Here is a 71883-nt window from a genome sequence, read left to right as displayed (position 1 = left end):
TTACGGACAATATATAAAATAAAATTCTTTAAAATAAGATCAGTACTAGACTACAGCTTTAAGATCAGTACTAGACTACAACTTAAATAACATGATCAAAATAAAATTTTGATTAACACAAGAGCTTTTAAGTAGTTTAAAAAACAAATAAGGAGATCCTAGTGGTAGGAAGAGCGTCATAGCTCACAAAAATTCTAAAGAATTTTTCTTACTGGAGTTAATAATATGTAAAGAGATTTGCGGAATATTATGAAAAACCATTCAAGACAGGTAAACAATTTGTTAAAAACAAAAATATTATATAGAGCATTGTAGAGTATAATGTAGATTTTCTTGTAAGAATCACCTAGTGGATATTCTAAAACTCTGCTTTGTTAAATAGCTAACATTGAATATAATTTCAATCTTTCACACTATATTGAGGTCTTAATATAAATGGTTAAGAAGACACATTCTCGAGTATGTCAATGTCTAAATCAGTTAGTCTTAAAGCTAACTCAATATCTTTTAACCGATTCATAATCAAAACTTTAATGGAGTAAATTTGATTTTCATAAAAATATCTCCCTTCATTGCTTTCAATTCAATATAATATCATTCAATTATATATAGACAATAATAATCTCATAATCACAATTAATATTCTCAAATATTTAAAATATATCACTCTTAAACTGAATATATAGAAAGCATGTTCACAACTCCAACTTTCAATTATACATAGGCAATTAGTATTATCTCACAAGAATATGTTGCGAATAAACTTTAGCAATATTCTCAGATGTGCCAGAATGTATCACTATATAAACACCTTTGGGTTGAATATATAGAATACAATCAACATCTTTAAACTTTAATATAATCTTAATTAATTATACATGGGTAATAATTATAATCTCACAACAATGGGCTGCAAATAAACTTTAGCAATCTTGTTAGATGTTTCAGAATGTATCATCATATAAATACCTTTGAGCTAAATATATAAGACACATTCTAACACCTATAAACAAGTCAACTAGTAAGAATGATTTATCAAGAAATTATCTCCTTTGGGTAGATAAATTCTTTCAAAATCAATAAAATTTCCCTTACTAGCAGCTCCCACTACCTCTAAAATTAATACACTCAATTAACCCCCTTTGGGTAGGTAATTGAGTGATATATTATTAGAAGAGCTTCCCAGAATCCTTATTGGTAAATCACTTTAAATCTCAATAAGTTAACCACTTTGGCAGTATCACCCATATTGATTCAAAAATCTTCCAACTGAGACTACAAAATAAATATTTGTCCACCTTTAAAACTTTATTTATTTATTAACAATAATGCAATCTGTAACCCATCAAAGCATATATAATATCATATTACGAATCACTACTAAACAGTTACTCAAAAAATAATATCTCTCGGCGAACCAAAATTCGCATATGAATGTACAAAAAATACACCAAAGTGATATACATGATATAGAACTCTTAAACAATCTTAATATTTACGTAAAAGTCATAAAAACAAATATGTTTCATATCTTTTGCAAATATTTGATTAGGTGAGATTTGAAATATATATATATATATATATCAATATAGATTCAATATACACACATCCATATTTTACAATTGTCACAAGACTACCAGATCCAAATTACTATTTTTTATTTTATAAAACATAATTGGAACCAAACTATCAATACTCAAACAGTATGTATTTATTACATTGAAAAAGTGTTCTTGAAATTACTAAAGCACGATTTTGAGATGCAAAAGCATCATTCAGTAAAAAGAAATATTAATTTATTCCTTATTATTATATAAAATAATTTTACTGAAATAATCTGCCATAATTTTGATTCTAGTATAAACTTGCTTTGATACCACATGTAAGAATATAGAATCTATATGCTAGAAATCAAAACACTATGAATATAATTAACTACTAAAATATAAACTTGGATACATACCGTTTGATTATATTATTGTCTTGAGTTTTGCTTCTTTGAAAGATGATGGTATTCACAATCGAAAAATCTTAGCACCAGCTCTTCCCCTCCTTCTCCTAATCTTTATGTTGTCTTTCAATGGGGCTGACAACCCTTTGATCTACATATATATAAATATATGTAAACCCTAATAAGGATAGGAGAGGGGACTGGGCCTAAATAAAACAATTACTGGGCCCTCCCATTAAGGAACCCAAATAACTTAAAACAGGCCTTACACCTCCATATCACATATCCACATATAAAATAATATATACACTAAGATGACCATGGCCCAAACTTTATGGATCACAATAATAATTTTGAGCTCATACCAGTCAATCTATTTGAATCACGTTCAACCCGTTTTTCACAAACCAAACAAAATATAGTCAATGACAGCCTAATTAAGAATAAATTCTTACAATTTGGACCAAAAAAGTTTGAAAATGCGTGAAAACCCCAAGTTGAAAGGTTATATATATGTATATATTTATATATATGCTGATTTGTACAAGTCTGTAGTTTGATTCAATGAAACTATAATAATTACAACGTTCACAGCAAAAACGTGAGACCAAGGTCGAAGAAGCAGCATGGTTGGAGTTCAGATCCATTCCCTTCTCTGCTTCAAGGTAAAACCCCTCTGGTTCTTATGTCATACATGTGTATATATAGGTATGTATCTATTTGTGTGTATTTATGCAAGTACTTGTAGTGGATTTCAGGAGGAGGAGGACTCGATCTATTACGGTATAGAAATATTAGCATTCCTCCACCACCACAGCGCTGCCTCTAGGCATCACTTGAGAGACAAAGATGCCGAAGGACTTTGATGTTGAATTCTTTTTTGTGGTTTGCGTGTTTTTTTTTTTTTTTTTATCTGTCTCTATTTAGAGCTGAGATCTGCTAAGGTTTGGAGGAGATGATTCATATCTGAACAGATAGTTTGGACAAATAATTTTTTTTTTGGGGGGGAGGGGGGTAAATTGAACAGATAGAAGAATTTCAAGAAAAAAAAATTGAACAAATATTGAACAGATCTATTGTACTTTTTTATCTGTTCAATACATCCTTACTGTAATCTCTATTTTTTTTCTTTTTTTTTTTTGATGAAACAAATAGTTTAAACATATAAAATGTAGTGTATAGTTTGTATCCCTCAGCGGTAACTGGCTTTGATTTGTACAGATTGTGAATCTTCTCTACATGAGAACAAATTGATGCTATTAAACATATAAATTTTAAATAGATAGAAAATTAGACTGATAAAATTTGGACAAATAAAAAATTTACAAAGAAAATTTTTTGATAGATAGAAAAAATTAAATAGATAGATATAAATTTGAACAAACAGTCACAAAATTTGAACAGGTAGATAAAAAATTCAAACAAATAGACAAAAAATTTAAACATATAGATATAAATTTGAACAGATAATCAATGAAAAATCAAACAAATAAAAAAAGGTCAAGAGATAAAATTGAAAACAAAATGTCCTGTAGAATTTCTTACCAAATTATTTCACAAAGCATGGATCTCTCATCAATAAAAAAATATCTACTAGACCTAATATCTTAGACACTCCTTAGATTAGATTTATCACAAATTTTCTCTTTAAAAAAAATAATTACAAATCAATAAAAAAAAAATTATAAATATTAATAATTAAAATTATAAAAATTTTCATGAATTTATATTTTTTTTACTGCCATCACTGACATGTAATTACTCCTGGCAGAAAATAGTATTGTACACACCCAATAGAACCTTTTTTTAAAAAAAAATTATATAAAAAAATAAAAAATAAATAAAAAACAACACAAAAACCCCCACACCCAAAAGAACTTGGGCTTTCTTGGATAACGAAATAACTAAAATAATTTAAAAGAGCTAGGGTGGATGAAACTTCAAGATTGCTTTGGGGTTTTGGGCTTGGACTACTTGACTGTGTAAGATTCTAGATTTTTGTTGGATGAAAATGTACTACTTTTTTGTTTTTTTTTTTTTTTTTCTTATTCTTTAGGAAGAAGTTATTTATAAATATCAAGAAAGTTATTTTAGTAGGCTATTTGATTTTTTGACTATTTTAATAGGCTATTTTAGTTTTTGTGTTTGGAAAAATAAGATAGATTTTATTTAAGTTGTTGTATTGAAAAATGTGTTGAAATGATATTTGTGTGACGCCCCAAATTTTTTTTTTGAAACATCATAAGATTTAAATAACGATAACTTGCTAGATAAAGTTTTAACTATTAATTAGGAACTTTTAAGTTCTTACATAGTCAAAGTCCAACAACAAAATAAAACTACAAATTCATACCCAACGTTACAACATAGTTAAATCCTAATACAAGGGATAACAGGATTTTATTTCGATAAAATCTTGACTCTAAGTCAGCCAAGGTTCGATATTGGCAGCAGCTCCAATTTCAGCCTCAGTCCCTTCTTCAACATAATCTGGCATGAAACGCCAGGGCAACAAAATATATGCCATGAGTTTTGTAACACAATAAGAAAACGTAACCAACCTACCATTCTTTTTAAGAGAAAAATAATAATATTCTAAACATGAGATAACAATATAATTATACACAGAATTTACAACCATTAGAATAATTTCAGTAATTTTTATAAATTATGTGACACTCGAAATCTCACCAAAGATATTTAACTTACCAACCACTAAGCATGGTAACGGTTAATTTGAAACCCTCCCTTGGTCAAATATTTAAGTGTTACCAACCGTAACTACCAGGGATGTCCACATCCGAAGTTATATACCCAAGTAGTGGCATCCGTGGTCTGCCCCAAGGAAACAGTCTGCCAGGGGTAAGTAACCTCCCTGTGTGCCACCTGCACATCCACCCTTATTCCAAAACCGAATACCGAAAAGGGGTCAAATAAGTCTCGTGCCATCTTAGAGTTTCGCAACCCAATTTACGTGAGAATTCTCAAAACCAGGGCTCACCCTGAACAACCGGTGTTAACCGTCAACTCTTAATCTCGTACAGTCTTTAAACCAAGACTCACCCTGAACAACTGGTATTAACCGTCAATTGTTAACTTTGTATATGCCGTTAATCATTTCAGTTAATTTTGATATTAATCACAAATAATTCCAAATTTTTAATCACAAGTAATGTTATACCAACTCATTAAAATTCCCAATCATAAAATATTGCATGTGTCACACAATACTAAATAAAAGTACAGAATTTAAATAAACAATTTATTTAAACCATGGTATGAAATAATAGCTTAGATACAAGAATTAAACCCTAAATACACACATGCACAAATTTTTGATTTACAAAACTAGACTAGCATAATATTAAAGTGGTGATTTTATTCTGTCCAGAAAAATTTTCAGAGTATATATCTTGCAAATAAAATTATAAATACATTACTTATACAACTCTAAAATTCATATCAATCTACAAGATACTCAATAAACATGTTATGGTTATTTTTCAGAAAGCATTTTCCAAAAATAACTTATAAATAATTCTAAACAAATTCCAAGGGTGCTTATGACACAGATTTGTCACATTTCCTTACATTAATTTCATGCTTAAATTTATAGATCAAACCCATAATCTAAAAATTTATCATGAAACTAGACTTCTCAAATTTCATCTTTTAGTTAGAAATTACCAGATTTGGCTTAGTATAGAATTTTAAATAAATTTTCAAATACATGGTAAAATCTGTCTCACAGTTTCAGATTTAGTTAGAAATTTGTATAAATTCGTAGAAAGCTCAAAATTTGTTTCCAAAAATTTCTAGATAAATTAGACATCATTATAAATAATTTTGTAGAAGAAATCATCTCAAAATTTTGAGTGTAAAATTATCTAAAAATTCGGGTAAACATGCTGGCAGATTCAAAACAGATTATTCTTAACACAGTTTCAGATTTAGTTAAAAATTTGTATAAATTCGTATAAAGCTCAAAAATTATTTCCAAGAATTTATGGACAAACTAGGCATCATTATAAACAACTTTGTAGAAGAAATCATTTCGAAATTTTGAGTATAAAATTATCTAAAAATTCGGGTAACAGGCTGGCAGATTCAAAACAATTTATTCTCAACACAGTTTCAGATTTAGTTAAAATTTTTTATAAATTCGTAGAAAGCTCAAAAATTATTTCCAAATTTTTTTAAACAAACTAGACATCATTATCAACAACTTTGTAGAAGAAATCATTTGGAAATTTTGAGTATAAAATTATCTAAAAATTCGGGTAACAGGCTGGCAGATTCAAAACAATTATTCTCAACACAGTTTCAGATTTAGTTAAAAATTTGTATAAAATCGTAGAAAGCTCAAAAAGTATTTCCAAATTTTTTTGAACAAACTAGACATCATTATCAACAACTTTGTAGAAGAAATCATTTGGAAATATTTAGTATAAAATTATCTAAAAATTCGGGTAACAGGCTGGCAGATTCAAAACAATTATTCTCAACACAGTTTCAGATTTAGTTAAAAATTTGTATAAAATCGTAGAAAGCTCAAAAATTGTTTCAAAAATTTCTGGACAAACTAGACATCATTATCAATAACTTTGTAGAAGAAATCATTTCGAAATATTGAATATAAAATTATCTAAAAATTCGAGTAACAGGTTGGCAGATTCAAAACAATTTATTCTCAACACAGTTTCAGATTTAGTTAAAATTTTGTATAAATTCGTAGAAAGCTCAAAAATTATTTCCAAAAATTTCTGGACAAACTAGAGATCATTATCAACAACTTTGTAGAAGAAATCATCTCAAAATTTTGAGTATAAAATTGTCTAAAAATTCGGGTAAACATGCTGGCAGATTCAACACAGTTTTAGACAATGTATCAAATATACATAATCTGAAAATTTTCAATTATATAAAAAAAAATGAGAGGGTTGAGAAGGTTTTCTTACCTAGTAGTAGGGTGACAAAATGATTGAGAACTTTGGTTTCCTTAACCTCCTACTCTTCTTCCTCTCCTACTACTAAACTTGGTTGCTTAAGAGATTTCTCTCCTCTCTTTTTTTTTTTTTTTTTTCTTCTACCGAATACTTGCATGCATATATATATAAAATGCTAGTTGAAGACATCTCTCTCTCCCTCTCATTCTTTCCATTATTATTATTATTATTTTTTTTTTTTCAAAAAATTCCATTCCCTTTCTCCAATTTCTAAGAGCAAGCTTTCCCTAAATTTTATAAACTTTTCCCTAAATTTTACAAGCTTTCCCTAAATTTTATGGCTATCCTAAATTCTAAAAGATGGTGGGTTTGGTAGGAGCTGTGGGTTGTTTGCCCACGGTTTGTTTGTTTGTATTTTTTTTTTTTTTTTTTTTTTTGTATTTGTAGGGGTTCTGAAAATTGATACCCTAAGATTTTTATCTAAGGTATTTAGTAAGAATAATTATTATATTGAATCCTAATTAAACTAATTTATAAACAACAAATATTGAACACTCACAAAATTATCATTATTAATAGGGTCTTTGTTAGTGATAGGATTTGGTTAATTTAAAACTAATTAATTAATTTACTTATTTATTTTCTTTCAAGAATAATTTAAATATGGGTTTTCACAATCTACCCTCCTAAAAAGAATTTCGCCCTCGAAATTAATTCGTACCTTTAGATTCGAAAAGTTGAGGATAATTGACATGTATCATATCTTCTCGCTCCCACGTTGACTCTTCCGTCCCACGATGTCTCCAGAGAACTTGAACCAATGGTATAGTTTTGCCTCGTAATTTCTTCTCGCGACGATCTAAAATCTTGACAGGCTTTTCTTCAAATGTCACGTCTTCGTCAAGATTAATCTCCTTCCAATTGATGATGTGAGAAGGGTGTGGCTCGTATTTCCGTAGCATAGAGACGTGGAAAACGTTATGTACTCCAGCCAGTTGAGGCGGTAGAGCCAAACGGTATGCCACTTCTCCGATTTTGTCCAAAATTTCGAAAGGTCCAATGAAGCGAGGTGACAACTTTCCTTTCTTTCCGAAACGAACAACTCCTCGACGAGGCTGTATTTTCAGAAACACATGATCTCCAACTTTAAATGCTAAAGGTCTTCTCCTTTTATCTGCATAGCTTTTCTACCTACTCTGAGCAGTCTCATGCCTTTGCCTAATTAGTTTCACTTTCTTGGTAGTTTCTTGAACTAACTCTGGCCCTAAAAGAGGTGCTTCTCCGACTTCTATCCAACATATTGGTGACTGGCAAGGCCGTCCGTACAAAGCTTCATACGGTGCCATACCAATACTTGCTTAAAAATTATTATTGTAAAAGAATTCGACTAATGGTAAATGTTTCTTCCAACTACCTTTAAAGTCCATCACACAAGCTCGAAGCATGTCTTCTAAAGTCTGAATTGTTCTTTCTGATTGACCGTCAGTTTGAGGGTGAAAAGCTGTCCTAAAACACAACTCTGTACCCAAGGCTTTCTGCAGACTTTGCCAGAATTGTAACGTAAAACGAGAATCACGATCTGACACTATTGAGACTGGTACTCCGTGCAATCTAATGATTTCTTGAATAAATAATCGACTTAAAGATTCGAGTGTGTCTGCTGGTCCTATTGGTAGGAAATGTGCCGTCTTAGTTAATCGATCAACCACCACCCAAATGGCATCATGGCCTTGCGGCGACCGGGGTAATCCCGTTACAAAATCCATTGTTATGTGTTCCCATTTCCACTTAGGTATTGGTAAAGGTTGGAGTTTCCCTGCCGGCCTTTGATGTTCTGCCTTCACTTGTTGACATGTCAAGCATTTAGATACGAATTGAGCAACGTCCTTCTTCATTCCACTCCACTAATACTGTCGCTTAAGATCCTGGTACATCTTGTTTCCTCCCGGATGGACCGCAAAAATTGAATGGTGAAATTCTTTAAGTACTTCGTCTCTTAATTGTTTGATGTTTGGCACAAAAATTCTACTTAAATACCTTAGACTACCATCTTGATGGAGCGTCCAACCCGGTGAAGATTCCCCGGACACTACTCGGGCCTTGATGGAGTCAATCTCCTGATCAAATCTTTGGGCTTCCAACACTTTGGTAAGGAGTTGGGGTGTTGTAACTATTGCAAACAACCTACCCTTCCCATTCTGAGTCTCTGGTTGTAACTTAAACCCATTCACAATGCTTACCATTTCCCATTCTTTAATTGATATGTTGGCTACAATCTCCCTTGTCTTTCGACTTAGTGCATCTGCTACAACATTAGCCTTTCTGGGATGATAAGACAAAGTAAATTGGTAATCTTCAAGGTACTCCATCCAACGTCTCTGCCTCATGTTCAAATCTCTTTGTGTGAACAAGTACTTCAAGCTTTTGTGATCGGTAAATATCTCAAATTTTTCACCATAAAGGTAATGTCGCCAAGTCTTAAGTGCATAGACCACAGCTGCCAACTCCAGATCGTGAGTAGGATAATTTTTCTCATGATTCTTCAATTGTCTTGATCCGTAAGCCACTACCTTCCCGTTTTGCATTAACACACTACCTAACCCTTCTTTAGAGGCATCACAGTAAACAGTGTACCCAACGTCGCGTTCGGGTAGGATTAATATGGGAGCGCTTGTTAGTCTCTTCTTGAGTTCTTGAAATGACTGCTCACACGCTTCGTTCCATTCAAACTTTACTCCTTTTTGCGTTAGGCGTGTCATCGGCTTGGCTAATTTGGAGAAATCCTGAATGAATCTCCTATAATAACCTACTAATCCCAAGAAACTACGAATCTCAAACGTATTCTTAGGTTGTTTCCACCCCATTACTGCTTCTACTTTAGCAGGATCCACTGATATCCCTGATTCAGACACAACATGACCTAAGAACTTTACTTCCTTCAGCCAAAATTCACATTTGCTAGTTTTAGCATGCAATTGGTTTTCTCTTAGAATTTGCTACTATGGCTGAAGCGTACCGTGAAAGAGCTTCAAAACAGTTCGCATATTGAGCGACTGACATTTTTCCTTGTTTCAGTTCGAGGAACTCTTGAATTATTTCTTGTCTTAGCGAGTTAGGAAAATACTTTTCCATGAACAGGTCTTCGAACTGTCTCCAAGTTAATGTCTCTACTTGTCGAGTACTTTTGATCATTTCCCACCAATGATCTGCTTCCCCTTCCATTTGAAATGTCGTCATGGTCACTCTATCTTGTTCATTTCGGATGTCGGAAGTATTTAGAAACTTCTTAATTTGTCTTAACCAAGCTTTAGCTTCATGGGGTTTGATCCACCAAGGAATTTGTGGGGACGTAGCTTTTCAAATTTTGCTATCATCTCCAATTTGTTTTGATCTTGGTTTCGGGGTGGTATATTGCCTACCCTATCAGCAATCGCGCGTATAATTCGAGCAACATCGCCATCAGGCACTCCATCACCATTGCCGTTGTTATTATTTCTTGTTCGTCCAGCCATTCTGCATGATGGGATTTTCTTGTGATTTATTCATTTATTTATTATCATTATTATTATTATTATATTTATGTGCAAGGATAGTTTAAAAAAAAAAAAAAAAGACTTCATTAATTAGATTAGATAAGCTACAATTAGCAAAATACAAATAAAACAAATGAAAAGATTAAATAACATATTACGGGCAAGAGATAGCCCCTACAATCCGAGTTAACTCCTACGCTAACAATTCTAAACTAGGCAATTTTTACATGTGAGCATACAAAACAATCAGTTAGCCTAGTTTATAGTTCCCTTAAGACCCCTTAAAATAGCCAAGGAAAGTCTCTCCACACCAAGGCTTCTGGCTCCCATGTGGCTTGGAAAAGTCCCATGAATCGCCACAGCACCCTTACGAAGATAGCAGTTTCGCACACACGATGCCCTAGCAGCAGCACCGGCTCCTCCCGATAGGTCCTCCAGTCTCTAAAGTCCACTGACCCATCCCTCCTCACAATTCTACTTGGGTCGGGCATGATACACTGAAGGCTCCAAAAGTCAAAAAGGTCGCCCACCTCATCGGTGAAACCATTCGGGAAAGGGCCTAATTGATATACCCAAGGAGTCTTTTGTCCTAGAATCTGGACAAGTCTGATATAGGTACCCACCCAACTCTCAGCTTTCCAAGCACAACCTCCTAGGGGATCAAGTCTGACATATACAAAAGAGCCAATCTGCAACCCATTTCGCACATCCCAACCCTCAAACGTGGCTCCTATATCTCCAGTGTTCTCCTCGGTATTGCCTTTTATAAACTCATCTTCAGTGTCTAACTCAATCACAATAACCTCCGGGGGGTTGTATATTGGCACAACTTCTTCAATTTCTTCAGACTCAGGTTCAGGCTCAAGTTCAGGGTCAAGCTCAGGCTCAGATTCATAGTCTTCTATAGGCATCTCCACTTCTTCACTTGGGTCAGATTCTATGGATTCATAGTCTTCTATAGGCATCTCCACTTCTTTACTTGGGTCAGATTCTATGTCATAGTTTTCCACCGAATTTTCGTCGTTAGAGTTAATGTCTGATGACCCTAGCATCCTACAAATAAAAAGGTTCTAACTTAGTTAGGTCACCGAGAATTACAAATTAACTTAAGGTTTTCTTAATTGTAAAAATAATAAACTACTACCCATGGCCCAAAGGTTCAAACCTAGGCTCTGATACCAAGCTGTGACGCCTCAAAAATTTTTTTTTTGAAACGTCATAAGATTTAAATAACGATAACTTGCTAGATAAAGTTTTAACTACTAATTAGGAACTTTTAAGTTCTTACATAGTCAAAGTCCAACAACAAAATAAAACTACAAATTCACACCCAACGTCACAACATAGTTGAATCCTAATACAAGGGATAACAGGATTTTATTTCGATAAAATCTTGACTCTAAGTCAGCCAAGGTTCGATATTGGCAGCAGCTCCAATTTCAGCCTCAGTCCCTTCTTCAACATAATCTGGCATGAAACGCCAGGGCAACAAAATATATGCCATGAGTTTTGCAACACAGTAAGAAAACGTAACCAACCTACCATTCTTTTTAAGAGAAAAATAATAATATTCTAAACATGAGATAACAATATAATTATACACAGAATTTACAACCATTAGAATAATTTCAGTAATTTTTATAAAGTAGGTGACACTCGAAATCTCACCAAAGAGATTTAACTTACCAACCACTAAGCATGGCAACGGTTAATTTGAAACTCTCCCTTGGTCAAATATTTAAGTGTTACCAACCGTAACTACCAGGGATGCCCACATCCGGAGTTACATACCCAAGTAGTGGCATCCGTGGTCTACCCTAAGGAAACGGTCTGCCAGGGGTAAGTAACCTGCCTGTGTGCCACCTGCACATCCACCCTTATTCCAAAACCGAATACCGAAAAGGGGTCAAATAAGTCCCGTGCCATCTTAGAGTTTCGCAACCCAATTTACGTGAGAATTCTCAAAACCAGGACTCACCTTGAACAACCAGTGTTAATCGTCAACTCTTAATCCCGTACAGTCTTTAAACCAAGACTCACCCCGAACAACTGGTATTAACCATCAATTGTTAACTTTGTATATGCCGTTAATTATTTCAGTTAATTTTGATATTAATCACAAATAATTCCAAATTTTTAATCACAAGTAATGTTATACCAACTCATTAAAATTCCCAATCATAAAATATTGCATGTGTCACACAATACTAAATAAAAGTACAGAATTTAAATAAACAATTTATTTAAACCATGGTATGAAATAATAACTTAGATACAAGAATTAAACCCTAAATACACACATGCACAAATTTTTGATTTACAAAATTAGACTAGCATAATATTAAAGTGGTGATTTTATTCTGTCCAGAAAAATTTTCAGAGTATATATCTTGCAAATAAAATTTAAAATACATTACTTATACAACTCTAAAATTCATATCAATCTACAAGATACTCAATAAACATGTTATGGTTATTTTTCAGAAAGTATTTTCCAAAAATAACTTATAAATAATTCTAAACAAATTCCAAGGGTGTTTATGACACAGATTTGTCACATTTCCTTACATTAATTTCATGCTTAAATTTATAGATCAAACCCATAATCTAAAAATTTATCATGAAACTAGACTTCTCAAATTTCATCTTTTAGTTAGAAATTACCAGATTTGGCTTAGTATAGAATTTTAAATAAATTTTCAAATACATGGTAAAATCTGTCTCACAGTTTCAGATTTAGTTAGAAATTTGTATAAATTCGTAGAAAGCTCAAAAATTGTTTACAAAAATTTGTAGATAAATTAGACATCATTATCAATAATTTTGTAGAAGAAATCACCTCGAAATTTTGAGTGTAAAATTATCTAAAAATTCGGGTAAACATGCTGGCAGATTCAAAACAGATTATTCTCAACACAGTTTCAGATTTAGTTAAAAATTTGTATAAATTCGTAGAAAGCTCAAATATTATTTCCAAAAATTTCTGGACAAACTAGACATCATTATCAACAACTTTGTAGAAGAAATCATTTCAAAATTTTGAGTATAAAATTATCTAAAAATTCGGGTAACAGGCTGGCAGATTCAAAACAATTTATTCTCAACACAGTTTCAGATTTAGTTAAAAATTTGTATAAATTCGTAGAAAGCTCAAAAATTATTTTCAAAAATTTCTGAACAAACTAGACATCATTATCAACAACTTTGTAGAAGAAATTATTTCGAAATTTTGAGTATAAAAGTATCTAAAAATTCGGGTAACAGGCTGGCAGATTCAAAACAATTTATTCTCAACACAATTTCAGATTTAGTTAAAATTTTGTATAAATTCGTAGAAAGCTCAAAAATTGTTTCCAAAAATTTCTGGACAAACTAGACATCATTATCAACAACTTTGTAGAAGAAATCATTTCGAAATTTTGAATATAAAATTATCTAAAAATTCAGGTAACAAGCTGGTAGATTCAAAACAATTTATTCTCAACACAGTTTCAGATTTAGTTAAAAATTTGTATAAATTCGTAGAAAGCTCAAAAATTATTTCCAAAAATTTTTGGACAAACTAGAGATTATTATCAACAACTTTGTAGAAGAAATCATCTCGAAATTTTGAGTATAAAATTATCTAAAAATTCGGGCAAACATGCTGGCAGATTCAACACAGTTTTAGACAATGTATCAAATGTACATAATCTGAAAAATTTCAATTATATAAAAAAAAATGAGAGGGTTGAGAGGGTTTTCTTACCTAGTAGTAGGGTGACAAAATGGTTGAGAACTTTGGTTTCCTTAACTTCCTACTCTTCTTCCTCTCCTACTACTAAACTTGGTTGCTTAAGAGATTTCTCTCCTCTCTTTTTTTTTTTTTTTCTTCTACCGAATGCTTGCATGCACAAGGAAGGCTTGCATGCATATATATATAAAATGCCACCAAGGATCCTCTAGAGTGAAATTTCCCTAAGTTTCCTAGAGTGTTACATTGTGTGGTTGAGATTTACTGACAAGTCAATCTCAACCACACAATGTAGCACTCTAGGAAACTTTAGAGAAAAATCACTCTAGAGGATCCTTGCTCTTGGTAGGAGCTGTGGGTTGTTTGCCCACGGTTTGTTTGTTTGTATTTTTTTTTTTTTTTTTTGTATTTGTAGGGGTTCTGAAAATTGATACCCTAAGATTTTTGTCTAAGGTATTTAGTAAGAATAATTATTATATTGAATCCTAATTAAACTAATTTATAAACAACAAATATTGAACACTCACAAAATTATCATTCTTAATAGGGTCTTTGTTAGTGATAGGACTTGGTTAATTTAAAACTAATTAATTAATTTACTTATTTATTTTTTTTCAAGAATAATTTAAATATGGGTTTTCACAGTTTGAATTTAAAATGACAAATTTGTTCCTAAAATTATAATTTTTAAAATTGATATAAAGGGGCAAAACGGTAATTTAGCTGTTGATGTAACATATTGGGGCTGTGACAGTGTAGGCACAGCCTACACTGTCCGGGCAGCAGCCTATTTATTTTTTTTTTTTTTGAAAAATTATGAACAGTGTTGCTTTTGGGCTTTTTTCTCAAATGAGACTATAATAGCTTCATTTCGTGCTTCCCAAACAGCGCCATAGTCACCAACTCAACTCCAATAAATGTCTCGTAATGAAGAAAAATAATAATAATAATAATAAGAAACCCCCTAATACAAAAGAAATAATTAATATTTACTTTTTATAAAAATTAACCCTAACTTCCGAGTTCAAAGTATATAATAATGTTCAATTGAGCTAAATCACTTGATTAGATTATAAATATACTTAAAGATGTAGAAATATCATATATGCTAAGTTTTTTCAAAGTGATTAAGATCCTATAAACAATGATGCTGATGATATTAAAATGATTATTATTATTTCAACTATTGAATTAAAAAGATTTTTTTTTTTCTCTCCTTCCAATCATGTACATTAATATTCCAAATGTGTTGTACATGTGTTGGCATTTTCCTTTGATTACCCAAATATCTTAATGTCAATGTCACCCTAGATATTGAATCTCTATGGCCAGATCACACTGGTGTCATTAATAATGGCGGGATTACAATTAATGTAACAACTTCAACAAAAAAAAAAAAATAAAATAAAATAAAAAAGTTGCCTTGTGATTTGAAAAAAGTTTTACAAAAAAATGGAAGGTCGGTTAAGAAGTGCTTAATTTGCAGTTCCCATAATTTTTATTATTTTATTATTTTTTAAATTCTAATAATCACTAGGCTAACATCATGCATAAGCAACATGTATGAATTTAGGTATATATATGTCTCAAGTACCAACTAATGGTGGGATTACAATTAATGAATCAGTTTTTTTTTTTTTTAAGTTGACTTGTAATTTGAGAAAAGTTTTACAAAAAAATGGAAGGTGGGTTGAGAAGTGCTTTATTTGTACTTTCCACAATTTTTTTTTTAAAAAATATTTTAATAATCGCTAGGCTGTAGAAATATCATGAGCAACATGTATGAATTTAGGTATTGACGATGCTTGGTAACTCGAATTTTTATGATTCAAATGGTTCGAATGTTTGGAGATAAAACGACGACGTTTTAATACATTCGAGTCATTCGGATTACACAAATTCAAGCTACCAAATATTTTTTTTAAGGTATATATATGTCTCATCTCTGTATGTATTACTGTTCTTTTAGATGAGTGGCCACACAAGCAATCCCTTCTCTCCTTCGCCCTCCAATTTTCAATTTGAGTTAATATCTGTTTGGAAGGATTTTCAAATCCTACTTCTACCCACAAATTGTAACATCATGTTTGGATAGAGTTTTCTAACTAGTTTTCCACAACAAACACAAAACTCTGCAGAAAACTTTGTGTAAAGCGTGATTTTTGATTTTTTTTTTTTTGAAATTTGGCCTAACCAGTCGTCCCACCGGAAATCCTACCGGACGTCCCACCGGTCATTCGGCCGGTTGACCGGAATAGAGGAATATTTTTTTTTTGACATATGTTAATTTTTATATATTCGAAAAAAATATATTTTGAATTTTTTAAAAAAATTTATGTGCTTTAATAGAATTTTGAATTGTATGTTTGGTTATGAGTTGTAAATTTTTGTATCAAATATCATATGTCACATCAAAAATTTCCCACTCAATTTAAAACTCTTTCACTAAACAAAATTTTCACACTCAAATCATAATTTTAAAACTCACAAACTCAAAATACAACTCATACTCTCAAATCATATTTAGAAAACTCTATCAAACGCAACCCTCTTTCCATCATCTCACTATTTCAAATTTGAATGAAATATGAAACATGAAGGTTAAAATAAATTTAAGTGAATGTTGGAGGGTGAAAAGTGTGACTTATTTTTTTTTTGTTGGTTTAATACCCTTAAAATATATGCTCACTTGGCCATAAAATGAGCACTTTGTATCCATTTTTTTAACGGTAAGTAATAGAAGAACTACATTGCAACAATATTTGAAATACGATAACTTAATTATTATAATTGGAAAATAAATTCAAATGAAAATTGAAAGTTGAAAAGTGTAATTTATGTCCTGTACGAACATGAAATAATTCTTCTCGTATAATCCTGTCGATCAAGTCTGCGCTCCTCCAAGCGTCGTCGCTTTGTTCCCTGAAAACACAAACGTGAGCTAGTCGGCGGGTGTGTGCTGGATACCTCTCCGATGCCTAAGTCAGCAAAATAGACAAATAGACAAAAGTTTTGTGTATTCGAGAATCAAAGTCGTGTTACCTCTCCATAGGTGATGTTGTGAGCTTTTATAGGTTCTGCGTGGCACAATCCTAGTAGGACTCTTATTCCTCCATGTAGAGTCCTCCTAGGAATCACACTCCTAAAAGATAATGCTTATCCTTCAACACCCCCTTCACTGCTTAAACCAAGTGAGATGGTTATGACCGAGCTAACATGGCCATGCTAAGGCAGCAGAAATGACCGAACTTTAACTAGCTCGGTACTTCCCTTCATTGCGTGTACCTCGGTTTCTCCTGCTGACCATAGCGAGCTGAGACCGTGCTAACCATAACGAGCTTGGACCGAGCTAATCCGTAGCAAGGTCCTGAGGAAAGTTCAAAATACCTTGGCTCAGAAGGGTATGACCGAGCTAACTACTATCACTCTGACCGTGGTGACCGAGCTAACTACAAGGCTCTTTTGGATCGGGCTAACTTACAAGGCCCTTCTTACAGTGACCCATAGAACGGCCCATTACCTAGCTCGGCCCAATTTACTTATAAATTACCCTCTCAATTGCCTCTTAATTCCATCTGCGCAGCATGATTGGGATTACTTGTTTCGAGCCGAGCTAAAAACTTTAGCCTTTCAACCGAGCTAAATTTACACCGGGCTACCAATCTGTCCGGTCAAAACGTTTTTCAGTCGCTGCAACTGAATCGCTTTCTATTTCATGGACACGTGGCAGACTCTCATTGGCCCAACGTAGCTGTCGCGCCGTCTTCGTACTCTGAAAAATTTGAACAGTCCCGCCCAAAACCAAGGTTTATACAAAAACCCTATTTCTTGAATCAATGGCTCTTACTATTCATCATCGTCTCTCTCTCTCTCTGAGCCTCCACTTTCTCCAAACCCAGTGCCTGCAGAACTCGTGTTTTTGCTGCTATTGCTTCCATCTTCAGTTCCTTCACCTTGAACTGGTATGTTTGCTCAAATCTGTTTCATTTTTGTTGATTTTGCACCTATTTTGCAATACATAGCATGCTTGTTCGTTTGTTTTCCATGTACATACCATTTTTGCTTTCATTTTTCTTGAAAAAAAAACCCATGCTAAGTTTTTTCAAAGTGAGCTAAATCACTTGATTAGATTATAAATATACTTAAAGATGTAGAAATATCATATATGCTAAGTTTTTTCAAAGTGATTAAGATCCTATAAACAACGATGATGATGATGATGATATTAAAATGATTATTATTATTATTATTTCAACTATTAAATTAAAAAGTTTTTTTTTTTTTTTTTTTTTTTCAATCATGTACAATAATATTCCAAATGTGTTGTACATGTGTTGGCATTTTCCTTTGATTACCCAAATATCTTAATGTCAATGTCACCCTAGATATTGAATCTCTATGGCCAGATCACAATGGTGTCATTAATAATGGTGGGATTACAATTAATGTAACAACTTCAAAAATAAAAAAATAAAAAAATTGACTTGTGATTTGAGAAAAGTTTTACAAAAAAAATGGAAGGTCGGTTGAGAAGTGCTTAATTTGCAGTTCCCATAATTTTTATTATTTTTTTTATTTTTTAAATTCTAATAATCACTAGGCTAACATCATGCATAAGCAACATGTATGAATTTAGGTATATATATGCCTCATGTATCAACTAATGGTGGGATTACAATTAATGTAACAGTTTTTTTTTTTAAAAAAAAAGTTGAGTTGTAATTTGAGAAAAGTTTTACAAAAAAATGGAATGTGAGTTGAGAAGTGCTTTATTTGTACTTTCCACAATTTTTTTTAAAAAAAAAATTCTAATAATCACTAGGCTGTAGAACATCATGCATGAGCAACATGTATGAATTTAGGTATTGACAATGCTTAGTTACTCGAATTTTTATGATTCAAATGGCTCGAATGTCTTAAAAAGACATCATTTTGGAGATAAAACGACGACATTTTAATACATTCGAGTTATTCGGGCTACATAAATTCGAGCTACCAAACATTTTTCTTTAGATATATATGTTTCATGTTTGTATGTATTACTATTCTTTTAGATGAGTGGGCACACAAGCAATCCCTTCTGTCCTTTACCCTCCAATTTTTATTTGAATTTATTTTGATTTATAACCATTTAATTGCAACAATGTCCTTAGACTACAATTTGAGTTAATCTCTGTTTGGAAGGATTTTCAAATCCTAATTATACCCACACATTGTAACATCATGTTTGGATAGAGTTTTCTAACTAGTTTTCCACAACAAACACAAAACTCTGCAAAAAACTCTGCAAAAAACTCTGTGTAAAGCGTTGTACGAGCACAAAATAATCTTCTCGTATGATCCTGTTGATCAAGTTTGCACTCCTCTACACAACGTTGCTTTGCCACTTGAAAACACAAACGTGAGCTAACCGGTGGGTGTGTGCCGGAAACCCCTCCGATGCCTAAGTCAGCAACTAGACAATAGACGATAAGCTCTGTGTATTCTAGAGTAAGAATTGGGATACCTGTACATAGGTCTGATCATGAGCTTTTATAGACTCTGCTTGGCGCATTCCTAGTAGGATTCCAACTCTCCCTATGAGAGTCCTCATTGGAATCACACACCCTACTCACTACCAACCAAGTGAGATGGTTTTGCACAATCCTAATAGGACTCTACTCTCCTTAGCAAAGTCCTCCTAGGAGTCATACTCCTACTCACTATCAACCAAGTGAGATGGTTTGCACAATCCCAGTAGGACTCTAACTCTCCTTAGCAGAGTCCTACTAGGAGTCTCATCACTGCAAGCCAAGTAAGATGGCTGAACCCTTTTACCTCGGTAATACATTCCTGACCGAACTGCCTTATCTCGGTCCTCTACCATTCGGACCATGTGATCGAAAGCCGATCTATCGAATGCCACCCTGTCGAGCTATACACAGCTCAACCCTCGCCATTGATGTTGCCTCCTTTACCTCGTCTGACATTGCGGTCAACCAGGTTATTTCGGCTCGGTGATACTTTAAGCACCACTATCAGTCTTGACTCTGAGATAACGTCCTGTAGAGCTATCCTTTAGCTCGGTTCTCCCCCCACTGATACCTCAGATTTGTCTGTTTAGACCGAGCTAACTACAGCAGTAAACACCTCGGCCCATAGTTCGGCCCAAATTCGTAATATAAGATGTCTTCTTCACCTAAGACCGAGCTACACCAGCCCTTATCTCGGTCCATTGCGCGGCCCAGTTCCCAAAGAAGACTCTTCCTAGCTCAGCTCAATTTGTTTACAAATTACCCTCTCAATTGCCCCTTAATTCCATCTGCGTAGCATGATTGGGATTATTTTTCCTCCAGCCAAGCTAAGAACGCCCCCACTTTGCCGAGTTAAAAAGTTTGTTCGGTCTCACAACTCGTTCAGTCCCAACAAGTCTTGTCAGTTGCTCAATATGTCTTTCCACTAATCTGGCATGTCTGATACGACGTTATCCCAAGGACAGGTGGCGTGCCCCCATTAGCTCCGTTCTCCTATTACAGCCGTCATACCAAAAATTTGAATAGCCTTACTTTTTTGCCTTGAACGTATATATTATTCGAGTTTGTAATCGTACGGCGAGTCGTTCTTTCTGTGTCTCGCCGAGTAGACTAACTCGGTTTGTACTAACCCTGCCAACCTGCTTTGGCCGAGATAACCATCTCGGTCCAGGAAAAAATTTGTTGGTCAAACCTGCCAACCTGCTTTGGTCGAGGTAACCATCATCCCAACCAAAGAGTTTAAAAATTTGTTGATCAAACCTGCCAACCTGCTTTGGCCGAGATAACTATCATCCCGGTTAAAGAGTTCAAAAGTTTGTTAGTCAAACCTGCCAACCTGCTTTGACCGAGGTAACCATCATCCCAGCCAAAGAGTTCCAAAAATTTTGTTGGTCATACCTGCCAACCTGCTTTGGCCGAGGTAACCATCATCCCGGCCAAAGAGTTCAAAAATTTGTTGGTCATACCTGCCAACCTACTTTGGCCGAGGTAACCATCATCCCGGCCAAAGAGTTCAAAAAATTTTGTTGGTTATACCTGCTAACTTCTTGCAGCCTAGATCCTCATCTCGGCTTAGGAGAGCTAAATGTTGGTTATTCTTGCCAACCTTCTTCAGCGCAGATCCTTATCTCGGCTTGAAGAAGAGCTAAATGCTTGGCCATTCCTGCCAAACTTCTTGATTGCCCTCCAGTCGGCCCTCCAGTCGGGCAAAGACTTGTTGGTCAAACCTGCCAACTTCCTGCAACCTAGATCATTATCTCGGCTTAGGAGAAGTGTTGGTTTTTCCAGCCAACCTCTTCAGCCCAGATCCTAATCCTAGCTGAAGAGAGCTTAAAGTTGGTTATTCCGGCCAACTCTAAGTGAAGTGTTTGGTTTTTCCAGCCAAACGTCCTGCAGCCTGGATCCTTATCCTCGGCTTAGGAGAAGTGTTGGTTTTTCCAGCCAACCTCTTTAGCCCAGATCCTAATCCTAGCTAAAGAGAGCTCAAAGTTGGGTATTTTGGCCAACTCTGAGCGAAGTGTTTGGTTTTTCCAGCCAAACGTCCTACAGCCTGGATCCTTATCCTCGGCTTAGGAGAAGTGTTGGTTTTTCCAGCGAACCTCTTCTGTTGCCCCCCAGTCGGGCAAAGACTTTTCAGAAAGAGTTGGTCAAACCTGCCAACCCACTTTGCCTCTAGTTGGGCAAAGATTTTTGCGCGGTCGGTCCTACTTGTCAACCGTGTTATCTTTTGCCAAAGGTGTTTTGTCCGACATCGCTGTTGTGTCAGACTCTGCCTTGGTGCACGCCCCATCTTCCTCTACCCTGATGTGTTAGTGCACTCTCTCCATCAAGGCTTCCATAGTAAGGGGTAGTGTCATTGTCATTGAATCCCTCAACTCAGTTCACGATATTCTGCTTTAGTCAATTTTACACCATCAAATAGATACTGCTCGTCTTCTATATCATCTCTGAGCTCCTTCAGTTTCTTCAAATATTCTTGCCTTGAAACTTTCCTCATAGCTCCAATGCCATCTTCCTCCAAAGCATTAGATCTCTAAACAGCTTATTCTTCCTCTCTGTGTGTTAATTTTGGCTCAGCTAGCTTCCTTGTTGCTGCTGCATCCCGCTCTTTGATCACGCAATTGTTCTTCCTCCGACTCAGAACCATTATCATCATCATGAGAAATCCATCTTTTAACTCGTCTTTCTTCTTCACTGCTCTTCTTTTTCTTTAAATCTCCCTTCTCTGTCTTCGTCTTTTTCGACTTTCTCTGCTTCAAATCCTCCACATCTGTCTCTGACTCCTTTTTTCTTCCCTTTGCCTTTTATCTGGCTCTTTATAGACTCTATGTCAGTTGTCATTCTTCTTATTTCTTTGTCTTGTTTCCTTACGCGATCTTCGAGAACCTGAGGATCCATCTTCTGCCTCTGTCTATCAGGGCTTTGAGAGCCAACCTCTTCTGGCGCCATGGGTGGGATAGAAGGTAAACCTTCGCGCCTTTCACCCCATTCCGGTATTTGCCCATCAATAGCAGATTGTGGCAAGTCTTCATTGTGCGCTATTGCTTTCAACTAGAGAGGAAAACTTGATCAAGAGGTTTTTTTCTTTGTGAAATTCCCACAGACGGCGCCAATTGTACGAGCAAGAAATATTCTTCTCGTATAATCCTATTGACCAAGTTTGCGCTCCTCCAAATGTCCTCGCTTTACTCCCTGAAAACACAAACGTGAGCTAGCCGGCGGGTGTGTGCCGGATACCTCTCTGATGCCTAAGTCAGCAAAATAGACAAATAGATAAAAAGCTCTGTGTATTCGAGAATCAAAGTTGTGTTACCTCTCCATAGGTGATGTTATGAGCTTTTATAGGTTCCGCATGGCATAATCCTAGTAGGACTCTTATTCCTCCATGTAGAGTCCTCCTAAGAATCACACTCCTGAAAGATAATGGGGGTGTTTGGCAAGAAAAAAAATAGCCTAGTTTAGGCTAAAATTCACAAAAAGACAAAATAGGCTAAAATAGCTAATAAGACAAAATATCACATCAAACCCATAATCATTTCACTTTTTCTCTCACAAACATCACATCCAATCACAAAAAAATCCAATCATCTTCCCAAACACAAAAATTTTAGCCTACTAAAATAGTCAAAAACTAAAATAGCCTACTAAAATAGCAACTTCCCAAACGAAGCCAATGCTTATCCTTCAACACCCCCCTCATTGCTTAAATCAAGTGAGATGGTTTTACCCCGGTTGGATGGCCGTACGATCGAGCTAACCGAGCTCAGATCTTCCCTTCAGTGCCTGTACCCTGGTTATGCATACTCCAACCGGGCTGTTAACTTAAGACCGAGCTAACCAAGCTTGGTGCTCCAATGCACAATGCCAAGCTAGCTTGGCTCTCGTTCAGTTGTACCTCGGTAGTCTGTTGAAACCGAGCTAATCTATGCCCTGCTACGACCGTGCCAACCAAAGCGAGGTCCACCGTGTGAAGCCATTATACCTTGGCTTCAAACACTATGACCGAGCTAACTCCACTCCGACCGTGGTAACTGTCATTCCATTTGGACCGCGCTACTACAACAATTCACTTGCCAAGCTCTTTTCTACCGTGGCCCATCGAACGACCCATTACTCAGCTCGGCCCAATTTACTTATAAATTACCCTCTCAAGCGCGATTTTTGAATTTTTTTTTTGAAATTTAGCCTAACTGGTCGTCACACCGGATGTCCTACTGGACGTCCCACCAGTCGTCCAGCCGGTTGACCAGAACAGAGGAATTTTTTTTTTTTTTTGACATATGTTAATTTTTATATATTCGAAAAAAATATATTCTGAATTTTTAAAAAAAAATTATGTACTTTAATAGAATTTTGAGTTGTATGTTTGGTTATGAGTTGTAAGTTTTTGTATCAAATATCATATGTCACATCAAAAATTCTCTACTCAATTCAAAACTCTTTCACTAAACAAATTTTTCATACTCAAATCATAATTTCAAAACTCACAAATTTAAAATACATTTCATACTCTCAAATCATATTTAGAAAGTTCTATCAAACGCAACCTAGTCTTTCCATCATCTCACTATTTCAAATTTGAATGAAATATGAAACATGAAGGTTAAAATATATTTAAGTGAAAGTTGGAGAGTGAAAAGTGTGACTTTTTTTTTTTTTTGGTTTAATACCCTTAAAATATGCTCACTTGGCCATAAAATGAGCACTTTGTATCCATTTTTTTAACGGTGAGTAATAGAAAAACTACGTTGCAACAATATTTGAAATATGATAACTTAATTATTACAATTAGAAAATAAATTCAAATGAAAATTGAAAGTTGAAAAGTGTAATTTATGTTCTTTTTTTTCATTTTATATAAAGTTATGAGATAAAAAATAATTTAAATAAATTCAAAATCGTCCATTATTCTGAAGTTTAGAAAGCAACGCTTCCACTTATAAATTATTAACTATCAACATAAAATAAAGAGTTAATTACACTTTACCCTTCTACTATCAAGGAATATCACATTATCACCTTAATTTTTTAGATTCATTAACTATAAAAAAATTGCTTCATTTTCAAACCCTCTAGAAAGGGAGAGAGAGAGAGGGGGGGGGGGTTGTATGGATTTTTAAAAAAAATAAAATAATTAAAGGGTCTAAATAAGCGATGTAAAAAATAAAAAATAAAATAATATTTAATAACAATTGAAAAAGATAAAGCATAATTAACCCTAAAATAAACTAGACCAAATAGGCCAATGTCTGACTGTCCGACATTTTTACAGTTTCACTTCAGCTACGAACATGGAAATAATTGGCAAATGTGGTACTAAATTTGCAAATCCATTCAGATTCAAGTAACATGGGTTTGACAGAGCACAACTTCTGATTCATCCCTTGCCTCCACACAAAGCAACCATGTTGTGGGTTTACAAGCAAAACAAAATAAAATTAAATTAAATGGAGCATATCAAAGGGGATTTTATATTATTTTAAATGAGTACAGACTAATTAATTTAGTCATTAATATATTGGCTACTACTGCTTTACTGATTCTTATCTTCTTCATGTTGATCTGTTGTTGCAAGTAAACATTAATGGTGGATAAACAATATATGTAGAACATAAGTGAACCATAATGATTTTATATGTTGTATTATTGTTGATTCTTATATCTATACATTATTGATTTTTATATTTATATATTTGTAACTTGTAACATTATCTTTGCTGAGAATGTTTGAGCAAACTTTCTTTTCCATAAATTAGCAAAATGAAAAAAACATGAGATTTCTTTTTTTGGGAGTTGTTTTTTTATTTTTTGACTTCTTTTCATTTTTTACTAATTTTTTGTTTTTAATGTGAGTCTCACTATTTTCATGTGTAGTAGTAAGAAACTAGTTTATGTATAGTATTATTTTTTTTCCCCCCTTTTTTAGTCGATGGGGAAGGAGAGTAAGGAAAGGAGATTTCAAGACTCGAACTCAAAAGTTGAGTCGGGTTGACACTTTAGGATCTGATTTTTGACTTGAATGTAACTGCTTCCATTAAAAATGATAATTATTCTAATCTTGAGATAAATTAAAAATATATGTAATAAACTTTAGTTTCATGAGAAATAATAAACTTTAGTTTCAAGAGAAATTTTCTACTCGTCTTGGTTGTATTGTAGTATTAAACAACGGGGGGAAAAAAATGATAATTAAGGTATTTATCACAATGAGGTTGACACTTCAACAACTATATAGAAATGCACATTATGATTTTATGGCATGATCAGTTACCAACATACAATGAGCTCTTCTTTGCATTAATTTGAACTCAAATAGATAGTGATAGCATGTGGGGTTATTAGAAAATGAAAGAAGAAAGAAAAGGAAATATCATCATAGCTTGGCAATTAGTTGAAGATAGAAAGCTCTTCTTTGCATTAATTTGAACCACCAATTACATTCACATAACATAAATAAGTTATGTCAATTCCAGGATAGATGTAATTTCTCGTGGATCCACTTGAAATAATCTTAATACCTTAAAAGGAAAATCTTACAATAAAATCGATTTCATATAATTATTTATGAGCTTCATATTCCTGGATACATGTCACTAAATTTGACTTATCATGTAATCGTGTACTCACTTAATAGTAAGGAAACATATGATTATCTTTTCTAAAAAACAAGAAGAAAATGATCTAATGTACTAACACACCAATTATTGTTGAACTCACACACCAAATATTGTTGTCGTATAACCAAACTTATTAAATATTTTCTCGAAATTAAGAGTCTTTACCACTTTGAATCATCTAATTGGTGCATGCAATGTTATTTTTTGGTACTCTATTTTAATTAATTTATTTTTATTTTATATATATACATATTTTTTTTTTTTTTTGGCAATAAGAAAGATAGCTTGTGACAAGAATTTTAAGGTAACCTCAAGGTAGAGTTACTCAACCTAACTTAAAAATAAACCATGAATTATGTTGGCCCTCCCTTCCTACTTAATATTATTTAGTCCTCTCCTTATCTCCAAAGAGAAGTTAATTTTGGTTTAACTATCTTTATCTTCATGTTATTGCTAGGTTGGTAGACTAATCTTTTTCATTACTTCTATGGATAAACAACACAACTTATAAGTTGCGCTATTTTTTTAATTTTGTTTTTAATTTTTTTTTTTTTAAACTTTTGAGTCAAAATGTTATATTTTAGGTTTGTGTAAGTTAGACAATCTTAAAAGATTTATAAAGGAAAAATATAATAGTTTTCTGTTAAAAAAAGTTCATATTGGGCAAAAATAAGCCAATTTATATATATATATATATTTATTTAAAATATTTATCTTATTTTTTAGTGAATTTTTTAAAAAATAATACCATTTTTTTTTTAACTTTTTAAGTTTGTATATGATCCAAAAATTTTAAAAATTCAAGAAAAAGGTGATAAAAAATGAGTCAGGTAAATGTGATAATTCTACCTACTAAAATAATCATGTTTGAGAAAAGTACCATGTCTAAAATGTTTCAAGATACCCAATAATTACTCTATTTATAAGGTCAAATTGTACCAGCCTCTTATGCCTCTTATGAAATTGAAATGTGTTTATTACAAAAGACACCCTTTATTTAATAAAATCACACTAACTTTTCCTATTAAAATGGATTTGATAATCAGCTTAATATAAAATTTTGATTTACTAAATTGCCCTTGCTCTTAAAACAATCATATTGTAAATCATTACTTCAATTTATTTTTTAATAAATATTACAACTATTAATACTCAAAGGGTCATAAATATACCTTTTGAGGTTTGCTTAAAATATGAATTATCTTATGTGATTTAAAAAATTACAAATACCCCTTTATCATAACGTTTTATTTAACATAATTAACTAAAAAACTAAAATTTCTAATTGCTCTTTTTATATAATGATTAAATTACTTGAATTATTTGATTAAAATAAATTTCTAACATTATTAAAACCGGTTAATTGACTTAATGATTTATTGACAAAATAGGTTATTTATTATAAAATTAGAAATTTCAAAGGGTGAGATATAATTTTTAAACTTATTGGAGGCAAATCGTATTTTACATAAATCTCAAGAGGTGTATTTATAATTTGCTTATACTCAAAATATAATATAATATATAATCTTTTTCCATTCTCTTTCTACAAACTCTTCACAAAAAAAACTTTGCTTGTAAACGACTCTCTACTAATAAGGGGAAATGTGTGATGAGAATCTAACCTTAAAGGATGATGTGTAATATTCATGAAGCATAAGGTCCGTTGTAATAAAGTAATTAGTCAAAGTAGATAAATATAACTTATGATACTTTTTAAGGTTCAAAAGAGCACTATCATGCCAAAATTCAAGTTGCCATCTACAACTTTGATCTGTTGTTCATATTATGACATGTCAACTCATGGAAATTATTATTTAATAATTTTATATCCATTTTATTGACATGTTATAAAGTTAAGTATATAAATTGATTTTGAATGACATAAATAAAAATTGTGGCACAAACCGGTGACCATATTGAAGTAAGTGCACCTACCAAATTTTTTTTATTTTATTATCGAGGTACACTTATCCATGGTCCAACTTAAATCATCTATTTTTTTCACCATCTTGAGAGAATGTAATTTAACAAATTTCTAATTTTTGAGGTAATTGAGCATAAATTTATTACCCTTGGGCAAAATCATATAAATATCATATTGAAATAACAACAGCTTTAAACACACTACATGAAACAAAATTCTTACACACTTTAATAAATCACTCCACATAAAACAACATAATTCCACAATTTAACAAATCTAACCAGCATTATTCCACAATTTAACTAATCTAACCAAGTAATCCAAATTAATGGGTAGATTCCTCGATCAATCCACTTTTAAATGCTTTAATTTTTTTTTTACCTCTATAATAAAGTAACAATTGAGACAAAAAAAATGTTTAAGACCACTAATTTAAGAGCTTTAGGAGAGCTCTAATTGGTAGGATCTACCTCTTGATGTGATGTTTTTCCTTTTTTTTTTTTTTTTTTTTTTTCTGCTAGCTCATTAGAGCTGGCAGTAGTGTTGCTGATTTATTGGTCTGTATCACCACTGTTGAAACAAATTTACTTGTGAATATAAAAAATAGGATGGAGTATTTGCCAATATGGAAATTAGTGAATTTCATTCAAATTTCACATTAGTCCTCCATTTTCTAATTGTAGTAATCCAATTCTCAAATTTTAACTCTTGTTTCAATTTAGTCCTCTAATCATTAACCGTGATAAAAATTGACTGAAAGTGCACACATGATTTGCACATGAAAAAGCTTCAAGACTATTAAAGAAAAAAATTATGGAAAAATGAAATTCAGACATCAAACTCTAAATCGTATATCTAATATCTATAGTGAATATATCATAAATTAACATTTATGAATTCGAAGTTACACTATTCACATATTTTCACTCAAATTTCATTTTGATCATTTATAATTTCACTTTCATTCAAATTTTAAACGATGAGATAATAGCAAGATTATATCAAGACTCAGGATAGAGACTAACATCATCTCCAATAATACATTCAAATTTGGTGATGCCAATTTGATTGGAAGGTTTAGAACACCTAAAAATAAGCATTCCATTCAAAATTTCAAATTTACTAGTATTTATTTTTACTTTAATCTTTTTTATCATCCAACAAAGCTCCCTAAAAAATGAGCCCCATTTAATAAATAAATAAAAAATAATGATTTAAAGGTTCATCTCATAAGCCATATGTCAGATTTAACGATCAGAAATCCCAAATGCCAAAAGATTTTGAAATTTTTTTTTATAGAATATTTAACACTTTTTAAATTTGATTGCATCATGTGTCACCTAACATTTAACACCACCCTTGGCTTTGTTTGGAAAGTTAAGTTTGGGGCAATTTTTTTTTTTATTTACTATTTTAGTTATGAAAAATAAAATAGATTTTTTAACTTAATAAGATAAAATATCACATCCAATGTATAATTATTATATTATTTCTCTCACAAAAAAATCAAAAAAGTCAAAAGTCATTCCCAAACGAAACTTTTAACTCGAAACTAAAATAACTAAAAAAGTAAAAAAGGCAACTCATTTCTCAAACGAACGCCTTAGATGCTTTAAACATTTAGTTAGACATCATTTATTAACTATACATTTTAGTTAAAAAATTAAAAAATTATTATAAATTGTTACATCACTCTCTCTTTTTATTGTTCTGTATATTTTTTTTATAAAAATTTATTAAAATAATATATTTTCAAACGAAGAAATATTACGTTCAAAAAACAAGCGACCGAAATAAAATTCAAATGAAAGTGGCAGTGGAAGAGTGAATAATATAATTTATTAGGGTAAATTACATTGATATCCCTTGAGATTTATATTTATTATAATTTTTTTTTTACCTTTTGAAAATTACATCTCCCCCTAAGGTTTAAAGTTTCATTACAGATTTCTCCTTTCAACAATTTAATTTTTTTAAATACTAATTTTGCCCTTATTGGGTAAATTACATTGACACACATCATATTTTAAAAATTATAATTCCCTCCCCAAGGTTTAAAGTAGCATTATCAATTTTCCCCTCGGTTAGTATTAGTTGGAAAAAAAAATTCATTAAAAAAATTTTAATTGGAAAAAAAATTAAATGAAAAAAAAATTTGTTAGTAAAATTTTTATTTAAAAACCAACGTAAACTCATTTTTTGAATTTACATTTTTTTCTCAAATTTATAAACTGAGACAACCATTTATAAATTAAAAAATTATCAAATAAGTTTTTATGACAGTTTTTAAAATTTTTGTAAATATAAATTGAAAACTGAAAACGAAATAGCTACCAAACATGCTTCAGATGGTAAAAATATCATAAAATTAACAAATAATTAAATAAGTTACCAATGTAAGAAATGACTTATAAAAAGATTCTTAGGTTATGCATGGTTTGATTTTTAGAAATTTTTTTTAAAAAAATTAAAAATTAATTTGGTTAAGAAATAAAAAATAAAAAATAATTATCATTTAAGGGTAAAAAATAATCATTTTAACTTTTGGATAGGTTATATACGTACGTATAACTGTTTCAATTTAATTGGTAAAAAATTATTTATAACCACTCGCAAAGATAAAAATTATATAAAAATGATAATTATTTTTTATTTTTTATTTCTTAACCAAATTAATTTTTAATTTTTAAAAAATATTTCTAAAAATCAAACCATACATAGCCTAAGAATCTTTGATGAGTTATTTCTTACGTTGGTAACTTATTTAATTATTTATTAATTTTACGACATTTTTATCATCTAAAGCCTGTTTGGTAACTATTTCGTTTTCAGTTTTCAATTTATATTTACAAAAATTTTAAAAATTGTCATAAAAACTTGTTTGATAATTTTTTTGTTTATAAATGGTTGTCTCCGTTTGTAAATTTGAGAAAAAAACATAAATTCAAAAAATGAGCTTACATTAATTTTTAAACAGAAATTTAAAAATTTTATTAACAAAATTTTTTTTCAATTAATTTTTTTTCAAAGAATTTTTTTTCCAACTAATACTAGCCGAGAGGGGCAATTGGTAATGCTACTTTAAACCTTAAAGAGGGGATTATAATTTCTAAAATGTGAGAGGTGTCAATGTAATTTACCTAGTGATGGCAAAATTGGTATTAAAAAAAATTAAATTGCTGAGGGGAGAATCTGTAATGAAATTTTAAACCTCAGGGGAGATGTAATTTCCAAAAGTTGAGGAAAAAATTGTAATAAATATAAATCTCAGGGGTGTCAGTGTAATTTATCCAATTTATTAAAATAAAAATTTACCAAAAAAGAATGGTAAAAAAATTTGTTAATTTTAAATCAAAGTTTAAAACTGGGAAGTCACCATCATCTTCCATCGTCTCCCCTTCTATGTTTCTTACACGAGAGGATAGCCAAACCTCTCTCTCTCTCTCTCTATATATATATATAAACGTATATACCTCATATATATATATATATATATACATATATTATTACCCATTTCAGATGTAAATTCATCACCTCACACCTCTCTCTCTCTCTCTCTCCACTTGATAAAAACTATAGGGTGATTGAAAAACGGTAGATTGGAAGAACAAAGGAAGAGAGAGGAAAAGGGAGGGCCTTTCGCCCTCTTTTTGTTATGCCTCCTCTCAGATCTTAGATTCTCTCTTTCTCTCATCTGGGTCTTCTTCAATTGGTAATTTTTGCTATCTTTACATGCCACACAATTCTGGGTTGTTGTTGATCTTTCCCTTTTTTTTTTCCTTCCCAATTTCAAGCTAAATTTAAATTCTTTCCTTTGCTTTGCTCAGGAATTCTCGATCCTTTGCTGATCGATTATTGATCTGTGAAAGATCGGATGCTTTTCTATTGATTCCAAGAATACCCATTTCCTCAGTCATCTTACAAGTCTCCAATTTTCTACTAGATTCTTTGCTAAGGTATGCTTGTCCTTGTTTAATCTACATTATGATGTTTTATGTTGGATATGATTGGTTTTTATGTTTTCATAGAAATCTAAGAAGTGGGAATTGAATCACATATGTTGATGTTTTCCAGTCAATTACATGTTGCTCTTTAGATCTGGTTTTATAGTTTTATACTTGGTTTTGTGTTGATGATGGATTGATTGATCTTTGTAAAGTTTGAATTTGTGGATATGAATTTGTTTTTGAATTCAATTGGTGGGATTATTGGTTGCAGGATGGAAATGGAGCCTGGAAAGTTATTCATTGGTGGGATTTCTTGGGACACGAACGAAGACCGTCTGAGAGAGTATTTCCAAACTTTTGGTGAGGTAGTTGAAGCTGTGATAATGAAGGATCGGAACACAGGGCGTGCTCGTGGTTTCGGTTTTGTTGTCTTTGCTGATCCCTCTGTTGCAGAAAGAGTTGTTAGGGAAAAGCATATCATAGATGGTAGAACTGTAAGTTGTGCATTTGAATTAAAGTTTTGTTTGTCATTACAGATTTTTCTTACTGATATTTCAATGGGTAATTTTGCTTACATTATGAATTGAAGTATATCATCTCATAACAACTATACTTTTCTGATTGAATCTTGATGTAGTATCAGAACTAAGTTGAAAATTATGACGGGATGTAGTTTGTCATAGAATTTATTTTGTAATGAAGCGAAACCCAATTAATTTCGATTTATGATATGTTTGAGGTGCATTTATTAGGTAGACATGTAAGTTATGCATTTGATTAAATTTTTGTTTGGCATTAAACTTTGCTCAATATATATTTCAATCATTATTTTGCTTATATTGTGAATTGAATTGAAGTATATAGCATCTCAAAACTTAGTCAAGCAAGTATACCGTTTTGATTGAATCTTAAATGTGTATCGGAATTAAGCAGAAAATTATTCCTGGATGTAGTTTTTCAGAGAATTGATTCATTCTCCATTTACTTGTACTAAAGTGAAACCCAATTCATTTCAATTTACGGTGCATTTATTAAGAGGGTGTTTGGAATGATCAAAATAAATATACTTTTTGACTTTTTACGAAAAGATGTGCAAAAAAGTAGAGATATGATGTGACCCGAAAAAGATTAAAAAAGTGCACTTTTGTAGGGGATGCCAAATTGTGTCTAAAGTTTTGTTTGGCATTACAGATTTTGCTTAATATATTTCAATGGGTAATTTTGCTTACATTATGAATTGAAGTATAGCATCTCCAAAACCTAGTTTAGCAATTATACTGTTCTGATTGAATCTTGATGTGCATCAGAATTGAGCGGAAAATTATGACTTGTAATGATGCGAAATCCCTTTCATTTCAATTACAATTTGTTTGACTGCGTTTATTGTAGATAGCTTAGGCATGGGACTTAATTAACTACTTGTCATAATTGAGCTAGAACAACTTAACTATGATGTAAATCATATTGTCTAGAGGAAAGCATATCTTTAGAGATCAAATGCATTTTGAGTGTTTTACCAACAATCACTTAGACAAGCAATTTTAAGTGCACTGAGCATAGGCCAAAAATCAACAAAACATAAACATTAAGAAGATTTCTTGTGTGATAGAAAATGTGGGAAAGCAATATTGCAGAGGAAAAGAATAGTGCCATACTGCCATATGCTATGGCTGGGGTTTGCTTGGAAATCAACTGTTTTGGAATGAAATTTTTGGAAAGAGTGAAAAGAACACAACTTACAAATGACTATAAGTGGGGTAGTGCGTATGGTGTAAATATTTTCACTAGGAATTTGCCATTGGAAAAAGAAAGGGAGGAAAGCATTAGAGACACTAAATAAATTTTAGTGAAAAGAGAGTATTATATATATATATGTAATGTAGCTTGTGCTTGTCTGATATGGTTTTCATAGGGTGTGCTTCAGATTATCTGCTTCAGGAATTTAAGATATGAAAATCTTGATAGCTCCAGAAGGAAAAACCAGAAGATCCAATACTTACTTGTGAATTTAGTTTTTTAAGAATTGCTCATTAACATTAATTATAAAAGTAAGCGCTGCTTCAAATATAAGACCTTTTTTTTCTTTCCTTTAATGGTTATTTTAACTTACACTCAATAGAATTTGTTTCTCAATTTCTGACTTTTGTTCTCAGGTTGAAGCCAAGAAAGCTGTTCCTAGGGATGATCAACATATGCTAAGCAGAAACAACAGCAGCCTTCAGGGTTCACCAAGTCCTGCCCGAACCAAAAAGATATTCGTTGGAGGTTTAGCATCGACAGTCACTGAGAGTGACTTTAAAGAGTACTTTGATCAATTTGGTACAATCACGGATGTTGTGGTAATGTATGACCACAACACCCAAAGGCCTAGAGGTTTTGGGTTTATCACTTATGATTCAGAGGATGCGGTGGAGAAAGTGTTGCTCAAAACTTTTCACGAACTCAATGGTAAAATGGTTGAGGTTAAGCGAGCTGTCCCCAAGGAACTATCGCCAGGGCCAACTCGGAACATGTTAGGTGGATACAACAACTATGGCCTGAGTAGAGTTAATAGTTTACTTAATGCCTACACTCAGGGGTATAATCCAAGCTCAGTTGGAGGGTATGGAGGTAGATTCAGTCCGGTGACAGTTGGACGGAGTGGATATCCTACATTTGGTCCTTCCGGGTATGGGATGGGACTAAATTTTGAACCGGGATTGAGTCCAAGCTATGGTGGAAATGGTAATTTCAGTTCTAACATTGGCTATGGGCGTGGATTGAACCCTTTCTACAATGGGAGTCCAAACAGGTATAACAACAATCCCGTTGGGTATGGTTGGGGTAGCGGTGGAAGTGGTTCTGTTTTAAATTCGACAAGTCGGAACATGTGGGGGAATGGGAGTCTCAATTATGCTTCGAATTCTGCTAACTCTAATAATTCATTTATGGGCTCGGGAAGTGGAAATACTGGATTGGTTGGTGCTTTTGGAAGTATCGGAGAAATTTGGGGTTCCAACATTTCTGGTCAAGGTGGACCCACAGATTCGACTTTTAATAGTGGCAACGTAAGTTATGGAAACATGGACAATAGTTTTGGGTTGGGAGTGGGCGGGTATGGAAGAAACAGTGGAAATACTGCTGCACCGACACCATCATATGGAAGTGACAGTCTTGATGAACCATTTGGGAATATCTATGGAGGTGATTCATTTTATGGGAATTCTACTTGGCGGTCATCATCTCCAGAGTTAGAAGGCTCTTTTGGATATGGGTTTGGGAAAGTGGCTTCAGATGTTACAGCCAAAAACTCTGCCGGATATGTTGGTGATTATTCTGTTACCAATAGAGCTAATAGAGGTTACACTTTTCTCCTTATCTCTCATATTCACTTCTTTCTCTATCCGTTAGATCGCTTATTCTTCTTCTTTTTCCTCTACATGCGAAGACTCATCGTAGCTAATTTGGTGCCATAAACTTGGGCTTGTTTTTGCGCATTGATTGTCAGTCTAGTTTCCTTACTTTAGACACATAACTTATAGTTACCCTAAGATCATCTGATGGAAATCATGTGTATTTCAACACCAACATTATGTATAGCCTATTAGTTTGGTTTGGTGAGTGAACCGGTTTGGGACCATCCCTTAGAATACGTGACCATACCATCCAAAAGTAGGACTTTTAGGTTGTGTTTGGATCTTGGATTTGAGAAAGTATTTGGGGAGCGAAAGCGAATGAAAAGGAGAGGGAAAAGTGAAAGAAATAGAATATAGATTTTTGTCACTTTTTTCCATTCCATTTTTCTTTCCCTCCACAATTCTTCTTAAATCCAAAATCCAAACACTACCTTTTTTATGTAGTACAAGAATTTAAAGTCGATGCATACACCACTCGTATAGTTTCACTGGGAAATCTAAACCCAACCTTATTATTGATCAATAAGAAAAAAAAGGAAATGGAAAATGGTAGATATTTGGGTAATATGGTTAGAATATTGTACTTTTTTTATTTATTAACGTAGTGTTTATGTATGGATCTATACTCTTCTTAGAGATGCAAGTTCAAGCCACCTGATAAATAAGTCATTGATGAATGCTGGATGTTGGATGCAATACCGTTTGTATGAACTTCAAAATGGATGCCATTATCTGCATTCAATAACCTTAAAATCCCATGCAAGTTTCCCTTGAGTTGCCCAAAATGTCTGTCGCATTTGCACCTAAATAATTTCTTGTAAAATAAATGCTCAGAACTTATTGCCAATCAATTTAAGTTATAGTCCTTGCTTCCATGATTCCAATCTATTTATTTCCAATGCAATCACTTGTGCTACTACCCCCTGAAAGTGGATGAAATAGGATTAAGTTGCCTTTGAAATGCTCAAAGGCTGAGTTTGTTTAGATTGAACGTGATATAAAAAAAATAAAAATAAAAATAAATAAAAAATAAACAACAACATGAACTTTTCCCTAATTTGTTTAGAGTGCAAGTAGTGGAATTTACAAGAAAGTTTAATCTTCACATATTAGCGGGGTAACTAAAATTGTAGTTTTACAAAAACACAATAAAATTTAGCCGTGTTTGGTGTGGAGTTCTAATCATGACTCCACATTCATATTTGAGTGTGGTGTTTGATAAAACTTTTAAAAATTAATTCCACACTCACTTTTGAAGACCCGTTCCAAGCGGAGTTTTGAATTTTGAAATTTGGCCTACCTGGTCGTCCTCTCGGACGTCTGGCCGGTTGAACGGAACAGTGCTATTTTTTTTTTTTTTTTTTTTTTTGGGGGGGGGAGGGGGCAATTGGCACCTGTTATTTTTTATGTTTTAAATAAAAAAAAATTTCGGATTTTTTAAAATTTTTTTTTGAGTTTTGAATAGAATTTTGAGTTGTGTATTTGGTTATGAGTTGTAAGTTTTTGAAACAAATATCATATATCACATCAAAAATTCCAAACTCAATTCAAAACTCTTTTCAAAACTCATAACCAAATAAATTTTTCACACTCAAATCATAATTCCAAAGCTCATAAACTTAAAATACAACTCTATTCTCAAATCGTAATTCTAAAACTCTACCAAACGCTACCTAAATTTGTCTATGCAAGGGTTTATCTATAGTTCAAATTTCAAATCTCTCGTAACTTCTTGCAAAATTTTCATCCTAATCAAATGATTGCAAGAAAGTTTGTTTCCTTTCAATTTCATTTCTTTCTCTTTCATTTTTCACCATTTTTTCTTTCTAATTAAACAGAGTCAAAGGGCTACATATATGCTATTAGAAAAACTAATCATTATTTTCATTTCCAATTTTGTGTTATGATAATCATGTGTTCTTTGATATCTGTTCCTCCAGGAATTGCTGCCTAGGAAGATTATTATATTGATGTCTGAAGGTTATTATTATAGGCGAAGAACATCTGGTGAACCATATGGACTGTGAATGAAGCTTATTTTCCTCAGCCAGTTTGTTCAGTTTGATAGTACATTTGATTAGAGTGCTAATTGGATCACCTGTTTTCATAGAACTCATCACAGAGGACAGTTACAAGGAAGGTTTTCATGTAAGGTTTGAGCTTGAGTTTTTTCAATATAGGATTTCTTTCTTCAGAAAATTGAGATGTAAAATCTGATCGCGGGACATAAACATAACTGTATCATGCATCTCCAGAGATACATAAAACACAGAGGTTTTCTCTCCTTTTTTCCTTTTCATTTTCTTTTTTTTTTTTTTTTTTCTTCTTTCACTCTTTGTGCGGTAATGTTGGGCGAAGTTTGTTAGTTCTCTTGTCAAGTATGTTGTTTTTAATTTCTTCCCCTTTCTGGGTATTGTTGTTAGCAGATTGTATGGAATCATTGGCTGATTTGCTAGTTTGAAATGGATGCTCATGTTGGGGTCCCCTAATAATAAATTGTTTAATATTGATTCATTTTCTACTGGCACATTCTTTCCAGCAGACTTTAGCTTTGTTTCTCTAAGGCTGTATTTGGCGGGAAGATTTAAGAAGAGATTTAAAAAGAAAAAGAGAAAATGTAGGTGAAATGAAAATAAAATATACTTACATTTTACATAATTTTATACATTTTTTTCTTTTCTATTTTCAAATCCCTTCTCAAATCCAAACACAGCATAAGATTTTTGTTTCTTTCTTCATTTATTTATTTGATTCTTTTGGTTCCCATGATTTATAGACTTGTAAAGCTGAAATTTTTTGATCCATATTTTGGTTGAGTTTGATATTTACAAGACTTTGTTTGGATCTTAAATTTGTGGGGAAAAAAATGAAAAAGGAAAAGGAGAAATGAAGTAGAAAGTAGATTTCTTTTTTTTCTTTTTTCTTTTTTCTTTCTCTCTGCAAATGCAATATCTAATGTTGTTTTTTGTCTTGAATTTCTGAAGGAAAAGAAAATTTACGTAAATCGTTTAATGCCTGTGTTTGAATTTCAGATATGTGAATAAAAAAATAGAAATAAAAGAACTTAATTTTAACTCTTTCACTTTATTTATATACTTTTTTTTTTTAATACCTTTGTCGTACTTTTATTTATGAATTTATTAGTGACTTCAGCATCATAATGTTATGATTTTTTTAATCATCAAAGGTTTTCTTTAGGGGTGGTTAAAAAAATTAGTTTATTAAATAAAAAGGATAAATTACAAATATATTTTTTAAAATTTGTTTAAAATATAGATTATAGCTTACAATATAAATTATTCTGTGATTACAAAAATTACAAATATTTTTTTATTAGAATTATTTATTTAACAAAATAAATAAAATTATCAACTATTCTCTCATAGTATAATAAAATTACCAAAATTGTTAATTAAAATATATTTATGACATCATTAAAAATTATAAATTGACTAATGATTTATTAATAAAAAAATCATTTGTTATGTGATTAGAAATTTAAAAGGTCCGGATGTAATTTCTCAAACCACAAGAAATAATTCGTACTTTAAACAAATTTTAGAAGAGAGTATTTGTAATTTATCCTAACTAAAAACAAGCTAACAAAGTAATTGATGTTAAAAAATGATTGTTTGTTTGTTATATTTTAATTTCTTTAAAAAAAATTAATGATTTTTTTGAATGGTAAAAATTGGCTTTTTGCAATAAATGAGAATGTCCAAATAATTTAATAATCTTTTCTTCTTTGTTTTTTAAATTTATAGAAAAATAGATTTTCTTAACCAATAAATTGATTTTTAAGAAGATGTCAAAGTAAGAATGGAATAAATTTCTATCTATTTGAAGTTCAAGTGAGTTGAAGGGTTATTCTACAAAAATTCAACCCCTCAAATGGATATATAGTAACGCTGTATTTGGCTGAGAGATTTGGAAAGGAAAAAGGAAAAAAGTGTGTGAAACTACTTACCTTTTCTATTTTTCTTTTCAAATCCATTCTCAAATTTTCTAACCAAACACAACATAAAACTATTCTCGAGCCAAATGGGTGTAAATAATAAGAAAAAATCAACATATGATTTGGAATACGGTGGGCTTGTGTGCCTTACCCATGGTGATTCATGATTTTTTCATTATTCTTGTTTTTGAGTCACGTAAGTAATGGGCAAACACAACCAATATAATAGAGGATCAATGTGATCGAATTATAAAATTAAATTCAGGTTCCAAACACTCTATTCCAAAAAATGCATAATAATTTTTTAAAAAATAATTTTTTTTAAAAGTAGACACCAATGTTTTAAAGTGGGGCGCAAGCCTCCGCATCACATACCACCAAGGGTGGTGGCCCAGTGGTGAAGGCATTGTCTTTCCACAGTCATGAGTCAAGTTCAACTTCTGGGGGTGCGAAAATCTTGGGATTTTCAGGGGCTCTCTGCGGAGACCTCGCGTTATACTCCAATCGAACTTGTCCATGACTGGGACGGTTGATGAGCTCCATTGGTGTCTCGGTAGTAGGTCCCTTCCTGTGGATTGGGTTAAATCAAGCTGGCAACCGGCTACCCGGGGCTTGGCCTACGGAGGTCGTGATGCCTCCACAGAACCTCCTTTTTTTATGTTCAAAAAAAAAAAAAAAAAACCCTCCGCATCACATGACACTAGAGGAAGCATAATGGGTACAACTTGGTGTGAGTTCCAGTGATGGGTTGGTTACAAAAGGTGAACAGGCAGAATAACTAACTGAAATATTTCTAAGATTGTGTGGCCACTTTTTGAAAAAATTATTCAGTAGTTAGCATTCTGATATTAGGATAATTATTCAGTACTCTCGGTATATAAACACGTGGTGTTGCATAAGATTTTGATTGGTGGAGAAATACAAAGGCCCACGACTTATATTAGGAATGGAGGAACAACATGAGATTAAATAATTGGTGATTGGTTTAGAATATGGACACGTGGTATTCCGAAAGTATTAACTAATTTTCCCTGATATTGTGTGCTAGATTAATGAAATTTTAAAAAAAGTGAGAGTTATCGACAAAGTTACTAAAATTCTTTCATATTTTGTCTTTTTTCTTTCATGTATTGTTTTCATTAATTGGACATATTGGTGATATAATATGTCATACCTATGAAATAACTTCTCCTATTTTTGACGCTCAGGTTTCGTTTGACATGAACTATTTTGTCTAAAATTAGCTAACAAAGACATAACAAATTAATTTAGCCAATAAAATAAAAATATCACATTTAAATCATAATCATTTTATTTTCTTGTCACAATAATCAAATCAATCTAAAAAAAAATCAAAACTTATCCCAAATATAACTTTTTTAATCAGTCTAAAATAATAAAAAAAAATCAGACTAAATTATCTCGCACCAAACGAGGGGTTATCCTATATAGCCTAGCCTACTACCATAACACAGTTTTTTTTTTTTTTTTTTAATATTATATCTGTAGAAGAAGAAGTTGCTTTCAAAATCACTTTCATTTTTATATATTAATTATATTATTATAATAATATCCCAAAATAAGGGATATACTATTATTAATATTGGGTGGTCCATTCCACTCCCCCATTTCCCAGTTAAAGCATGGGTCCGTATCTATCCATTCCTCCCAATTGATTGGGAGACCCCAAAATTTGACATTTTTTAAATTATTACTGAGCATCATCAACCCCCACTCCACTACTAGCTATCAACAATTTTAGCCAAAAAAAAAAAAAAAAAAACCTTTTTTTATTATTTTTATTTTTAGAAGGTAAAAGCATCTTTGGGACAAAATCTTACCATCACCATACTATCACCATCACCACTAAATATTAAATTGGGTTGACGTAGGGTAGGTTGAGAAAATAGTGCCCAAAGGACGCGTATGGGCTAAAAGCCCAGCAAGCTTGCACTAACAGGCTAGGCCAGTAAGCCAAAATCTTAAACCAAGATCCAACCTGTATTTTTTAGGGACTGTGATTGAGACTCTCTCAATCACCAACTCCCACCGCCTCCACACACATGTTGGGGTTGGTGATTGGAGAAGGAGTAGAAAAAAAAAAAAAAACAAAAAAATCTGGCCAATCAAAGGCCGTGAGGGTCACCCCTAGAGGGGGTTCGAATCATTTTTCATTTTTTAGTTTATTTTTTTTTTTAATAGGCTTGCAGGCCAAGGAGACATGCCCCTCTCACGGGCCAACAAGAGGGTTGAACTTCAAATTGCAAGCCTAGACCAAGCCTCATGCAAGCTGCCCGTCCAAGGCCACTGGCTTTGGCCAAGCAGCGAACTTTCAAGTCAAATGATAACCCTTATTGCCTCACCCCCACCCACCACCGTCACTACTGCCCCACCATCACCACCAATGAGAATAAAAACAAAAACAAAAACAAAAGTTTTTCAGTTTTCAGCACTGCAAAATTGAGAAAGACAAACAAGAACAACTCCAGTGCTTTTTACCCCTATTAGGTTATTACAATGTGGTAAAGAGAAAATCCATTTATCCCCTTCAAGTCATTTACATTTTCTACTCCACTTTCTCCTCCTCATAGCCCAAAAAAGAAGAATAAAGATTGGTAGCTAAAGATTATCGCGGCTCGATTGCCCCGAATTGCAAAACGACGTAGTTTTGCTCTTTTTTTTTCCCTCCTCTCTTTTCTCTAAAACAAGGAGAATTTTTTTTCCCTCTTCTCTGAAACAGGGAGAAGAGGGAAGAGAGAAGAGAGAACAGGCAATGGCGGCACGACGGAGGCGATGGCACGACAGTGGGTCTCTTCCTCCCTCTTCTCTCAACAGATCTATGTGTGTCTCTGATTTGCTTTTGATTTGTGAGTTTATTTTTTATTTTGATTTGTGGGTTTGTTTTTTATTTTGATTTGGTTTTGATTTGTATATAATTTTGATTTGATTTTGATTTGTGTATATACACATATCATTTTTGCTGTGGGTTTGTTTTTTATTTTGATTTGGTTTTGATTTGTATATAATTTTGATTTGATTTTGATTTGTATATATACACATATCATTTTTGCTGTGGGTTTGTTTGTGATCAGTTGTTGATTTTGATTTTGTTTGTGGATTTTGATTTGATTTTGTTTGTAGGTTTGTTTGTTTGTTTGTTTGTTGATCAGTTTTGATTTGTTTGTGGATTTTGATTTTGTTTGTGGGTTTGTTTGTATACACAAATCAGAAGGTTGAAACTTCACTCAGTCATGTTTGAGAGAGAAAGAGAGGAAACTGTGTTAGTAGAAGGCAAGGAAGGAAAAAATAAATAAATAAATGAATAAATCGGGCCATTCGAACCCTTGTTTTTTCTAGCTACCAATCACTTCTGAAAAAAGAAAACAAAAAATATTGTTTGAATCAACATTTTAACAGTAACAACAATTTGAATTACACAAGGGAGAAGAAATGGCTAAAAACTTTATAACACTCAAAATTTTGGGCTTGGGTAAAGCCACAAATTCCCAACCCAAAAATAGCCTTAGGATTAACAACACCCACCTTTTTTAGCTTGACCATCTACTTCCTGGTTCCCATCATGCAACACGATGGTCTTTCCACTTCCCATCCACGCAGGATCTTCTTTTTTGAGCTCTTGAGTTTGTATTACTTTCCGACTCAAAATATTATAGATCTCTATCACAACTGTCTGAAAAGCAGCGGCTACATTGGAGGAATCAAGAGCGGAAGTTTCAATAAAAAACAAACCTTGTGCCTCGGCCAAGGCCTTGCCTTCAGCGGTGGAAACCTCCCTCAAATCTTTAAGATCGGACTTGTTCCCAACCAGTATTGTAACTACATTCATGTCGGAGTGAGCTGTTCAATAAATCAAAACAACACCACATCAAGCCTTGGCTCCTCAAACAAACGTCTTTTTGATATTTTAACCAAGAATACTAAATAAACATATATTCATTTGTCTTATCGATATTAAGAACACTCATCAATATTGTTACACTAATAAAATACAACAGCTTCAATTTCAATAGTAGTCATTAAGCATCACTATAATTGACAGAACAATATCAACAACTCAACTCAAGCTCATCTTAAGTTCATCCAAGAGTCATTAACTGAACTATATATTGACGATATATAATGGGATGATGAAGACAGCAGAGAACAATGGTGACAATAAACCTCCATAAACAAATATTCATCAAACAATACTCCAATTATTCATCGGCCAAGCAAATAAAACACTTAAAAACACAAACCTTTGCAAAGCATTTAACCCATTAAATGTGGATATTATCATCTTATCAATTGGTGTGAAATTTCTATATCTTAATTCATTACATGGGAGCAGGGGCGATGCCACAGCATAGTCTGTTGTGTCAGTTGAACCCCCTCAAGAGAAAAAATTTATTTTACTTTGCATATAATTGTTGTTTTAGAGATGTGTTACCACAAGTGACCCCACTAAAAAATTAACTTTGAACCCACAGAATGGACCAAACATCATTTGGTTGTGGTGCTTACTGTGAAGTTCATTAAGCCATCTGCCAATGTCATCGAATGTCTGACGCCTACTGATGTCATATACCAAAAGAGCTCCAACCGCGCCCCTGTAATATGCAGATGTAACAGCTCTGAACCGCTCCTGACCAGCTGTGTCCCAGATCTGTGCCTTAACTTCCTTCCCATTGATATCCATTTTCTGAGTTTGGAACTCTACTCCTATAGTTGATTTAGAATTAGGGTAAAACTCATCCCTTGCAAATCTAGCAAGCAAGTTTGATTTCCCAACAGCTGAATCGCCAATCAAAACAACCTTGAAAAGATAATCCTCAGATTGCTCCTCTTCAGTACACAATGCCATTTCCAAACCCTCATACAACGCCACACTCAACTAGAGAACCATATTAGCTGATGTGTGATCATCAGTATCGTGGGTCCTTTTCCAGGAGCTAAATGTCTAAGAAAAATTAAACAATCCCCAATTCAAGACGAGAAGCTGAAATTAGACAATATAAGGACAAAGACAGTGGTTTCCACACTCCTCTCCCTCCCAAATGGAAACATATCTGAAGCTTTCTCAACTTAAGATTCCAATCTGGTCCTGCAAAGGCAAGTCTCAAGGTTCCTGCAATTTCAAGAAAGCGTCAGAATCTGAAAACTTCTACAGAAGGATTTAGCTTTTTGATTGTTGATTCTTTCTCAAAGTGCTCAGAAAAATAAGTAGCCCATCCCAGTAGAACAAATTATCTTGAAAGAAAAACGTACTTTGATCTTTGCAACTGACAGTCTATTGTAACTGTGGTTGTTGGGTGTAGGCTGAAGCTGCTCTTTCTACAGAGGCTCTAAACTTTTTAACCCCCAGGCAAGCACTTCGATATTCCAAATCCCTACTCTTGCTCTGCTCCTGCTTGCACCCCCTCTTTCCCTCCACACACTTTTGAGCTCAGACCTTAAAATTACAAAGGATTACTCTCAAAAAGAAATTGTAGCATGAGGTAATAGTCCTACATTTCCATTGTGAGGTGGTACAAACACAAAAAAGCCACACAAAGATACAGCCATATTTTATTTAATAACAAAATGGTAAAAGTCTATAGTATTATCCTCTATTTTTCTGAAACACATTCCAAACTATTAATCATTAGCATTTTAAAGCACGTCCATAAAATCGACTATAGCTGTTTCATATAAAATTGAACTCCATCCACTTAGTAATCTCAAGTCTCAACAAGTTGTGTTAATTTGGACAATAATGTGAAACACCAAACATAAGAGGTGAAGGGCAAAGAATTTGTGCATAAACATGGGTTGTTTGGTGATAGTTTTTATATATTTATTTTGGGAGTTTGTGTCGAACTATTTGATATAGCTTATGCTTACAGTCTATTAGACAAAAATAGCTTAAATAAACTGAAAAGAACTGATTAAACATTTTTCACAACTGAGATATCACCTAGAAGGGCGAGAAATTTTATTATTCTGTTCATATCCACAAAAGAAAAAAATTCCTAATCACTAAAGTTTTACTAATGGTATAACCAAACACAAGGCTGAGATAAAAGGGCTTGCGGAGGAATACCATAAGAAGTATTATTTAGTGACACTTGAAGCCAAAAAGAACATTCAAACACAAAAATATGCATTGGCATCAATTAGAAGATGAGGACTGATAGCAGACAAACCCTAAATATATTTATATCTATACTATCTATAATATTATATAAAACCTACATCTGAGTTGGTGTAGACATGTCAAACTTTTTTTATTTCTGAAAATGCCCACAAGAGCAATTACATAAAAGCAAGAGTACATAGCACACACATGATCTTTTCAATTGCACACCTTAGTGTGCTGACCCTTCAAGTATATGTATATATTAGAACTCACTTGGCGAGGTTATCCCTATGCAAGTGCCCTGATTATCCCTATGTAAGTGCCCTGATTTCAGCTTTTTTTTTTTTTTTTGAGATGACAGTTACAATTTCTATTCGTGCGTGTGCATAGCCTTCTAGTACATATATGAAGGGAGAAAAGGAATTGCTAAAAATGGTAACTTTTCAATATCCACTCTTTGTCAACATGTTTGTTGTCTCATATTGTCCAGGCCATCCAACAGAAGAACCTAATATATGTGTCGATTACAAAAGTACTACAAATAGCTTCTTCACAAAATTCAACTTTCCCTAGTTTTTCCAATTGTATCCACTCAGACCTGGGAAAAAAAAAATTAAAAAATAAAAAATATATTGCAAGTACCTTATACAATTAAGACACCAAAAAGGCAATTTCTTTGTTTCATCTCCACACAAGTTAAATTTGATGGCTACACAAACCCAACCAATGACCTTCGCATTTCAAAACTGACCAAATAATCTTAATTTCAATTTCTAAGATTCTATAGAAACAAAAAAAAAAAAAAAAAAAAAAACAACAACAAAGACAATTGTTTATAATAATGCACTCAAAAAAAGAAAAAAGAAAAAGGTACTTGCAAATCAAAACGATAAAAAAAATAAAAATAAATGAAAGAATTGAACGAGGGTGGAAATGCATACCTTGTTGATGATCAAATGCGAACACTTTCCCTCTCTCTCTCTCTCTTTCTTGATCAAGCTGGTGATCAAATCAACCGTCAAAATGTGGACCGAATTGCAATCAAGTGCGTTAATTCGATGGTTGTGTGTTCGTGAGAGAGATTAGGGTTAGTTTTCGCGATTCGAGGAGAGAAGTCGCGGGCAGACACAGAGATAGAAGATCAAGAGGGGAGAGAGAGAGAGAGATTTGAGATTTACAGAGAAAGAGAGAGTAACTAAACGACAAAAGGCCTCCGTCAAATGGACCCCAGAGATAGATACTGGACCCTGGATCTGAAGTTGACGGCCCAATTTTGTCGGGACTCTGAAAACTGTGTTTGCTCCCCCCCCCCCCCCCCCCCTCTTTCCTCTCTCTCTCTCTCTCTCTCTGCATTGACTACCATATACTTATATGTTCGGTCTTGTTATTATACACGTGTATCTCTTCCCTCTAGTACTGAACAAGTCCAATTTAAGGGTTGATATCGGGTCGGGTCTGGTACGAAGCCACAAAAACAGTGTCTAAGTTTACTCATAGGTTAAGCTTAACCTCTTTCCATAAAGTTGGTGTACGGGGACGAAATATCTTTTACTTTTCGTACTCCTTATACTCCAAGTTTCTCTTGATGGTATCTACTTGACAACACAGAAACGGTGAGCTGCCCGGCGGTGGTGTGCCGGATAGACCCTCCGACAATTAAGTCAATTCACTTGAGGAAGAAGAAGACTGATAGAGAGAGAGTATTCTCTTTAGGGAAGAAGTTGCATACCTTTAACGTTCGTCCTCCTCAATATTTCAAGGCTGGCCATGCAGCTTCAAGATTATGCGCGCACTACCTCTGCCGTCCTTCCCAGGACAGGTGGCAGTGCTCGCCTCTCACCACCTTACGCATGTAAAGGTTTAGTCCTCCCACCAGTACACGCAGAACTGTCCAACGGTATTGGCGCATGCTTGGAGCAGATTTCCTCTATCCTTCACGTCATTGGCCCAGGTGGCACACTTGACCAGAATACCACGACTGGCCTATCACTTGTGGAGAGTTGCCATCACATGCACACAACCGAGCTATGCATCGCCGGACTGTCCCTTGCGAAGGGGCCAAAGGGCGATACTCATGGCCGAGCTGATATTGACCGGTTCATTAGGCTAACCGGTTGTGAGGTATGCCGGCCTCCACCCGTCCTACCTTTATTCTCGGTCACACGAAACCCACTTATCTCGACTGGTCGATCAGAAGCGTGCTGGCCCTAACCGCGTCCATAGTCTAGCCCGGGTTGCTCTTAGCTTGGTCATCAGACACTGCTGCGCGCTTGGCCGCGTTATAGCTCTGCCAGGCATTGGTTCGTGTTTGGCCGGTCAACCTCTCCGACCGTGCAAGTCAGGCCGCTGGGCTGAGCAAGAAAGGAGTCTGCTCGGGGGCGTACGATTCGTCATGATCGGCGTTATTGTAGCTCGGCCGTACTAACGCGCAAATCTCCCCTCTCAATTGCCCCTTAACCCCATCCGACCTAATCGTGATTGGGGTTACCATCGTGACCGAGCTAACGGATGAGTTACGCCATCACCAAGCCGAGCATGATTGGGGGCATATCTATCGCCGAGCTGTCCCGTTTGGTCGGCCATTTCCTCCGCAGTCTCATCAAAGGTCGTACAGCCATACTAACAGTCGTGTTTCCAGTGCCACGTGGCTTCACGTCATTGGGTCGTGCAGCCAGCTGTTCTACACGTGCAGAATTCAAACGGCACAGCCGTTTGGGGTTCCTTCCCCCCTCTTTTGTATTCCAATGAAGGGCCTACAACCCTTCACTTTTCACCTTCTTTTCCACACAAACCCTAAACCTCTCAAACCTTCAAACCCCCAAGACCACTGCCATTACTGTCTCTGTGCTACATCCTCCATTTCAGATCCTTTCGAAGGCCGCAATTGAGCTCTCGAGGTTGCGTTCACCCTCGCATCTGTCCCCCTGGTAAGTTACACTACCCTCCCTTGCATTTTCTGTTTCTATTTCTCAAAATTTTTTATACATGTTCTTCGTTTCCGTGCCACTGTGATTCGTGTTTTTTTTTTTTTGTTTGTGACCACCAGTGCCCCCTTTCTTTGCTTAGAACCTGCACACCCTAGGGCAAATGGGAACTTTAAGAATGGAAGGGGCCTCTGAGCCCCCTATTCCTCCTTGGTTCAAACGAGTTCGCCCCACTTCTGGGATGAACAGTTTAAATCTGGGTAGAACCGAGCTAAACGCTCATTTAGATCCATAGGTAAAGCCATAGCCGAGCAAAAACTGGTTTGTGGCTTCTTACCGAGATCGCAACCGAGCTGAATACTCTAATTAGATTGGTAAATAGGAACGCACCGAGCTGTAACTTGAGGTCTCCACTTCAAAGCCTAACCGAGCTGAATACTCCATTAGATCTGCAAATAGGAATGAACCGAGCTAGGAAATCGACCAAGTAGTCTAGCCACGATAGGGGTCAGGCCGGTAAAACACCAAAAATCCTTCACTGAGCTATTTCTAATAGGAGCCGTGGAATTTATGCCGCGCTAACCCTTGGCCTCATTTTTTAACAATGCAGAACAAACTAGGACCGATCAGTTCAGTCAAGAACCATCACTGGTGGAGCTCAAAGACCGAGCAATTACACCAAACATTTTTGTCCGAGGTACAAGTTAGTTCACCAAATAAAACCGAGATAGATGGGCAAGTACCAATTCATGGTGAGCTCGCCCGGTGCGATGGCCGAGTTTCGTAGGGAGTACAACATCCCAGATGATGTCATCTTAGAGCTCGCCAGAAAGGGAGACACCCCTTGGGGAGATCTAGACCGGTGCCCCTTCACCGTCGTATCAATAGTAGAGGGAGGGCTCCGCTTTTTGGTTCAACCATTGATCTGCGAATTTTTGAGGCAGACAAGGCTTTGCCCGACCCAAGTCTCAAATAACACTTACAAAATAATAAACGGGGTCGCCGAGCTGAACCGGAGGCTTGGTCTCAATCTCGGTCTGGCCGAAATTTTCCATCAGTATAGTCTAAGTAGAAATAAGAGTGGGCTTTACTGGTACCTCAAAGTCAAGAAGGGCCGAGCAAAGCTAATAGAGGGCAACCCGGACAAGGAGACCAACGACGACGACTTCTTGTGGGTGTCCGGTCGCTATAAGGACACCGAGGCACCCATACCGGGATGGTATATTAGAAAGGATTTTGGCAATGCCAGTGAGTAGCTCGGCTGACCGCGCTATTTCTCTATGCATCAATTACTTTCCATGCCGATCTAACACTTGTCTTCTTTTTGCAGATAAGCACCTAGCAGCAGACTACTACCAGGCTAACCAAGAGGCCATCAGAGCCCTACCGTGCCATCCTGTCGAGGAGAGGGAGGCTTCGAAACTGCTCAACTTCGAACAGACCTACCACTACACCGTGCCGCGTAAGAGCCGGGTTACCGATTTTTTGCGTGCACCAACCCCAGAACTGGATCCAAACCTACCACTGATCAGGCTTATTCCACTCACCGCCGAGCAAGAAATGGCGAAAATCAGGGCCATCAAGTCCATGATCACCGGGGAAGAAGACGAGTCCCAAAAACCAGAGGCAACCGGGGGGACATCCTCCACACCCGCCGGGCAACAAGAAGGGGCAGTACTGGCGCTTGCCAGCGAGCAACCAGCTGGTCAGTCCAAGAAGCGGCCGAGGAACGAGCAAACCGGGCCGCGTCTAGCGGATGAAGACTCTACCGATCGCGTCTCCACCAAGCTCGGGGACCAGACCGAGCAACCACAGACCGGCAAATCCAAGGGCCCAGCCACCCCCCTAGTCTGGGCGCCCGAGTTCAAATACCAAGGTCGAGCAGTTTCTGCTGAAGACTCTATCTACGCGGACAAGGACTACTCGCTTGGTTTTAATTTGACTAAGGGGTTAATCTTGCCCGCTGATATGAAAAAACACGAAATCCATAGTGCTGGTAAGTTCTCCATTCTTTGCGTCAAACTGTTTGCTCGGTTTCTCGAATACTCACGATCTCTCGCTTGTTTTCAGGCCGCGCAAAAGAACTATTTGGCCCACGACTGAATGATCAAAGTGCGGCAGAGCTTGCGGGATGCAATAGCTGAGAACAAGGCCCAAAGGGCCGAGATAGCGAAGCTTAAGGCCGCGCAAGAAGCGGTTGAGGCCGAACGAGATAACCTGAGCCAAAAGGTCGACCGAGCTGAAGCGGACAAACAGCGGGCCGTGAAGTCGACCAAAGCCCGGTATCTCGCTGAGCTGAGGAAGCTGCGCGATGCCCATGAAGAGGAGAAAGATAAGGCGATCAGCGACGCTGAAGACAAGGGCTATGCTCAAGACGAAAGAACGTATGAACGGCAGGTGCAGGCGACCAAGGACATCTTTTTCCAGTGCGGTTGGAAAGCCGCCGTGGAGAAAGTTGGCCTTGGTCAGGATGCTGACATGTTCCTACATCCGCCTGCGGCCTTCATACCGCACTATATGCAGGCTTATGCGAGCGCCGCGCAGAAGAGGCTCATAGAAGAGGCCAAAAAAGAATCCGCGGAAGAAGCCGTCGCCGCGCAACAAACCGAGCAAACTTCTCCTGAAGTGTCTCAGGATGCTGAAGATCAAGTAGCCGATCGGGAGGTTGTCGCGGTGGAGGACGCGGATGATGGGTTGGAAGAAGGCCTGCCTGAGCATAGCCCGGAGGTGGCCGAACAGACTCTGGAGGTCGCCGAGCAGACGGTTGATCTGGAGTTGGACTGAAATGCCTCCTATTTCCTGCTTTATTTTCGTCTCTTGTCTTTCTTTGTTTAATGTAACCGGGCTAGGGCCCCACCATTATAACGCAATTTCGTTAATCAATGAAATTTGAACTTTTTGCCCGTTTAACTTCTATTGCTTTTTGGTTTCGACGTGCAAAATTTCCATAAACGCGTTCAAACTTCAACTAGCAGCTCGGCTCCTTTGGAATTTCAAATGCACCTTTTAAAATGCCGAGCAAAATATGCTCGGCTCGAAATTAAGGGCTCATGAATGCGGCCGAGCAAAATCAGCTCGGCCTTGACGGGTTTTCAAACTTTATAAAATTCCAGTACTTTAATGTGACCGAGCAAAAACCAGCTCGCCCTTTCAGTTGGGTAGATCGCCAACATTTCTTTTCCGCCGAGCAAAGTCAACTCGGCTTTTTATCGGTTGGACAAAACTCCAACATTACAAATCCTGCCGAGCAAACTCCGCTCGTTTTCCATATTGGACAAGACACCAATATGCCAACCGGGCCGAGCAACATCAGCTCGGCCCTTACATCGGGCAAAACACCAATGTTTCAGTTAAGTTGGTCATGACGCCAACATTTCAACCATGCGAGCAAAACCAGCTTGGCCCTAATGCGAATTGGTCCATACGCCAATTATATCGTTGGACAATGCACCAACTGTTTGTGCGGTCTGCTTCCATTCCGGTGAGTGGAAATCAGTCCGGTCCCATTCAGGTCGGTCTCCTTGCCCCTAGCATCCATAATTGCCTTGCGTCCTTGCGAATTCATTGTACAAAGATGTAATACCAAACAACAAGAGGGCTATTTTTCATTATAAAAGCATTGCTATCTTTTACATTAAGTGCCAAAAGGCTAAAGGTCTAGAAAAGCTAAACAACACAAGCAAATTACATCTTAAAAGTAAAAGACCTTAAGGTTGGCCGTATTCCATGGTCTGGGGACAGCCTTGCCATCTAAATCTTCCAGATGGTATGCCCCTTTACCAGTAAGACCAGTCACCTTGTATGGTATTTCCTAATTTGCACCGAGCTTTCCTTCGCTAGGGACCACTGTGTTGCCAAGCACCTTTCTTAATACCCAGTCCCCAATCTTGAACAGCCTGGGGTGCACAGCCTTGTTGTACTTTTTGGAGAGTTCTTGTTGATAGGCCGCTATGTGGATCAATGCTTGCTCCCTCCTTTCTTCAGCAAGGTCCAACTCCAATGCCACCGCTTCATTATTCAGATCTGGCTGGAAACTTTCAGAGCGGATGGTTGGCATGCCAATTTCCAACGGGATGACGGCCTCCATGCCATAGGCCAAAGCAAATGGTGTTTCCCCGGTTGACCGCCTTGGCGTAGTGCGGTATGTCCAGAGCACATTAGGGAGTTCTTCAGCCCACTTGCCCTTAGCCTTCTCAAGCCGCTTCTTCAGCCCGTCCAGGATGGTCTTGTTTGAGGCCTCTGCTTGACCATTTGACTGAGGATAGGCCGGCGTCGAATTGTAGAACTCGATCTTTAACTCTTGGCAAAATCCGCAAAAGAGTTTACCATCAAATTGAGCACCATTATCCGAGATGAGGGCCTTGGGTATACCGAAACGGGTGATGACGTTTTGCTATACAAACTTCTTCACGTCCTTTTCCCTTATGGTCGCTAGTGGCTCGGCCTCAACCCACTTGGTGAAATAGTCGGTGGCGGCGATGAAGAACTTGCGATTGCCCAATGCAGCTGGGAGTGGCCCAACAATATCTAACCCCTAAAGCGCGACCGGCCAAGGACTTGTGAGAGGGAGCAAATCTCTAGCCGGCTGGTGGATCTGGTGGGCGAACTTCTGACACTTCTCGCACCTGCGAACATATTTTTGCGCATCTGCCTGCATGCGCGGCCACCAATAACCCTTAGAAATTGCTCGGTAAGCCAAGGATCTACTCCCAGTATGGCTGCCATAGATGCCCTCGTGTATCTCATAGAGGAAAGCCTCCACCTTGGTGGGGTGGACACATTTCAAATACGGCCCGGTGAAAGATTTCTTGTACAAGGCCTCGGATGGGGAGAGCCAAAACCGCTCTGACTTTGCCCGGATCTTGTGTGCTGCCTTCTTTTCTTCTGGTAGAATTCCATCTTTCAGGAAGGCGATGATAGGATCTATCCAAGAAGGGCCCAAGTCAGTGCAAAGTACCTCGGCCACTTCCGGTTCTTCTATACTTGGACGCGGTAAAAATTCTATCATCAAGGGGTTGGGAAAAAATGTCTGAGTAGAAGCGAGCCCGGCCAACTCATCAGCCATGTTGTTTCCTTCGCGGTTGATCTGCTCTACCCTTATGGCATCGAACTTCTTGATCTCTGCACGCACCAGCGCCTGATACTTGGCCATTCTTTCATCCCTGGCCTCGTACTTCCCTAAGACTTAATTGACCACCAGCTTGGAATCGCTGAACACCATCAGGGCCGACGCTTTCATTCTTAGTGCGCTTCTTAGCCCGGCAAGGAGGGCTTTGTATTCCGCCTCGTTGTTGGACGTCGGGAAACCGAGCGTAATTGCTTGTTCAATGATCATTCCGTCCGGTGAAGTCCGCACGATACCCAGCTCGGCCCCATGTCTGTTGGATGTCCCATCGACGAAGAGTTTCCACATCTCGCCGACAAACAGCCTCCAGCAATCAGAAGGGTTTTGGGAACTCCTCAAATCCAAGTCTCGGGTTGGCTCATTCTGGTCTCTTTCCTCATCATGGTTGACTTCCTCCTTCATTGAGTTATTCGCCTTCGCTGGTTCGGTCGCTCTTTGCCCTTCCTCCTCTTGCGCACCAACACTTGTTTTTGTTGCTAGAACTATGGGTTGTGCTAAATCCGCACCAACCAAATCAATTGGGCAGACTGGATGCATCCCAGGGGCAAATTCCGCCACAAAGTCAGCAAGTGCTTGAGCCTTAATTGCGGTGCGCGGTCGGAACTTGATGTCATATTGCCCTAATTCCACGGCCCATTTCAAAATTCTCCCAGTGAAGTCTGCCTTTTCAAAAAGCACTTTGAGCGGGAACTCGGTTAACACAACTATTGTATGGGCATGAAAATAGTGTGCCAGCTTTCTTGACGCCATCATTAGGGCCAACGCCAATTTTTCCAAGGGAAGATATCTCGTTTCGGCTGGGAACAGAGTCTTGCTTACATAGAAGATCGGTAGGTGCTGGATGCCTTCAGCACGAACCAATACCGCGCTGAATGCATGTTGAGAGACAGCCAAGTAGAGGTACAACTCTTCGCCCGGCTGAGGTGTGACCAAAATAGGGGCAGAGGAGAGATATGCTTTCAGGTCTGCTAGTGCGCGGTCGCACTCGTCATCCCAGAAGAACTTGGACTTCAAAGTTTTAAAGAAGGGCCTGCAACGATCAGAAGACCGGCTGATAAATCTGTTCAACGCAGCTGCCATCCCAGTAAGATGTTGCACGTCCTTCGTGGAGTTAGGACGCTCCAGGTCTTGTATGGCCTTGATCTGTGATGGGTTAGCTTCAATCCCTCGATTTGTGACCAGAAAACCCAAAAACTTCCCGGTGCCGACTCCAAAGGTGCATTTGGAAGCATTCAAACGAAGCTTGTGGCGTTTAAGTATAGCAAACATCTCTGCTAGGTCGGAGAGGTGCTGAGCTTTCTCCTTACTTTTCACCACCATATCGTCGATGTAGGCCTCCATGGTGCGGCCCAGCATTAGGGCGAACATCTTTGTCACCATCCGTTGAAAAGTCGCCCCGGCGTTCTTTAGTCCGAACGGCATGACTTTGTAGCAATATAAGCCTCTGGGGGTTGTGAACGACGTGATCTCTCTGTCCGGTTTATACATGGCTATCTGGTGGTAGCCGGGATATGCGTCTAGGAAGCTAAACCTCTGATGGCCAGCGGTTAAGTCCACCAGCTGGTCAATTCGTGAGAGGGGAAAGCTATCATTGGGGCAAGCTCGGTTGACGGTCTTGTAGTCAACGCAGACTCGCCACTTGCCGTTCTTCTTCGGAACAACCACCGTGTTGGATATCCACCGAGGGTATTGCACCTCCTCTATGGCCCCAGCTTCCAACAAATTCTTCACTTCTTCTGCCACCACTTCAGCATGGTGCAAGGCTGATCGGCGTGTCCTTTGAATGACTGGCCGTGCATTGGGGAAGACATTCAACTGATGACAAATGAAGCTCGGGTCGATGCCAGGCATGTCGTAAGGCGTCCAGGCAAAGGCCTCCAAATTGGAAACCAAGAAGTTGACATAATCCATTCGCTCGGCACTAGACAAGGATGATCCCAAGAGGAAGAATTTAGTTGTATCGTTCTCGTCAATGCGCACTTCCTCCAAATCTTCGACCGATTTTTCCTCGGCCTTTCTTCCTATGTCTTCAAGGACCTCTTTACCCTCGGGCCCCTCAATCATTTGGACGAACCCTTTGGCCGCTCAGCTGCCATTTACCGCAATGAAGCATTGTTTCGCCATCACCTGGTCCCCCCAAACTTCCTCTATTTGTCCGCTTGGTGCCGGAAAGCGCATGACTTGGTGGAAGGTCGAAGCAACTGCTTGCATGGCGTGCAACCAACCCCTGCCTAAGATCAAGTTGTAAGTCGATGAAACTTTGAGCACCCAGAACTCTACTTGCTTTACGACCGATCCCGCTTTGACAGGCAAAATAATCTTTCCGATTGGCCATTCTGGCTGTGAGTTGAAGCCGACCAAAGGGGACGTTGCAGGGGCCAAGTCCTTGTCTTCCAGCTTCATTTGTTTAAACGCGTCATAATACATAATTTCTACCGAACTCCCCTGGTCGATCAAGATTCTCTTGATGTCAAAGTCTTTGACGCGAAGAGTGACTACTAAAGCATCATTGTGCGGCATCTGAACTCTTTCCAAGTCCTTGGTTGAGAATGAAAGGATGTCCCTCTCTTCGGTCTTTCCCTTCTTCACAGTGGGCTGAACAGAGAGCATTTCCCTCATGTGCTCGGCCTTCTTGATTATCCCTCTTAGCTCGCAGACCCTGGCCGGTTCAATGATGCCGTGGATGACGTTGATTACACCTTGAGGGGGTGCTTCTAGGGTGGCCAGGCCGTTTGGCTCGGCTTGGTCCGCTGGCGTGGCCTTGATGCCCCCATCTATGTATTGGTCAAGATGCCCCGCCGCCACCAACTCCTCTAAGTGTTGTTTGAGCGGCAAGCAGTCCTCTGTTCGGTGCCCCCACTCTTCATGAAAGGTGCAGCGATATTTTGAATTGAATCCCCTCTGCGCACTCCCCAACTTGGCCGGCCAACGGACGAAGGGTTCACCTCGAATCTCGCTCAAATTGTGGTAGATGGGGATTTTAAATACCATGGTGATTCCAGTCCGTGCCTTTAATTTTCTTTTGGCATCCTCCACTGCATCACGGGGAGTGTCAGCCCGGTCGTTTCGGCGACCCTTGTTTCTGTCATCACAGTTTGAACCATGGTGCTGATCTTTTGACCGGTTGTTTGGGTGGTTATCCTCCTGCCCAACCGAGTGAACTTTCCCCGCCACCCTTCTGTTCGCCGCGACCGAATTAGCCTTCTCGGTCGCGGAGGCGGCATCATCCTCCACACGAATGTGCTCATTGATCCGCTGCATCAATGACTCCATGGTTGTGGGTTGATACATCGTGAGTGAATCTCGCAGCCTATGTCCGACTGGGAGACCCCGTTTGTATTGAGTGATCGCCAGATTGGTGGGGCAGTCGTGGATCTCATTGTAAGTTTCCCAGTATTTCCCATTGTATGCCTTTAACGAACATCCAGACTCCATCTTGACGCCTAGGAGATGGTCGACCTCCTTCGGCGTTCGTGTGTTGGTTTTGAATCTAGTGACGAAGGCTTCCGCTAGGTGCTGCCACCCCTCAATACTCCCCTCCGGGAGCCTTTCGAACCATTTCAAACCCAGCTCTCCCAAGCTTGCTGGGAATATGAGGCACACCAAGGCGTCGTTGCGCCGGTGTCCAGCCATTACTTGCCGGTAATGGCTCACATGCATGTACGGATCCGTCTTGCCGTCGTACAAAGTGAACTTTGGCTGGTGGAATCCGACGGGGAGTGGCGTACTCTCAATCTCTGGAGACAACGGCGTGGCTGTAAGTCGCGCCAGCTCTTTGTCCACCAGCGCAGGGGCCATTACTTTGGGGGCCGGCATCGCCACTTCCTCACTACAACGAACTGGAGCGCTCAACCTCTGCAATGCCAGCACTCTCCGAGCCTCCCGATGGCGCGCCCTCTCCTCCAATACATCCCTCAAGTCCCTGGAACGTGTGGAGAAAGAGGATCCCAACGTCGGCGTCGGGCGTGAGGGGCGGTAGGTGCTGCCGCGAGAGAGGGTCCTGCCCTCTCTTCGGTCGGAATCTCCAACCCCATAGTTCCTGGTGATGGAGAGAGAGTGAGTCCTCCCCTGGCGGCGACTGCTACTACGAGGGGACGGGGTGCGCTCACTGAGGTTGCCCTCTCCAGCAACACCCTTCCCTTTAATCTGGCGTTTCAGCAGCTCCATCTCCGCCGCCATCTTGCAAATGAGGGCGTCTTGGTCATTGAGTTTGTGCACCAGGCGCTGCGCATGGGACTCCCCCGGCGTCGGCGGCTCTCCGGACTCTACGAGCGATCAGTACTCTTCCCGCGTTTGTCTCGCGCACCTCGCGAAGGAGTCTCTAGGCCCGCCATGGCTGGAATATTCGGAGGGCCTTCTCTCAAGCGGACGTACTCAAGTGTGACGCCATCAACGACGAACAGTGGGGCTTCGCCGTTGTTGGCCATGGAAATGGTTGAAGAAGCTCAAAAAACAAGGGTTGAGTATCAAAGAATTCCCACAGACGGCGCCAATTGTACGGGGGCGAAATATCCTCTGCTTTTCGTACTCCTTGTACTCCAAGCTTCTCTTGACGGCGTTTACCTGGCAACACAGAAACGGTGAGCTGCCTGGTGGTGGTGTACTGGATAGACCCTCCGACGATCAAGTCAGTCCATTTGAGAAAGAAGAAGACTGATAGAGAGAGAGTATTCTCTTTGGGGAAGAAGTTGCATACCTCTAACGTTCGTCCTCCTCCATATTTCAAGGCTGGCCATGCAGCCTCAAGATTATGCGCGCACTACCTCTACTGTCCTTCTCAGGACAGGTGGCAGTGCTCGCCTCTCACCACTTTATGCATGTAAAGGCTTAGTCCTCCCACCAGTACACGCAGAACTGTCCAACGGTATTGGCGCATGCTTGGAGCAGATTTCCTCTATCCTTCATGCCATTGGCCCAGGTGGCACACTTGACCAGAATACCACGACTGGCCTATCACTTGTGGAGAGTTGCCATCACATGCACACAACCGAGCTATGCATCACCGGACTGTCCCTTGCGAAGGGGCCAAAGGGCGATACTCATGGCCGAGCTGATATTGACCGGTTCATTAGGCTAACCGGTTGTGAGGTATGCCGGCCTCCACCCGTCCTACCTTTATTCTTGGTCACACAAAGCCCACTTATTTCGGCTGGTCGGTCAGAAGCGTGCGGCCCTAACCGCGTCCATAGTCTAGCCCGGGTTGCTCTTAGCTTGGTCATCAGTCACTACTGCGCGCTCGGCCGCGTTATAGCTCTGCCAGACATTGGTTCGTGTCTGGCCGGTCGACCTCTCCGACCGTGCAAGTCAGGTCGCTGGACCGAGCAAGAGAGGAGTCTGCTCGGCGGCGTGCGGTTTGTCATGATCGGCGTTATCGTAGCTCGGCCGTACTAACGCGCAAATCTCCCCTCTCAGTTGGGTCGCGTGATTAGCTTACTCGGCTAAGATTCAAGACCTTTTAATATTGTTTTTTTCTAATTTTTGTTGAGTCGATGAGTCTCTCCTTTCATGGAGAAATAGTTTGGCTCGGGTTACCAATGCCATCTTTCCCAGGATAAGGGCTTGGGCTAGGTAAAAGCTTGTTGGGCTAAGCGAGCCTTTGGGCTTTTGCTTTTTCAACCAAATGATAACTCATAATTTGTATTGTAAATGAATTCACACGTTAACTTTGCTCGATTTGTTAAGGGATCAACATCATTTAAATAAACTAAACTTGAATTTAAAAAAGGTCGGCTTGTTAAGTTTGGCTCATTTATTATTATTTAAATTATATAACAAATATAATATTTACATATAATATAAATATATTATTTTATGTATTCAATAATATAAATAATATTTTTTATTTAAATAATAAAAAAAATTATCGATCTGAACCAAGTAGAGTTTGAATTTCATAAATATTATCTAGCCGAGCTGAGTTCAAGCTCAATAAACGAGCTTGATAAGCAAACGAACTCAACTCGAGTTCAATAATGCTCGGTTTGACTCGTTTGCAACCCTATCCATAGTAAAGTTGGGTGTTGGGTTCTTAAAACTTACTATAAGTCTTATTTTGGTCATTCCAATCATTCATTTTTTAGATCTTTATGTGTAAGTTGAGTTTTTCATAAATAATTTACACATCAAAATTTAAAAAAATAAATAATTTAAATTATCAAAATGAGAGTTGTAATGGACCCTACAAGCCTTACAACATCAAATTTGAAAAACTTATGCGTATGAAAAATTATGCGGTGATTTTGGAATAAATCTGCCTGATATCCCAATTTGATATTTATCGATTAAAGTCAAGGAATCCAATCCTTCTTGTTATGATCTTAAAAAATAATTTAATTAATGGCAACTGATAAATAATATAAAATAATATTTCAAAATAATCAAATAATCACTCTATGTATATATATTATTGACAGATTAATGTTTGAAACTTCTAACTGGATGACTCTAATTAGGGGCGGATCTAGGATTAAGATTTTAGGGGACTATTCTATAATTTGAAAAATTGGGAGGCTACTCTATATAATTTTAAAAGTATTTAAAAAAATTTAAAGTGTAAACTTTTATAAATTTAAATTATTTAAAATTTTTTAATATAATATATAATATTTTTAAAAAACAGTGCAGCTAGCCAGCCCCAGATCCGTCATGGACTCTAATGACTCCTAATTAATTAGGGTCTGTTTGGTAACGTTTATGTTTTCAGTTTATATTTACAAAAATTTTATAAACTGATTTTTGTTTATTTTTAGAAAAACATAAACTATAAACGCGTTTGGTAATTGACAAAATATTTAAAACATTTTAAAAATATAAAAAAAGTGAAAAATGACAAGTGGTGGCAAGTAGCGGCAGAAGACGGTGGTAGAAAGTGGTGACGGTGGGTGGTGGGTAGCGGGTGGTGGCGGGTGGGTGGTGGTGGTTGGTGGGCGGGTGGTGGGCGGTAGCGAGTGGGTAGTGGTAGTAATGGTGGCGGGTGGTGGTGGTGGCAAGTAGGTGGTGGTGGCAGGATGGTGGCGGATGGCGGATGGCGGGCGGTGGTGGTGGCGGCGGGTAGGTGACGGGTGGTGATGATGGGTGGGTTGGTGACGGTGGCAGGTGGTGGGTTGCAACAAGTGGGTGGTGGTGGGTGGTGGTGGCAGGTAGGTAGTGGATGGCGGGTGGTGGTTGGTGGTGGGGGGTGGGTGAGTGACGGTGGCGGGTGGTGGTTGGTGGTGAGTGGGTGGTGGGTGGTGGTGGTGGTGGGTGGCGGGTGGGTGGTGGTGGTGGGTGGTGGTGGCGGGCGGGTGGCATGTGACTGGTGGTGGTGAGTGGCTAGTGGTGGATGGTGGTGACAGGTGGCTGGTGAGTGGTGGTGACGGGTAGGTGGCGGGTGGTGGTGGTGGGCGGTGGATGGTAGCGGCGGGTGGATGGTAGGTGGGTGGTGGTGGTGGCGGCGGCGGCAGCGAGGGGTGGGTGGTGGCAGCGAGTGGGTGACAAGTAGGTGGTGGGTGGTAGTGGCAGGTGGGTGGTGGATGGTGGTGGTAGGTGGGTGGTGAGTGGTGGTGGGGGGTGGGTGGTGGTGGCGGAAGACGGTGGTGGAAAATGGTGGCGAGTGGTGGCTAGTGTTAGGTGGTAAAAAGAAAAAACTAAAAACTCAAAACAAAAACATATTTTTTGACCAAATTTATAAACTGAGACCACTGATTTATAAATCAAATTTACCAAACAAATTTTTATTTAAATTTTTTAAATTTTTATAAATATAAATAGAAATTTAAAAACGTAAGTGTTACCAAACGGTACCTTAATAATCGCTTATTATTTTATTTTATTTTTATTCCTCTCTCTTACATGTGCGTCAAGGTCGTGCTGGTCTGTAGCACGTGAAGGTCGTGCTGGTCTATTTTCAAATGCACCAAGGATCCTCTAGAGTGAAATTTTTCTAAAGTTTCCTAGAGTGCTACATTGTATGGCTGAGATTTATTGGCAAGTCACATCAGAAAAATTGATGTAACTTGCCAATAAATCTCAACCACACAATGTAACACTCTAAAAAACTTTAGGAAAAAATCACTCTAGAGGATCCTTCCTCTTTGAAATGACCCTGTACATGCATGCATGCATTGAGGTTGTTGCCCATTTCTGATGAGACGTGACAAGTGAGCTTTTGTTTGGCCAGTACAGCCATGCTTGAAATGGTAGCTAGCCGTAGGGGCAGTTGGATTGGATAATACTCTCCCCGTCCCAAAATAACAGTTCTTTTTGAGTAGTTTAACCTTTTTTTTTTAATAGTACGATTATTATATTTGATAAAAGTTAATTTTTTAAAATTATTTTTTTAATAGTATATTTTTTTAAAAAATATTAATATCGTAATTGTATTTTTTATATTATTTATTAATTTAAAAGAATGGCAAAATAAAAAATTTATATTATTTTTATATTTGATTTTTGAAGAGGGACTAATATTTTGGGACAATGAAAAATAAAATTAGGGACAAATATTTTGGAACGGAAGGAGTAATAGGATGAATTATAAATACAATTTATAAAGTTTTTTTAAAATATGAATTATTTTTTAATTTGAAAAATTATAAATATTTCTCTATCAAAGTTTTTTTATTTAACATAATTAATTAAAAAATTAAAAATTTTAATTATTCATCTACACAACAATAAAATTATCTAAATTATTAATTAAAATAAAATCTTAACCTTATTAAAAATTATTAATTAACTTAATTATTTATTAATAAAATGACTTATTTATTATGAAATTAAAAATTTTAAGGGGCATAAATGTAATGTCTAAAACTACATGAAGTAATTTATAATTTAAATAAACCTCAGAGGATGTGTTTGTAATTTATCCATAATAATAAACAGTAATGCTATCAACTGAGATTTGGAGGTTGTTTGAGAAGTACTAAATAAATATCTTTTTTAATTTTTTATGAAAAAATTTGTAGAAAAATAGAAAAGTAATGTGACTCAAAATAGATTAAAAATATATTAAAAAAATGCATTTTTTTAATATATGCCAAACAACCCCTTAATTTAACTATTCAAAAATTATTTAGAATTATTATCTTATAATTTAAATTTATTTTACTTATGAATTTTATACTATACACATAACTACTTACTTAGAAAAATCTGGGTGATTAAGGCCTCGTTTGAGAACTGTTTGTTTTAGTCTAAAAGTGAAAAAATTACTAAAAAAATCAAAAAGTCTATAACTTATACTAAAAAGTCAAATATTCTCGTTTCTCTTTACTTTTGCACATTTTTTTGTAAAATATTAAAAAGTCATTTCAAACATAATTTTTTTATCTCATATTTTAACTAAAAAATACTAAAATAATCTATTCCCAAATGAAACCTAAATTGCTAAAAATTACTAAATTACCATGTTATATCACATAACCACCATATAACTTCTCCTCAAGAGATTATTTGATGAAGTGATTAATAGCTCGAATTTGTGCTTCCGAATCCCCCCCGAATTCAAAAATGACGTCGTTTTCATCGTTTTTGATTTTTTTTTTTTTTTCAGAAGAAGAGAAGGAAGAAGGAGGAAAAAGAAGAGAGGGAGGAAGAAAAGAAGGAGAGAAGGAGGAAGAAGAAAAAGAACTGGACTGGAGGGGCCATCAAAATCGGGCTGGAGGCGGAGGCGGGGCGGAGGCGGAGGCAGAGGCAGGGGGTAGAGGCGGGGGCTGCGAGGTAGAGGCGGAGGCGACGGCGAGGCTGCGACAAGGCGACGGCGGGGCGACGATCGGACGGAGGCGACGGCGGGCGGAGGGGCTACCATCTCTTCCTCCTCTTCCCCTCTCTTCTCTTTCTCTCTTCTCTTTTATCTGATTCGGGGGATTTAGGGGGCTCAAATTTGGAAAAAAAAACATTTTCCCTAAGAATAATACTATGCATCACTTATCATTTGGGATACGTCAAGTTATCTTTCCAAATTAAAAAAAAAAAATAAGATCTCATAATTTAATTAATAATATCAAGTTAAGACACCATGCCAACTGTCACACATAATTTTTCCACATCATATCATTCAACAGTGGCAACAACACAATGTGGCAATGCCTTATCCAGCAGCCATAGAGGTATAGGTGCCTTTGGGAAGAAATTAAAAAAAGACAGTTTTTTGATTTTTAAATTTTTTTTTTAACCAAAAAAATCAATTTTTTTAGTCAAAGAAGTCAATTTTTTTGCCAAGAAACACCCAAAAAAAAAAGGTTAAAAAAATCAAAAAATTAATTTTTTCTCAACTTCTCAAAACACTACATAGACATAGAAGTACCAAATGCAATGTTTCAATAAACATGATAGATGCTATGTATTCTTACCATACAGATTCAGCCCCCCTTGTGGTTGGAGGTGGCTAGCTAGAGTGGGAAAACTCAACCTGAATTGGGTTGAATTACACTTACTAAAAGTTTATTTAAATTTATCTATATAAAAATTTAAATGAATTATATACCTTGTCAATTCATTTAGTGTTCATTTAGCTAAGATTTTGGGATTAAAAAAAATATAAAAAAAAAATAAGTTATATAAGTTAATAAGATAAAATATCACTTTTTATCCATAATCGTTATACTTTTTCCTCACAAAAGTCAAAAGTCTCAAAATAAAAACCAAACCAAACTAAACCTCTGTTTGGGAAGTGGGTTGGCTTTTTGACTTTTTGGTTTTTTTGGTTATTTTAGCCTGGGCTAAAAAGCTTGGTTTGGGAAGGGCTTTTTGACTTTTTGGTTTTTTTGACTTTTTTTATAAGAGAAGAGTGTAATGATTATGGGTTAGATGTGATGTTTTGTTTTTTGTGGCTAAAATAGCCTATTTTGTCTTTTGTGACTAAAACAGCTAAAAAAATCCACTTTAGTTCTTCCCAAACGGACCCAAAAAAGTTAGGCTAAAAAAATCTCAAGCTAAAAAAATTAATTATATTAACCAATACCAAACGACCTCTTAAAAAGTTTAAATGGATGGGATATAAGTACTAGTTTATACACTAATTGTCACTCCACAAACACCACTATCGTCACCATCTGTTAGGAAAAAAATTCAATAAAATAAATGTTTTGTTTGGATTTGTTTATCCAACTCGTAAATAATTTAACTCAATTTAATTTAAATATTTGTTAAATAAATGAATATGTAATACCACCCCTTTCTGGATATAAGGACATATATCAACAATGATTCATCCCACTAAAAACATCACCACTAATAGCACTAATGCATTAAAAAAGTAAAAAAAAAAAAAAAAATACAACTCCAAGACCAAAACATCACATCATTAATGATGGGACCCACTGCCACATAATTAGTGGGAGCACTAATTAGTGCTTCCAAGCATTTTTCTAAATATAATTTCAACTCTTATGCTGTGTGGTACAAATCCCCTCATATATCAAAAAGAAAATTATCATACTTTTAAAACTTATTACTTATTGATAAATTTATTAAGTGATAAATTTATAAGTCTTTTATTTTTATGAATAAATTTATAGTGATAATTTATCAGTCTTTTTATTTTTATGAATAAATTTATAGTGATAAATTTACCAATCTTTTATTTTTTTAGTGATAAATTTACCAGTTAGGACCTGTAGTAAATTAATCTAATTAATAAAACTGATTGATAAGTGCCCCTATATCAAACATGACCTAAAGGTTTCTCCGCCCAATCCTCAATTAAAACTTGTTTTAAATAGGTATGAAAGATAAATTAACAAAATTTGAATGATTTTTTTTTTAAATTTATTAAATTTTTAAATCAAACTTAAACAACATATTACTTGACCCAACTCAACCCAACTCAATAATGACATACTATTACACTCAATTCATCTTGGTTACTAAACCAAGGGGCTCTAACTTAGTTAGCTAGCCCTTTGGCCACCAAATCTCTCTCAAATGTTTTACTTTTAGGAGTGAAATAGAAGGATAAGATTTTTTTTTGTAAGGTGTATGGGTATGAGTTTCAACTCCACTAAGGTACTAATTTAACAACTAATCACTAATTTTTACCAATCCCAAAAAAAAAAAAAAAAAATCAGATTGGTTATTAAATCCACTATTTCAATAAAAGATTATCCAAACTAAATTCCAGGGAGTATCCAATTTTCACACTTCTGAATAATTTTCTCAAAATTTAAAGTAGATAAATATAAAACAATTAAGTTGAAGTCACAAATGTCAAGATGGCCGAGTTGGTCTAAGGCGCCAGTTTCAGGTACTGGTCCGAAAGGGCATGGGTTCGAATCCCATTCTTGACAACCTTTTTGCAATATTTTCTTTATTGACTTTTTGTATATTACAATGAATCCCGTGACAAACTTTTTGCAATATTTTCAATGTAATACCACTGGTTTTTGCTATAGGTTGAATTAGAGATGATTATTCTTTCACATGAAGAAGAAACTCCAGCTCTCACAGGCAATAAGGTTGGTTATGACATTAAGGGCTAGTTTGGCATGTACTAAATAAGTCAAAAAGTCACTATCTTATTTAAGTCACATCATCTTATTTAAATCACATCACCTCTCTAACACATCACATCAAACCCAACCCAAGCCCACCAATAAGTCAAAAAGTGCACTTTTTTAGGACATCCCAAACCAACCCTAAGCATGTTTATTTATTGATAAAAATGAAAATTAAAAACATGTTTAATACAAGCAAGAAAAATGGCTCACAAGTGGCTGTCGCTTGAATGGTTTGTCGATGGTCGAAAATAGTAATTAAAGGTGATTGTCAACTTTTGGAGATGATCTCTAACAAGTGTTGAAGGTGATTGTTGTCAATGGGAAGTGATTGGCAATGTCTAAAGATAATTTCCAACCACAAGATGATGTTTAGGTGTTTAAAGGTAATTATCAATTGCCAAAAGTGGTAGTCAAAGGTAGTTTATGATAAGAGATGGTAGCAGTTGGTGGAAAGTGGTGGCCAAAGCTAGTTGCCACAAAGTGGGGATGGTTGGCAGCAATCAAAGGAGGTTATTAATTGAGAGACATGGTTGTCGGAGGATGTCACCAACAATGTTGGTCGGAGGTGGAGAGAAAGACAATGGTCAGTGGAGGGAAAGACGAATAGTTAGAGGTGGGGATGGTTGAATGTAGTGGCCAGTGATGGTGATAAGAGGTTGTTTCTTCTTGGAAATGGAGATGTAGCTTGTTGTGAGTTTGATGGAGGCCCATTTCAAGGGTTTTTTTTTAATCTGAACTACAGGTTTGTTGAGTAAACCATCCATGTAAAAAATCAAGTTGCATGAAAATCTAAAGCCCTATAATAAGAGAAAATTTGTTTTTAAAAACATAAACGATTAATATTATTTTTATAATTTTTTAAAAACAATTAGGATTTGATCATGGGCTTATAAATGTCTAATTAACTTGATTTTTTAACATAAATGATATACTCGACGAACTTTACAATATGAACGGTTTAGATTATTGAGCCTGTGTTTGGCAAGGGCTTTTTCAGGCTTTTTTGGCTATTTTAGCCACAAAAAACAAAATAGGCTATTTTAGCCATAACAAACAAAACATCACATCTAACCTATAATCATTACATTATTCTCTCACAAAAAAAGTCAAAAAAGCCAAAAAGCCAAAAAGTCCTTCCCAAACCAAGCTTTTCAGCCCAGGCTAAAATAGCCAAAAAAGCCAAAAAGCCAAAAAGCCAACCCACTTCCCAAACGGAGGCTGAAAAACACTCGATATGTGTAACGGGCTCAAAATATAACTTAAAACAATTACTCCTAAGATCCACAAACATGCTAGAAAAGATATAATTCATTCATCGGAGTCTTCCCTACAAAAGTTGTTACATGCAACTCTAACTTCTACCAACTAAATAGGTGCCCTACAGGCTTACATATTTCCAAGTATAACTTGGTTACAACAAAAGAGGGTCAGAAGCCCATTACAATTTAAAGCCCTCGGCTTGGAAAGAAAAACATATAAACATAAAATAAAACAACAAAACAGAGACTTCAGCACTAAGACCTCCCAAGCTATGACCTTGAAGGCGACTTGTCACCTGTACCTGAAAATGGTATCTTAAGTAGGGTGAGCCAAAACTCAGTAGAGATACGCTAAACAGTATATGAAAAATAACTAAAACATTAGCATTCGATAAATGTTTAACACTTACAAACCATCTTAAACATTTTCCATAATCAATCAACATTGGTACTCATATTTCAATTCACTTCCAGTTATTACCCAAGTCAATTCATCGACATAATTCATTATCATATAAACAAGTCAAAATGAGACTACAACTCATTCATCAACCCTTCAATCATAAACATCATTCATACACTTCCATATCTTTGCCATTTTACGGATCTACGTCCGAGGGAACCGGCAACCAAATAAATAAGATTTTAGGACTTTCACCCAGGATACTGCGGCCAATTTAATTATCAATAGAGTCCATCCCGTATCTCCTCCCAAAAAATGGAGTATATCCCCTATCTCCTCCCACACAAAGATACATATACAATGTATTAAACATGTTGGCATATACAATAACCCAACAATTTACATGTTCAATGTTCATATCCAACTGTCATATTCAATGACATCAACCAAGTGATTAGTTTCAATTTACCTAATCATCATGCAATTTTTACAACTATCATGACTATCGTCCATCGATAGCCCAAAACAATTATTTATAAACAGATAAATAAATTTATCAAACGGATAATTTATCAACTTATTAACTCTTCCGTAGGTGAGTGATTCATCAATCCAATTACACCATTAAATCACAATTCCCAAATCAATTTCACATTCCCATAATTGACTTCATTAATTATACAAATGATTTATTCAATTCCAATTAGGGCATTAATCTCTCTTTCTCAAATGTTGCATCCAAAGTCAAATTTCATCAATTATACACAAATAACCCCATTTTAAGACCTCATATACCCAATGGAGCCCAAAACTAGAAAACCCCTTTTTCATAATTTCAAACTCAAAACCCTAACTTTCACCAAACTTTTCATATCCCACCATTTATACAAATGACCAACATTTATGTTCAAACTCATAATAAAGAGTAGTTTATCCCTACCTTAAATGGAGAAGCTCAAAGAAGAAGAAGGGAAAAACTCAAGATGCTCCAAACTTGAATTCTTTCGGATCAAAATGAAGCCCACGCAATGCTCTATCTTTTTTACAAAAGAAATGGGAGTAGAGACACTCTAGATCAAGTGTATTTGTAGAGAGAAGGGGTATTTTAGAGAGAGAGGCTGCCGTATTAGGGTTTGGAATGAAAAAGAAATCAAAAAGTGTTCTTGAATCCCGCTGCTGCGAACTGATATACACGGGGCTCGCTCGAGCGAAGGAGCAGTCACTCGAGCGACCAGATACAAAAGAATCTCGCTCGAGTGCAAGAAGCGTCGCTCAAGCGAACGATGCAAAGCTTTAGGTCTGCAACGCAGAAGCACGCTCGAGCGCAAGAGTTCTCGTTCGAGCGAAGAAACACATAACATAGGGCTTGCTCGAGCGCACGAATGCTCGTTCGAGCGAAGAATACCAACTTTCAGGTCCTACACAGATGCAGATGCACGCTCGAGCGCAAGAGTGCTCGCTCTAGCGAAAAGACACACAACACAAAGCTCACTTGAGCACAGGAACCCTCGCTCGAGCGAAGAAGGAAAAACTTGGGTAGCAACCATTTGTTTCAACTCACAATTAACTTGTTTCAAACTTAACCAACACATCTTAAAACTCAAATACAAAGAATAAAGAATGGAAACAAGACATAGACAACAACATACAACCACGAAACCCGAGTCTGGAACACAATGAATGACGGGAAAAAATCGGGATCGCTATAATATGAGCCTCTACGAGAACTCACAGCAGGCCCTAACTTGGAGTCATAACAGCATCCCACGTTCGGTTGTTCTCCTCCCATCCTAATTTGTACAAAATTAAGATAATGATAAAGAACAACATATCTTCAATTATTATTGTTCTTATTATTATCTTTTTCAATAATTCTACGCATTCTAACAATCTTACCAAAAGTACAAATGGTCAAATGTAATTGGTTATGAAAAAAATAATAATATTTAAACCTCCAATGACATTTGGACATGAATGCTTTTAGTAGGATTGTTTGTAAGATTTTAATTAGATGTTGCATTACTCTATTTTTTTAATTTTTTTTTTGGGTCTTGTTATCCAAATTAAAGTAGGACTGATTGAGACAAGTGTTTTGTTAGGAGTAAATCACTCTCAAAATACTAATCCACTTAGTTATTAGTAATTTAATAAATAGAGGGACTTTTGTATCAATCGCAGTTTATGGATAGGACACAAGAAAGAAGAAAGAACTCAATTTGGGAAGAAACAAAGAAAGAAAGAGATCACAGGGAAGAGCTGAAAAAAAATTAATTGGTGAGAGAAAAGTTCTATTTTCAGTTTTTTCTTCTTCTTTTTTTTTTTTTTTTTTTTTTTGGGTGGGGGGGGGGGTTATGAATTTGTATGCATGTATTGAGTATTATGTTTTAATTCGAAATTGAATTTAAATTCTCAAATAGGATTTCTTGTTTCTTTCCCATGAAATATCGCAAAAATATCAATATGGGTTGTCCTTGCTAATTAATTTTTTTAATTCCTTCCCACAAAAAAAAAAACAAAAAAAACAAAAAAAACAAAAAAAACAAAAAAACAAAAACAAAAAAAAATAAATAAATTAAACAAAAACAAAAACAAAAAATGAAAAGAAAAGTAATTGTCATCGTGGTGGTAGCGGCAATGCAACAATTAGGACTGATGGTGGTGGGGGCAGTAATTTGATGTCGTTCTAAATCTAGTAGGGTGCATTAGTAGGAAAAGTCTACAATGTGCACCTTATAAAAGGGCACATGGTATGCACTTATTGTATGGCCCATATCGTGCCACATCATAAAAAATGACCTGCTAAACCGGTCATGTAACAGGTTATAGAAAAAATCATAACATTCATTGTAATATCATAACAATATTACAATGAATCATAACAATGTCATAATATTCACCAAAGTGTCATAACAAAGACACTATAAATCATAACAATATGATAACAACTCATAACAAATATAATTATTTGTAATTAATTATCATAACATTTGAATCGTAACATTTTTTATTATGATTCACCATGGCAAATCATAACTTTTGGTGGTACAAATCATAACTTTTAGTGATGAATCATAACCATAACACATTGAGTATAACTTTTTTTCCCACAATCATAACGACATTAACAAACTATCATAACTTTTATTAATGAATCATAACATGGCATGTTGATTATAATTTTGTCCCGAAAATCATAATAATATTAACAAAACATCATAACTTTTAAATTTTCAAACACAATTGATTGTGTAATCAATTGGTATAGCATATTGGACTGAATGGAAAATCATAATTGATTGCAAAATCGATTGGATTGAAAGACCATAATCGATTATACAATCGATTAGTGGCTAGAGTTTTGAACTTTCACAATTGATTGGACAATCCATTAGAATGTAAGGGAGATTGAAATATGACAATTGATTGCACAATTGATTGTAGGAATCCTTGATATAATAAACCTAATTGATTCAACAATCAATTCATTAATATCAATTTAGTAAATATTAGAATAGTAATTGATCGGTTTATCGGTTGCCATTTATATGTAATTTTGTTGTTATGTTTTCATTACCTCAAACATTATCACTAACAAAAACGCATGACACTCCAACTACGTTTCTCGTTTGTAATTCTGTCTCTCTCTCTCTCTCTCAGAGTCATTATCGTCAATGTTAATGTTACCTGAAATGTTGTTGCTATAACTATCTCATCGACTCTCACTCTTTCTTTCGTTGTCATTATTAGTGAATTAGACAATAATGTTATTGTTACCAACTTCAATTAATCATGCCCTTTGATCCACTGAAACACAACCATCATCATCGACTTAGCCCATTATAATAGCATTGTTGCCACTACTAGTGTTATGTTGTCATTATGTCCAAATGATGACATCGGGTATAAATGACTTTGACACACACTACAAGAATTTTCACTTTTGACGACTAAATTTTTAGTCGCCAAAAGTCAATTTTTGTATACAAAAAATAAATAACTTTAACTGTCAAAGTACACACAAACCAACTATTGTCCAAATTAAAATAATAATTTCATAC

At 36.0% G+C, this 71883-nt stretch overlaps 3 protein-coding genes and 1 non-coding gene across 4 annotated transcripts; 2 read left to right on the top strand and 2 right to left on the bottom strand.

Annotated features, from left to right (window-relative positions):
* Nucleotides 1-31592: 31592 nt before the first annotated feature.
* On the top strand, nt 31593-38076 carry LOC114270806 (heterogeneous nuclear ribonucleoprotein 1). Its single transcript, XM_028212403.2, has 5 exons — nt 31593-31932; nt 32048-32176; nt 32439-32661; nt 34321-35506; nt 37503-38076. The coding sequence occupies exons 3-5, from the start codon at nt 32440-32442 to the stop codon at nt 37514-37516; spliced, it is 1422 nt and encodes a 473-aa protein (XP_028068204.1). The 5' UTR covers nt 31593-31932; nt 32048-32176; nt 32439; the 3' UTR covers nt 37517-38076.
* Nucleotides 38077-42891: 4815 nt separating this feature from the next.
* On the bottom strand, nt 42892-46997 carry LOC114270805 (ras-related protein RABA5a). Its single transcript, XM_028212402.2, has 4 exons — nt 46577-46997; nt 44786-44969; nt 44042-44645; nt 42892-43375 (listed from the first exon to the last, which is right to left on the bottom strand). Exons 3-4 carry the CDS (start codon nt 44379-44381, stop codon nt 43047-43049), a joined length of 669 nt encoding a protein of 222 aa, XP_028068203.2. The 5' UTR covers nt 44382-44645; nt 44786-44969; nt 46577-46997; the 3' UTR covers nt 42892-43046.
* Nucleotides 46998-55769: 8772 nt separating this feature from the next.
* Nucleotides 55770-56957, bottom strand: LOC145800037 (uncharacterized). Its single transcript, XM_082889699.1, has one exon. The coding sequence runs from the start codon at nt 56955-56957 to the stop codon at nt 55770-55772; it is 1188 nt and encodes a 395-aa protein (XP_082745825.1).
* Nucleotides 56958-65872: 8915 nt separating this feature from the next.
* TRNAL-CAG (transfer RNA leucine (anticodon CAG)) lies at nt 65873-65953 on the top strand. Its single transcript has one exon. It is a non-coding gene; the product is annotated as a tRNA-Leu (tRNA).
* The last annotated feature ends 5930 nt before the right edge of the window (nt 65954-71883 follow it).

This window comes from Camellia sinensis, chromosome 9 (genome assembly GCF_055761805.1).
Source record: "Camellia sinensis isolate YWXY chromosome 9, ASM5576180v1, whole genome shotgun sequence".
In the NCBI taxonomy this organism is placed as follows: domain Eukaryota; kingdom Viridiplantae; phylum Streptophyta; class Magnoliopsida; order Ericales; family Theaceae; genus Camellia; species Camellia sinensis.
The sequence above is the reverse complement of the archived record's forward strand: the minus strand, read 5'-3'. Positions and strand labels throughout refer to the sequence as shown.

Coding starts and splice junctions, on each gene's coding strand:
- LOC145800037 (XM_082889699.1), bottom strand. CDS start 56,957: ATGGAGTCATTGATGCAGCGGATCAATGAGCACATTCGTGTGGAGGAT.
- LOC114270806 (XM_028212403.2), top strand. CDS start 32,440: ATGGAAATGGAGCCTGGAAAGTTATTCATTGGTGGGATTTCTTGGGAC. Junction 32,662..34,320: donor ATATCATAGATGGTAGAACT/GTAAGTTGTGCA, acceptor TTTTGTTCTCAG/GTTGAAGCCAAGAAAGCTGT.
- LOC114270805 (XM_028212402.2), bottom strand. CDS start 44,381: ATGGCATTGTGTACTGAAGAGGAGCAATCTGAGGATTATCTTTTCAAG. Junction 43,376..44,041: donor ATGGCTTAATGAACTTCACA/GTAAGCACCACA, acceptor TTTATTGAACAG/CTCACTCCGACATGAATGTA.